The following is a 72,089-nucleotide window of genomic DNA, read 5'->3' as shown; positions in this document are numbered from 1 at the left end:
GTGTGGGGGCCTGGTGGAGGCTGCCCCTGGTGGCTGGGGGGTGGGGGTGATAGGGGACATGAGTGGGGGCCTGGTGGAGGCTGCCCCTGGTGGCTGGGGGTGGGGGTGAAGGGAGACATGAGTTGGACATGAGTGGGGGCCTGGTGGAGGCTGCCCCTGCACTGCTGGGGGGTGGGGGTGGTGGTGGACATGAGTGGGGGCCTGGTGGAGGCTGCCCCTGCACTGCTGGGGGGTGGGGGTGATGGGAGACATGAGTGGGGGCCTGGTGGAGGCTGCCCCTGGTGGCTGGGGGGTGGGGGTGCAGGGAGACATGGTTGGACATGAGTGGGTGCCTGGTGGATGCTGCCCCTGGTGGCTGGGGGGTGGGGGGATGGGAGACATAAGTGGGGGCCTGGTGGAGGCTGCCCCTGCACTGCTGGGGGTGGGGGTGATGGTAGACATGGGCGGGGGCCTGGTGGAGGCTGCCCCTGCACTGCTGGGGGGTGGGGGGGTGGTAGACATGAGTGGGGGCCTGGTGGAGGCTGACCCTGCTCTGCTGGGGGGTGGGGGTGATGGGAGACATGAGTGGGGGCCTGGTGGAGGTTGCCCCTGGTGGCTGGGGGGTGGGGTGGTGGTAGACATGAGTGGGGGGCTGGTGAAGGCTGCCCCTGCACTGCTGGGGGGTGGGGGTGGTGGTAGACATGAGTGGGGGCCTGGTGGAGGCTGACCCTGCACTGCTGGGGGGTGGGGGTGATGGGAGACATGAGTGGGGGCCTGGTGGTGGCTGACCCTGCACTGCTGTGGGGTGGGGGTGATGGGAGATATGAGTGGGGGCCTGGTGGAGGCGGCCCCTGGTGGCTGGGGGGTGGGGGTGCAGGGAGACATGAGTTGGACATGTGTGGGGGCCTGGTGGAGGCTGCCCCTGGTGGCTGGGGAGTGGGGGTGCAGGCGGACATGTGTGGGAGCCTGGTGGAGGCTGCCCCTGCACTGCTGGGGGGTGGGGGTTGTGGTAGACATGAGTGGGGCCTGGTGGAGGCTGCCCCTGGTGGCTGGGGGGTGGGGGTGATGGGAGACATGAGTGGGGGCCTGGTGGAGGCTGCCCTTGTTGGCTGGGGGGTGGGGGTGGTGGTAGACATGGGTGGGGGCCTGGTGGAGGCTGCCCCTGGTGGCTGGGAGGTGGGGTGATAGGGGACATGGGTGGGGGCCTGGTGGAGGCTGCCCTTGGTGGCTGGGGGGTGGGGGTGATAGGGGACATGAGTGGGGGCCTGGTGGAGGCTGCCCCTGGTAGCCTGGGGGTGGGGGTGCAGGGACACATGAGTGGGAGCCTGGTGGAGGCTGCCCCTGCACTGCTGGGGGTGGGGGTGGTGGTAGACATGAGTGGAGGCCTGGTGGAGGCTGCCCCTGGTGGCTGAGGGGTGGGGGTGCAGGGAGACATGAGTGGGGGCCTGGTGAAGGCTGCCCCTGGTGGCTGGGGGGTGGGGTGGTGGTAGACATGAGTGGGGGCCTGGTGGAGGGTGCCCCTGGTGGCTGGGGGGTGGGGGTGCAGGGAGACATGAGTTGGACATGAGTGGGGGCCTGGTGGAGGCTGCCCCTGGTGGCTGGGGTGTGTGGGTGCAGGGGGACATGTGTGGGAGCCTGGTGGAGGCTGCCCCTGCCCTGCTGGGGGTGGGGGTGATGGGAGACATGAGTGGGGGCCTGGTGGAGGCTGCCCCTTTTGGCTGGGGGGTGGGGGTGGTGGTAGACATGGGTGGGACCTGGTGGAGGCTGCCCCTGGTGGCTGGGGGGTGGTGGTAGACATGGGTGGGGGCCTGGTGGGGGCTGCCCCTGCACTGCTGGGGGGTGGGGTGGTGGTAGACATGAGTGGGGGCCTGGTGGAGGCTGACCATGCACTGCTGGGGGATGGGGGTGATAGGGGACATGGGTGGGGGCCTGGTGGAGGCTGCCCCTGGTGGCCGGGGGGTGGGGGTGATAGGGGACATGAGTGGGGGCCTGGTGGAGGCTGCCCCTGCACTGCTGGGGGGTGGGGGTGGTGGTAGACTTGAGTGGGGGCCTGGTGGAGGCTGCCCCTGCACTGCTGGTGGGTGGGGGTGATGGGAGACATGAGTGGGGGCCTGGTGGAGGCTGCCCCTGGTGGCTGGGGGGTGGGGGTGCAGGGAGACATGGTTGGACATGAGTGGGGGCCTGGTGGAGGCTGTCCCTGGGGGGTGGGGGTGCAGGGGGACATGTGTGCGAGCCTGGTGGAGGCTGCCCCTGCACTGCTGGGGGGTGGGGGTGATGGGAGACATGAGTGGGGGCCTGGTGGAGGCTGCCCCTGGTGGCTGGGGGGTGGGGGTGGTGGTAGACATGGGTGGGGGGCTGCTGGAGGCTGCCCCTGATGGCTGGGGGGTGGTAGACATGGGTGGGGGCCTGGTGGGGGCTGCCCCTGGTGGCTGGGGGGTGGGGGTGATAGGGGGCATGAGTGGGGGCCTGGTGGAGGCTGCCCCTGGTGGCTGGGGGGTGGGGGTGCAGGGAGACATGAGTTGGTCATGAGTGGGGGCCTGGTGGAGGCTGCCCCTGGTGGCTGGGGGGTGGGGGTGGTGGTAGACATGGGTGGGGGCCTGGTGGAGGCTGCCCCTGGTGGCTGGGGGGTGGGGGTGGTGGTAGACATGGGTGGGGGCCTGGTGGAGGCTGCCCCTGCACTGCTGGGGGGTGGGGGTGGTGGTAGACATGAGTGGGGGCCTGGTGGAGGCTGACCCTGCACTGCTGGGGGGTGGGGGTGATAGGGGACATGAGTGGGGGCATGGTGGAGGCTGCCCCTGGTGGCTGGGGGTGGGGGTGAAGGGAGACATGAGTTGGACATGAGTGGGGGCCTGGTGGAGGCTGCCCCTGCACTGCTGGGGGGCGGGGGTGATGGGAGCCATGAGTGGGGGCCTGGTGGAGGCTCCCCCTGGTGGCTGGGGGGTGGGGGTGCAGGGAGACATGGTTGGACATGAGTGGGGGCCTGGTGGAGGCTGTCCCTGGTGGCTGGGGGGTGGGGGTGCAGGGGGCCATGTGTGCGAGCCTGGTGGAGGCTGCCCCTGCACTGCTGGCGGGTGGAGGTGATGGGAGACATGAGTGGGGGCCTGGTGGAGGCTGTCCCTCGGTGCTGGGGGGTGGGGGTGGTGGTAGACATGGGTGGGGGGCTGGTGGAGGCTGCCCCTGGTGGCTGGGGGGTGGGGGTGATAGGGGACATGAGTGGGGGCCTGGTGGAGTCTGCCCCTGGTGGCTGGGGGGTGGGGTTGCAGGGAGATATGAGTTGGACATGAGTGGGGGCCTGGTGGAGGCTGCCCCTGGTGGCTGGGGTGTGGGGGTGGTGATAGACATGGGTGGGGGCCTGGTGGAGGCTGCCCCTGGTGGCTGGGAGGTGGGGGTGGTGGTAGACATGGGTGGGGGCCTGGTGGAGGCTGCCCCTGCACTGCTGGGGGGTGGTGGTAGACATGAGTGGGGGCCTGGTGGAGGCTGTCCCTGGTGGCTGGGGGGTGGGGGTGGTGGTAGACATGAGTGGAGGCCTGGTGGAGGCTGCCCCTGGTGGCTGAGGGGTGGGGGTGCAGGGAGACATGAGTGGGGGCCTGGTGAAGGCTGCCCCTGGTGGCTGGTGGGTGGGGTGGTGGTAAACATGAGTGGGGGCCTGGTGGAGGGTGCCCCTGGTGGCTGGGGGGGGTGGGGGTGCAGGGAGACATGAGTTGGACATGAGTGTGGGCCTGGTGGAGGCTGCCGCTGGTGGCTGGGGGGTGGGGGTGCAGGGAGACATGAGTGGGGGCCTGTTGGAGGCTGCCCCTGGTGGCTGAGGGGTGGGGTGGTGGTAGACATGAGTGGGGGCCTGGTGGAGGCTGCCCCTGCACTGCTGGGGGTGGGGGTGCAGGGAGACATGAGTGGGGGCCTGGTGGAGGCTGCCCCTGGTGGCTGGGGGGTGGGGGTGCAGGGAGACATGGTTGGACATGAGTGGGAGCCTGGTGGAGGCTGCCCCTGCACTGCTGGGGGTGGGGGTGATGGGAGACATGAGTGGGGGCCTGGTGGAGGCTGCCCCTTTTGGCTGGGGGGTGGGGGTGGTGGTAGACATGGGTGGGGCCTGGTGGAGGCTGCCCCTGGTGGCTGGGGGGTGGTGGTAGACATGGGTGGGGGCCTGGTGGGGGCTGCCCCTGCACTGCTGGGGGGTGGTGGTAGACATGGGTGGGGGCCTGGTGGGGGCTGCCCCTGCACTGCTGGGGGGGTGGGGCGGTGGTAGACATGAGTGGGGCCCTGGTGGAGGCTGACCATGCACTGCTGGGGGGTGGGGGTGATAGGGGACATGGGTGGGGGCCTGGTGGAGGCTGCTCCTGTTGGCTGGGGGTGATAGGGGACATGAGTGGGGGCCTGGTGGAGGCTGCCCCTGGTGGCTGTGGGTGGGGGTGAAGGGAGACATGAGTTGGACATGAGTGGGGGCCTGGTGGAGGCGGCTGCCCCTGCACTGCTGGGGGGTGGGGGTGGTGGTAGACTTGAGTGGGGGCCTGGTGGAGGCTGCTCCTGCACTGCTGGTGGGTGGGGGTGATGGGAGACATGAGTGGGGGCCTGGTGGAGGCTGCCCCTGGTGGCTGGGGGGTGGGGGTGCAGGGAGACATGGTTGGACATGAGTGGGGGCCTGGTGGAGGCTGTCCCTGGTGGCTGGGGGGTGGGGATGCAGGGGGACATGTGTGCGAGCCTGGTGGAGGCTGCCCCTGCACTGCTGGGGGGTGGGGGTGATGGGAGACATGAGTGGGGGCCTGGTGGAAACTGCCCCTGGTGGCTGGGGGATGGGGGTGGTGGTAGACATGGGTGGGGGGCTGGTGGAGGCTGCCCCTGATGGCTGGGGGGTGGGGGTGGTGGTAGACATGGGTGGGGGCCTGGTGGGGGCTGCCCCTGGTGGCTGGGGGGTGGGGGTGATAGGGGACATGAGTGGGGGCCTGGTGGAGGGTGCCCCTGGTGGCTGGGGGGTGGGGGTGCAGGGAGACATGAGTTGGACATGAGTGGGGACCTGGTGGAGGCTGCCCCTGGTGGCTGGGGGGTGGGGGTGGTGGTAGACATGGGTGGGGGCCTGGTGGAGGCTGCCCCTGGTGGCTGGGGGGTGGGGGTGGTGGTAGACATGGGTGGGGGCCCGGTGGGGGCTGCCCCTGCACTGCTGGGGGGTGGGGGTGGTGGTAGACATGAGTGGGGGCCTGGTGGAGGCTGACCCTGCACTGCTGGGGGGTGGGGGTGATAGGGGACATGGGTAGGGGCCTGGTGGAGGCTGCCCCTGGTGGCTGGGGGTGGGGGTGATAGGGGACATAAGTGGGGGCCTGGTGGAGGCTGCCCCTGGTGGCTGGGGGTGGGGGTGAAGGGAGACATGAGTTGGACATGAGTGGGGGCCTGGTGGAGGCTGCCCCTGCACTGCTGGGGGGCGGGGGTGATGGGAGACATGAGTGGGGGCCTGGTGGAGGCTGCCCCTGGTGGCTGGGGGGTGGGGGTGCAGGGAGACATGGTTGGACATGAGTGGGGGCCTGGTGGAGGCTGTCCCTGGTGGCTGGGGGGTGGGGGTGCAGAGGGCCATGTGTGCGAGCCTGGTGGAGGCTGCCACTACACTGCTGGGGGTGGGGGTGATGGGAGACATGCGTGGGGGCCTGGTGGAGGCTGCCCCTCGTGGCTGGGGGGTGGGGGTGGTGGTAGACATGGGTGGGGGGCTGGTGGAGGCTGCCCCTGGTGGCTGGGGGGTGGGGGTGATAGGGGACATGAGTGGGGGCCTGGTGGAGGCTGCCCCTGGTGGCTGGGGGGTGGGGGTGCAGGGAGACATGAGTTGGACATGAGTGGGGGCCTGGTGGAGGCTGCCCCTGGTGGCTGGGGTGTGGGGGTGGTGGTAGACATGGGTGGGGGCCTGGTGGAGGCTGCCCCTGGTGGCTGGGGGGTGGGGGTGGTGGTAGACATGGGTGGGGGCCTGGTGGAGGCTGCCCCTGCACTGCTGGGGGGTGGTGGTGGACATGAGTGGGGGCCTGGTGGAGGCTGCCCCTGGTGGCTGGGGGGTGGGGGTGGTGGTAGACATGGGTGGGGGCCTGGTGGGGGCTGCCCCTGCACTGCTGGGGGGTGGGGGTGGTGGTAGACATGAGTGGGGGCCTGGTCGAGGCTGACCCTGCACTGCTGGGGGGTGGGGGTGATAGGGGACATGGGTGGGGGCCTGTTGGAGGCTGCCCCTGGTGGCTGGGGGGTGGGGGTGATAGGGGACATGAGTGGGGGCCTGGTGGAGGCTGCCCCTGGTGGCTGGGGGTGGGGGTGAAGGGAGACATGAGTTGGACATGAGTGGGGGCCTGGTGGAGGCTGCCCCTGCACTGCTAGGGGGTGGGGGTGGTGGTAGACATGAGTGGGGGCCTGGTGGAGGCTGCCCCTGCACTGCTGGGGGGTGGGGGTGATGGGAGACATGAGTGGGGGCCTGGTGGAGGCTGCCCCTGGTTGCTGGGGGGTGGGGGTGCAGGGAGACATGGTTGGACATGAGTGGGGGCCTGGTGGAGGCTGTCCCTGGTGGCTGGGGGGTGGGGGTGCAGGGGGACATGTGTGCGAGCCTGGTGGAGGCTGCCCCTGCACTGCTGGGGGGTGGGGGTGATGGGAGACATGAGTGGGGGCCTGGTGGAGGCTGCCCCTGGTGGCTGGGGGGTGGGGGTGGTGGTAGACATGGGTGGGGGGCTGGTGGAGGCTGCCCCTGATGGCTGGGGGTGGGGGTGGTGGTAGACATGGGTGGGGGCCTGGTGGGGGCTGCCCCTGGTGGCTGGGGGGTGGGGGTGATAGGGGACATGAGTGGGGGCCTGGTGGAGGCTGCCCCTGGTGGCTGGGGGGTGGGGTGCAGGGAGACATGAGTTGGACATGAGTGGGGGCCTGGTGGAGGCTGCCCCTGGTGGCTATGGGGTGGGGGTGGTGATAGACATGGGTGGGGGCCTGGTGGAGGCTGCCCCTGGTGGCTGGGTCGTGGGGGTGGTGGTAGACATGGGTGGGGGCCTGGTGGATGCTGCCCCTGCACTGCTGGGGGGTGGGGGTGGTGGTAGACATGAGTGGGGGCCTGGTGGAGGCTGCACCTGGTGGCTGGGGGGTGGGGGTGGTGGTAGACATGGGTGGGGGCCTGGTGGGGGCTGCCCCTGGTGGCTGGGGGGTGGGGGTGATAGGGGACATGAGTGTGGGCCTGGTGGAGGCTGCCCCTGGTGGCTGGGGGGTGGGGGTGCAGGGAGACATGAGTTGGACATGAGTGGGGGCCTGGTGGAGGCTGCCCCTGGTGGCTGGGGGGTGGGGGTGGTGGTAGACATGGGTGGGGGCCTGGTGGAGGCTGCCCCTGGTGGCTGGGGGTGGGGGTGGTGGTAGACATGAGTGGGGGCCTGGTGGAGGCTGCCCCTGGTGGCTGGGGGGTGGGGGTGGTGGTAGACATGGGTGGGGGGCTGGTGGAGGCTGCCCCTGATGGCTGGGGGTGGGGGTGGTGGTAGACATGGGTGGGAGCCTGGTGGGGGCTGCCCCTGGTGGCTGGGGGGTGGGGGTGATAGGGGACATGAGTGGGGGCCTGGTGGAGGCTGCCCCTGGTAGCTGGGGGGTGGGGGTGCAGGGAGACATGAGTTGGACATGAGTGGGGGCCTGGTGGAGGCTGCCCCTGGTGGCTGGGGGGTGGGGGTGGTGGTAGACATGAGTGGGGGCCTGGTGGAGGCTGCACCTGGTGGCTGGGGGGTGGGGTGGTGGTAGACATGGGTGGGGGCCTGGTGGGGGCTGCCCCTGGTGGCTGGGGGGTGGGGGTGATAGGAGACATGAGTGTGGGCCTGGTGGAGGCTGCCCCTGGTGGCTGGGGGGTGGGGGTGCAGGGAGACATGAGTTGGACATAAGTGGGGGCCTGGTGGAGGCTGCCCCTGGTGGCTATGGGGTGGGGGTGGTGGTAGACATGGGTGGGGTCCTGGTGGAGGCTGCCCCTGGTGGCTGGGGGGTAGGGTGGTGGTAGACATGGGTGGGGGCCTGGTGGAGGCTGCCCCTGCACTGCTGGGGGGTGGGGGTGGTGGTAGACATGAGTGGGGGCCTGGTGGAGGCTGCACCTGGTGGCTGGGGGGTGGGGGTGGTGGTAGACATGGGTGGGGGCCTGGTGGAGGCTGCCCCTGGTGGCTGGGGGGTGGGGTGGTGGTAGACATGAGTGGGGGCCTGGTGGAGGCTGCCCCTGCACTGCTGGGGGGTGGGGGTAAGGGACACATGGGTGGGGGCCTGGTGGAGGCTGGCCCTGGTGGCTGGGGGGTGGGGGTGATGGGAGACATGAGTGGGGGCCTAGTGGAGGCTTCCCCTGGTGACTGGGGGTGCAGGGGGACATGCGCTGGTGGGCAGTAGTGCAAGGTGACATGTGGGTTGGGTGGGGGGCATGGCCATGGTGGATGGGGTGCCTGCAGGACATGTGCAGGGTAGGCCCCTGTGGTGTGGGCCACCTGCAGGGGCCGTGGAGGGTGTAGAGGGTACACCTGGGAGGACCCACACGTGCAATTCACGTGTGGTGCTCCCCGCGCATCCCTGTAATACACGTACTCTGATGGAATCGCGTGTGATACTTCCTGCGCACCCCTGAAATACACGTACCCTGCTGATTTTGCGTGTGATACTTCCCGCGCACCCCTGAAATACACGTACCCTGCTGCTTTTGCATGTGATACTTTCCGTGCACCCTTGGAATACACATACCCTGATGGAATCGCGTGTGATACTTCCCACGCATCCCTAACATAGACATACCCTGCTGCTTTTGTGTGTGATACTTCCCGTGCACCCCTGAAATACACGTACCCTGCTGTTTTTGCGTGTGATACTTCCCGCGCACCCCTGGAATACACGTACCCTGATGGAATCACGTGTGATACTTCCCGCGCACCCCTGACATACACGTACCCTGCTGCTTTTGCGTGTGATACTTCCCGCGCACCCCTGAAATACACGTACCCTGCTGCTTTTGCGTGTGTTACTTCCCACGCACCCCTGATGCACACGTACACAGGACAATCACGTGTGGAACTTCCCACGAACCACTGAAATACACGTTCCCCGCTTGGCGTTTGCCAGCCCTGTGAACTGGTCCAGGGTTAGCACAGCCCTTTGCTATTATTTGGGGATTTTGGAGGCTATTCCTTGCGCGAGGGCGTTCTTGGGGGCGTAACAGTGCTGCTGCAGGGTCGCTGCGCCACGCTGCGCCACGGCTGGTTTTGGATGCGAAAATACATGAATATGCTGTGCGCGGAAAATGATTTTAGCGCACGCGGCTGGCGCAGACATTCGCACGGGCACGCTGTGCGCCAGCCGCGTGTGCCACTTTTGTGCGAATTTCTATGAATTACCCTCTAAATGTGTTGTTTCCATTTCACACGTTTAGGTTTCCATATTTATCTATTACTACTTATAATGTCTTTGTGTCCTTTTTCTACGTTGAACATTTTTTGTGTAAGAGAATAGTACATTTTCAGATACCCCCTGCCTCTTTGGGTACTGTTGACCTCGTCTGCCCCCGTCCGCAAACTGGCGCTCAGTCCGTCCCTTTCTAATATCAATAGGGAGGGGGTTCTGTATGTTGTATGTTACATGTATATCAAGTACATCCATTATACTACACATCTCCCAAATTCACATCATTACAGTGTATATTCAGCACAGCAACTTCATTAACACAATGTTATGATTAAGTTCCCCTTCCAAAAACCTGTACAATTCACTACAAAACAAACTTTGTTAAGGGGACGTTATGGTTAAGTTGCCCTCCCAAAAACCTGTAAAATTCACTGCAAAAAAAACTTTGTTAAGCGGACGTTATGATTAAGTTGCCCTACCAAAAACCTGTGCACTTCACTAAAAAAACGTTTCCACCTCCACATTATATTTCAAATTAAAACTGAAAAACCCCTGAAATTCGCCAGTTATGGTAAACTAAGCCACCATACCTGCCATCACCACTGTGCACTGCTAACACTAACACCCAGAACATGAAAGATGGCATCACAAATGTCATTGATGACATCACGGACAACATCACATGTTTAGCCCCTTTGTTTTCGTTCACTGCCATACATATATATGTCCATTCAGTAAAAAAAACTTTGTTAAAGGGATGTTACACTTCACATTGAAACCAAAAAACACTGCACATTCCCCAATTATGGTAAGCTGTATTTCCACCTAGAGCCAGTACATATCTTAGCCCCGGCATTTAGCGATCACTTGGCTATACAATTGGTATTCAAATTATACCATAACAAACTTAACGAGGATACCACATTGTGCCTGGTGAACCCAGATCGCCATTTATTAACAGTAAGGTAGACTCCTGTAACATGCAAGCGCTTTCTCAGGTGTATTGGATCTGATCCGTTGTTCAGTCAGGGTAAATGTTATGAGGGTTGATCTCTATTGGAAGTAGAAGAATCTTTTGACTGATGTATTCGGTTTCATTTGAATGCCTTGATATCAGTATGCAACGGAGCCGAACAGATACATAAATCGCGTAAACATTATTTTAACCTTAACCTTGCACACCACATAAAAGAAAATAACACTTATATCAGACACATAATGAGGTAAAAATTCCCTTTTTCGGTTATGCAAGAGGAAATCAGAGTTACTAAACAAAACTATAAAAATAAAATCAAATTTCTAAGAAAAGGCCTTGTAATTGCAGATAACGAACAGATGATTTACCAGCGCTTGAATCACGATACAAGACAGGTATGGGCCACATTACATACAATTACCACCTCTGCTTAAGGGCCCATTGAACCAGCCATTTCAGCCGAGGTATGGATTTCGAACATAGGAAAAAAATATCATCTGCCTGGTAAATTTGCCTCGAAGGAGAAAGTGGTGTCTGAATCAATGTGTGATGGAGTTTCCCATGGGTACTTGACGATATTAGTGATGCAATTTATAGGATCAAGAGTTCTAAAGCACCAGGCCCTGATGGGTTACCTGCATGTTTATATTAAGCGGACCTGGTTCTATGGGCTAAAATACTGAAAGCTAAATTTGATAGCATTCACCAATATGGAATTATTCCAACTTCTTGGCGTTCTGCCATAATAATAGCCGTATATAAAAAGGGTCCCCCTAATAGTCCAGAAAACTTTAGACCAATTGCCCTCACTGATGGGTCATCTAAAATATTCTTCCTCTTGTTGCTGAAGCAGCTGCAATGTTCAAGTAGCGTTTCGTAAATTAATGGGTTGCCCTCTAAATGCGACCATTCTTACACATTTACAAGCACAAACTAAACATTCTAATGTAGGGCCGGACTATATGGCAGCCCTAAATCTAACTGCAGTCTTCGACAGAGTAATAAGAGCATTATTATGGGAGAAAATGGTTAGAAGGGGTTTCTCAAGATACTTGGTGGCAATGATTGCAAAGCTTCATCAGAATACCAGTTATAGAATCGGACTCAATCGTGAAGGAGTGCTTACAGATGTTATCCCCACGGCAATTGGGGTTAAGCAGGGATGCCATATGGTGGCAGTCTTGTTTAATCTGTACTTATCTGATTTGGATGAAGCTTGCAGCAATTTAATTGTCTATCCTGCAAAATTGGGTTCTTTAAAGCTCAATTGGATTGTTTTTGACGATGATTTATTATTTTTCGACAGAACACCTTTGGGCTACAGCATAAATTACACCAATTTGCACTGTTTGCCTCTAGCCATAATCTTGAGGTGAATCCTACCAAATCAAACATTGTAATTTTTGCAGACGGTAAGCGCAAATGGACAAATTTTATGTGGACTCTAAATGGAGTTCTTATTGCCTACTCTCCAGTTATACGATATTTAGGGTATACTCTTACGGATGGGTATTTGCTTAGGATGTGGAAGGAGTTGTTAAACTGCAAAATAGAACCGTTAACCTCGCAAATTAAAATAATCATGCAGAAATATTGTATGTTTTCTCTCCTTCCACTCCTTCAATTCTATTTACTCAAAGTGGAACCAGTTATTCTATACTGCTTAGACATATGTATGACTGAGATTGATGCCTATCTGGATGTACTGCAGGGTCGGCTTTTGAAAAATGTTTTGGGCCTTGCATTGTCCATTCCCAATTCTATCATATGCCATGAGCAGGGGTTGCTGCGAATATCAGTAAAAAGGAACTGACGACTGATGATCAATTTTACTAAAATATTGAATCCACCGAAACATTCACTATACGAGGATCTTCATTGAATAGTGAATGAGACCAAAGTCCCCTCTATGGCAAAGTCGAGTGCAAAAGTAAATTCCATCTTAGATGACATAAAGGTCACTCCTGACGATTTATGTTCTTTCTTACCAAGTTGTAAGAAAATGTTTCAGGAATATTTCTGGTGTATCCTCTTGGATAAAGTAGGGAGTTACAAGTCGTTTGTAGAATATAGTGGCTATCGGCGAAAATGGGGCAATAGACCAATGTATGTAATGCAATTTCCTTGCCCCAATTCAAGAAGAATGTATCTAAGTTTTAAGCTTAATCAATTACCCACATTTGATAAAATTAAACACTGGGATATCCTAGATGGGGTTGACAAAACTGGTCGATGCTGTTTTTCCAATAAGTGTAATATCAAAGAATCCTTGAAACATCTAGTTATCTATTGCCCATACTTTGAGAATGTAACACTTAGGATATTGGCACCATATCTTGCTAACAACGGATTGTTCACCAGAGAGTCGATATGGAACAGATGCATGTGGGGTAACAATCAGAGACTTATTTTAAGTCTGGTTGAACTGCTTTACCTAATAGATGAGATGCTTTGCGAAAAGGTGGTGGAGTATAAAGGGAAATTGACGGAATTGAAGACACACTATTTTGTTTGCGAGAGCTAAGATTAATCTTACTAGTTGATTTTAAATATGTATATAAAGCAGAAATTATATTGATGTAAAAAGGAACAATGTACTGATTGCACTGGATGATTTTAAGCTGAAATAATGAATTGATTATAATGGGTATCTATGTTACAGATGTACAATGTATTTTTAAGTGTAGATTTTATGTAAATGTATTATGACTAGATTTGGTTAATAGAGTTATATAACAGGTGCTAATTATGAAGTTATATTGTGATGAAATGTGATTTTTTGTAAAGGTTTTTAGTGGCAAACCAAATACAAAAAAAAAAATAATACGTCCCTTTGGGGTATCTATTGACCCTGGATAAGACGAGGGGATGTCCCACAAGGGTGTAATATGTCCCCCTTTAAAGACAAGCAGTTTGGTCTACTGTTCCCAAGCTGCAAACGCTTTTCTTAAATGGGTATAGAGCAGCCATTGGGACATGCCATAACAATGTGGAGGGCAAAGGTATGCCTAAGAGGCATGTGAGTTGCCCTTTACAAGAATAAACGCCATAATTACCTTCAGATTTTGCATATCCAAGGGCTAGGGCAGCAGAACCGGCAGCAAATGTATACAGTTGGCCAACATTTGTCTTCACTCTCCAACAACCCTTATATGGTCCCCTTGCCACTACCAAGCCTTCTAATCCTAGGCAAACATCCACCTCAGGCCCCATCTTCTCCCTTGCTGATGCTCATTGACGTCACTGAAATGAAAGATGGGCTCTCCCTCATCACCCATCTGCCATTTCTATGACAGCCATTGCATGCTTTGTGCTGTCTTTGGGTTTTCTGAAAAAAGTCCTTAGCAACCCAGACATTGGGCCTCATTACAGGTTTTCTGGGGCAGACATAACGTGCCAGTAATAACGTTTACCAGCACGTATCTGCACCAGCAAACTACAAGTTTCCAGTAGGGTGGTGGAATTACCTCAAGCTAAATGCTGGAGGTAATTCCACCACCCTATCAGCAAAAATAGCCTATTCCTATTGGACTCCATGGAATGAGGATTTACAGCCCTTGCTGCCACTTGTAATCTGCCGGTAATTCTGGCAGACCAAGTGGCAATAACGGGATTACCACCAAACCTGTAATGAGGCCCAATATTGTCTGGTAATGATAAAAATACTGCGTTTGCCGGGCAATACAGAAAGGTAGCAGCCAAACGGACATGTCATTAATGGCGGACATCCATCCTGTGTGGATGAGGGCCATTCACAGGATCGGAAAGCAAATAAGACGCAATCACGTGGAAAATAATTTGTTGAAAGACGAGCACGTCCGTCGCCTGTGCTTTATTGAATGGAGTAGCTCTAACGCAAAACAATATGAAAATGAAGCGACTGCCCCTAAAGCATTGCTACAACAATACCCACCCACGAGAGCAATATGAGCTGTGCATGCACCAGAAACGGCCCACTGTTGCTGACAGTCTCTTCGAAGGAACATGTGCGTCGTAGAGCCCGTGTCGCAAGTCAAGCCTCATATTTTTAACCCCTTCATGATCACTGTCATTTATTTAATATTTGGTTTATTTATTTCTTTGCTTGTTGATTAATCTAGTTACCATGTAATCGAATACGATGTAAATGAGTGCGTGTCTACGTGTAAGGCTAGGACTCATGTCTACAGGGTTATAACACTATGAAAACAAGAATGTCACGTGATCTTTTTTTTTTAACAAACTCTTTTTTTTAGCAAACTTTTACTTAAAGATTTATTTCTGAATTCATAAGGGACCCAAGTGCTAATATGGAATGTGTTACCATTCAGTGCAAACACACACACAAACACATACACACTAGCGCAGACACACACTATCACACACACACACTCGCATACACTTTCTGGAGCAAACGGTAAGGTATGTGTGGGCTCACAGAGATCTTGGCCTAGGGTAAAGAAAGAAAATATGCAAGGTCGGATGTTTTTGGCGCGCTTTCTCAGGCTCCATAAGCAACATGCTTTCCATGTCTTGCCCGTGTCAGTCCAGCGCCCAAGGGAATATACCAAAATACAAACGTGCGTCATCTTGGCGAACGTGTCCTGGGAGGGCCCTGATTTGGCGCTTCATAAAACCCTAGGAGCCACAGAATGTGTAGATATTGTTATTCGATTGGATAGAAAACACTGATAATAAATGCGTGCCAGAGGGACCCCAAAGCTCTGAGAGAAATGACGCAATAAAGAAGAGAAGCTTCAGTGGAACATTTTGGTGACATTGGGTCATTCCGAGGTTGGAGGTAAGGGAAAAACGATGTCGGTAAAGGATTACCGGCATCGCTTACCGCTATGGGCTATTCTGACCAACCAGACCGCTATTTATGGCACCGTAAAGAACGATGCCGTAAATAGCAGTCTAAGGTCACGCGCGACACACCATGCCGATATTAGCGGCATGCCGTAAACTGGAGCTGATCCCAAGTAATGCGGACATGCATATAATGGCCTCCTGAAGCCTGAAAAGTACCTTACCGGCATGGAGTAAATACCGGCATCTCCGAGAAGGTGTTAAGAACCCTGAGCAGTGTTTCCAAGAGCCACAGGTGCACACAATCAGCACAGGTGGAGGCAATGGAGTCTGGCACAGCACAAAAGGAGCACACCCACACACCACACCCCCTCCCACACCAAGATGATACCATTAGTAGTAGCATTACTGGAGCTGGAGGCCCTGCTTGCAAGGCAGCAACAACAACAGCAACAACAACCACAGCCCCCACAACAGAGGATACACAGGAGGAGAAGGAGGGTGAGACAGGCCCAGCATGCCCCACCAGTGCAGCCACCGTTACCATGCCGGCAGCCCCCAATCCCTCGCATCAGAGCCACCCCCTTCAACCTAACACCAGAGCAGATCCACACCCTGTACCGGCTTGACCGTGACACCATAGTGAGCCTCATTGAAATACGCACCGCCATCCCCCCTCTACTGAAGGTAGTGTCTGTGCTCCACTTCCTTGCCACAGGCACCTATCAGCACACAGTGGGGTACATGCATGGCATATCACAACCCTTATTTTCCCAGATACTGAACCAAGTGCTGGATGCCCTCCTCAAGCACACAAGGGACTACATATCCCTACCACGGACTCCCTAGGAGATATTCGATACAAAAATTGCCTTCCATGCACTGGCAGGCATGTCAGATTGTATAGGTGCCCTTGACTGCACCCACGTGGAGTTGGTGGTCCCGCATGCCATGGAGGTGGTGTATCGCAACTGCAAGCAATACCACTCAAACAACGTGCAGATGGTATGCAACGGCAGCAAGACCATCACACATTGCTGTGCCCGATATCCAGGATCAACTCATGACTTTTTGGTCCTGCAGAACTCCACGCTACCACGCTATATGGAGCGACATGCTGGACGACGTGCCTGGCTGCTTGGTGAGTTGCCTGACTGGGCCATGGCAGTGCATCGGGGTTGTGAGGTGGGTGCCTGCATATTCCACCTGGGTGGGAAGTGGGTGGGGGGAGATGCATACTCCACCTGGGTGGGAAGTGGAGGGGGGAGATGCATACTCCACCTTGGTGGAAATGTTGACGCCAGTGCACGATGTGCACCTCACCGAACACTGTGCCCCAGAGCCAGTGAAACGGCACATGACTACCAAATCCCACAGTGATGAAGTAAGGCCGACACCTAACACTACATGACTAACAGGTGACCAGGCCACATCCCACAACACATGCACCACTTATCGGCGTCCCTCACACACTGTAAGGGCATCTAGCACTATGCACTGCATATGCACTATGTTGCTGCCTCCAGCATATCACCACACCAGACAGTCATCCCTGGGAGTGCATTGAACTGAGGCTAACAGGGATACCACAGAGTGTCACTGGTTCCGCACACCCATAGGAGTGCTGCAAGTCACCATGGTACTGATCAGTGCAGAATTACGAATATGCTACTGACAACAGCCAACACTCCCTACTACCAAATCTCACAGAACACAACACATCAATGATTTCACTCCAACACTGCTGCATGCATATACGATGCACGTGCAACAAGATGTGAGTGCACACCATAACCCATCCTGAGGATGATGCCCCCTCCATCATCCCATTGCACAGGACACATAGCGGGGTCAGAAATGGGGGCAATGCATCCAGGGACATGTGTGTATGGGCAGAAATGACCTGCTGCCATGTAAGACTAGTACAGTTGTCCGCCATGAATGTACGAACACTTACCTTCATTACCCTCTCATGCAGGTGATGGTGGCTATCCCTTGAAGCCATGGCTCATGACCCCTGTCCGAAACCCACAGAACAGGCACGAGGAGGACTACAATCGTTCCCATACCCGTACACGTGTGGTGATTGAGCAGACCTTTGGCCTGTTGAAGGCACAATTTCGTTGCCTCAGCCGGTTGGATGGGGCACTTATCTACAGCCATGAGAAGGTGGCCAAGATCACCATGGCATGTGTAATGCTGCACAATAGGTGCATCCGTCAGAACATATCCTTGCCCCCTGACATGGAACTGCTACCACCTGATGATGATGAAGGGGAGGAGGAGGAAGAAGTGGCAGGACAGCATCACGGTGCCGATGCACAGGAGGGACGTGCCGTGCGGTAATCATTGATTGGACAATATTTCTGACACACAAGTAGCAGAGGATGTGAGGATGTCAGGACATCGGGCACTGGGTGTGGGGATACATGTACACTATGCACTGTGTAACATTAAATGACACATGCGCAATGATGAATGTCCACTCTTTTGTTTTTTTGATGAACAACCGGTGTATTGAATTAGAAGATTCAAACATGAAAAACAAACCCTCACCCCTCCGTCTCCCCCCACAACTCCCAAACACACTCTCACCCCCTCACCCTCCCCTCACAACTCCCAAACACACCCTCAGCCCTGTCCCCCTCCCCCCACAACTCCCAAACACACCCTCACCCCCCTCTGCCTCCCCCCACAACTCCCAAACACATCCTCACCCCCTCCCACCACAACAACCCCACTAGTCCCATAAGGACTACATAGGCCACATGTGCATGTCAGCATTGTCACTGTGCGCTCCCAGAGCCAGGGGGATCCATGTCCTGGCGGCGCAATGTACGTTGGGAGAGACGGAGCGGGCTGGTCTGGGTGGAGGAGCTTTGAGAAGGTGTGTCCTCCTGCTGGGGCTGTCGTGCAGGAGGTGCAGCCTCCAGGGGATTTGCTATCCGCCCAAGGACCTCGCAGAGCCAGTTTGTGCTGGCTGTAATGACCTCGCCCATTGCCCGCAGTTCATTCCGCCACTCCTCCCTTGCCTGCCGATTGACTTGCATAAAGTCATTTATGAGGCCTGTGAGCTGGTGAGCCCACTCTGCATCAATGGCTGATGTGGTTGGAGTGGTTGGCCCGCTGGGAATCGGGCTCATATGTCTTTCTGGTGCTTCACTGAGGGAACTGGCTACAGGACTGGCATGTTCCAGTGTTGCTCCTTGCTCCGTAAACCCAGGTGTATCACTCTCACCAAAGTCACTATATGAGACCTGGGGGTTGGTGTGGCCATCAGGGGTGTGGACAATCTCATAGGTGTCCTCCTCAGTTGCTCCGCATATGGATGAGGGGCTGTCCGGAACATCGAGGGGGCACGTGGCTGCAATCTCCCCAGCCACACTAGACTCCTCAGAGTGCGGCGTAGGGCAGATGTCTGCTGCCTGTGCTGGGTGGGGTAGGGGTGGGGGTTGAGCACCCTCCACGGGCCTTGCTGGAGCCGGTGGTGCGGCTTGAGGTGTTTTCCTGCTCACAGGTAGACGGCGGACCCTGCCTTGGCCCCTACAGGTGCTGGGCCAGTTGCTTGCCTGGTCCTTGCTGTCATGCTCGCTGCCTGTGGGGGTGGAAGAGAGGGATGGCATGAGTGATGATTTGAGAGTCAGCATTTGGACATGCCTACGATATCACAATCAGATTCTAGTGGGTTGTCGGCATTTGGGTGGTGAACGGCACATTGATCTATGCTAGGATGGTAAATGCATGCATATGTCTGTGTCACTCATGTTGGCCGGGTACTGTGCTGGCTCACATGCACACTGTTTACATCAACTGCCCTGTGTGCCTCACGGAATGGGCCTCTTCGTGTGGTATGTGCCATAAGGGTTACAGCCTTGCACCTGGCACTAGCCTGGGTCTCACTTGTTTCGGCATGATTTAAAGGGGTGGGGGGTTGGCCAACCATGCCGTGACACCTTGCCCAGCCCTTAGCAGTGACTTTCATAACAAATGCGTTGGCAGTATTGACTTTGGACACTCACCTCCATCGACAGATGACGCCCTGCACTCCATGTCTCCAACCCCTTCAATGGCTTTGGGGCCTGTCATTGCCGCACACGTCTCCTCCCACGGCATCAATTTCATGGGGGAACCTGGCCCTCCTCCTGTCTCCAGGGCCTGGCTTCTGTTGGCCGAGAGCCCTGGAGACACCCTCCGCACCCTTAGCTGCAGGTCGTCCCACAGTTTTCGGCAGTCCTTAGTGGTGCGGGGGTGTTGCCCACGGCGCTCACCTTCTGTGCTACCATAGCCCAGATCTCTTTTTTTTTAATTACCGCCACCCTCCGCATGTCACCACTCAATACGGTGTCTGAATGCTCGTGGAGAGTATCCACCATCATCTGGAGCTCATCCAGGCTGAAGCGTTCCTTCCTGAGGCGGGCAGCTCCCTTTTTTTCGGTGCTTTTGGCATTCCTCTTTGACGATGGGATGTATCCACAGTGTTGAAAGTTTGCCAGGGGTCCTGTCTGGTGAGGAAGGCAATGGATTGTGTTTTTAAAGATGGGCGCCGTGCTCCTTCCAGTTCCTGTGCGATGACGCTGTTTCCAGTTCCGCTATTTAACAGTGACCGTAAATAGCAGTGACCGCTAATTACAGTCACCGCTATTTACGGTCACCGCTAATGCCGCTTTACTCTATGACGGTAGTGTTATGTACGGTGCGCTTCGTGCCGTTAAGGGCTTTTTGGGGCCTTTTAGCGGCATGCCGCTAGGTACCTTACCGGCATGGCACAAAGCTTGTGCCTGCGAAGTCGTAATAGGCTGCTTTTAGCGGTCTATTGCCAGCTCGGACACGCTATTTGCACCATGTCGGTAATGACCCGTACTTACCTCCAGACTCGGAATGAGGCCCAAATGGGCCTCATTCCGAGGTGGGCACAAAGGGATACCGGGCACCGTTAAGGACATCAGTGCCGGTATTCCCTTTGCGCCCTATTCCGAGGTCCCTTAGCGGGTCCCGCAATGGGCACCTGGTTTTACCAGGCGCCCTTAGCGGGAGCTGCTAAGGGACCAGAGAGCTAATAACGGTACCGCAAATTGCGGTACCGTTATTAGATACTTCCCCATTCCCATTGAGCCCTATGGGGGCTGAAATGGGAATGGGGAATGTTTTTTTCAATGGGGATTTACCGGTCCCTCCAAGGTCGAATGGACCGGTAAGTCCCCATTGAACCAGGCCGGACCCGGTACCGGTATGGGAGGTAGTCATGGCGCAAATAGCGCCATGATTACCTCCGTACTCGGAATGAGGCCCAATGACTGTGCATTTGTTGACGGGATTGAGAAGATTGGGCAGGATTTCCTGACATGGGCGTCATAGTCCAACACTTCTGCAGAGCCCCCGGTTGCAGACCCCTGGCCTAGTGACAGGTGTTGCGGGGGACACTGAACGCCTGAAAGGTGCTGCTTTACAATGGCGCTCCCTGAGGCCAACGTGATTGAAATGGGGAAGAAGAAGGGGAAACCAGTGCACCAAACAATTCTGAGGAAAACAAAACGCCATGGATGGAAAGTAGCCAAAGTGGCACCCGGCGCTAGCTAACCTTTTGGTTGTAGCCCCTGAGCCCCTGATTCGGGGGTACAACCAAAAGACCCGGGGCTATAGCCCCCTCATGCCCCCCTAGAACGCCTCTGAGTGGGAATACGTACATTTTTGTTCTTGACGTAACTGCTGGGCTATTCTGTATGTCTATTCAACCTCTGCACTTAACAGGTTCACGAACCTTGCCTTCTGTGCCATGGGACAGTGTCCATTAGCAAAATAAAATAGCTATTACAATGCACAGCAGCTGCCTGCTTAATTTGGGGGTGTTTGTGCCTCTACACTGAGAGCAACAGCAGCTCAGGTTTCCAGGGTGGCCACAGAGACGCATAATGTGATCCGTTTTTCATGAACTGTAGCAAATCAAATGCAAATTGATCTCATGAATAACCAATGTGGCTAGAGGAATAATGTGACCTTTCATGGCCTCCGGAGGATGGAGGTGAATGGCTCAGCCGCAGAGGCAATCTTATATTATCTCAATAACATTGCCTGAATTGCTATAAATTGAGATAACAAATTATTCTGAATGTGTCAGTGATTCACGTTGGGAAAGACTTGTGTTAGCATTAGCTAAAGTTAACTCATTGCCCAAATGTAATTCTGACACTAAATGGCAAATCTGTGAATTGCTACTATTCCGCTGTAATTGGTATGCATGGGAGTAAAAGGGCAGCCTAGGTTATTTGTCTGCAAGGATTAATCTGGGAACATTGCTGGCTTGGTATGACTGGGTTTCATTCTGCTAATCTGTACGTCAGAGATCATTCTTGGAGAGCGGGTTGGGAAAAGGAAAGACGATGGCAGACAGAAGGGGAACAGAGGTATCTGTGTTCAATATAGAAATAGGGTCAGGCTGATGAGGCCGAGCAGACTGTGGTCATTATCACATGGCAGGTTAGGGTACTATAGGAATATCTCCCGAGCTGGGGGGCCGGGGTCAGGTGGGAATGGCCCGGACCCAAGTTATCGCAAGGGCCTTAACGATGGACCCTGGTACTGTTACCACCCCTCTGGCCACTGGCAAGTGTGCTTGAATGAACAGGAAGCGCGGTAGCAGTGTCCTCATCATTCAAACAAATACTTAAATAGCATGCCTGCCATGGAAATGGAAGGCGGGGCTCCAAGCAGACCTCCTCTCCCATTTCAATTGCACCCCAGAATGCGGTGGGGGGGGGCGCTGCAAGAGGAAACATTTAAGTGGAGTGGAGAATGGAGGGAAGGGGAGCTGGCCTAGATCCTGGGATTCAGCCAGCTACCTGAACAAGCTGATCAGCAGAGGCACCCACCCAGGGCGCTAATAGTGAATTTGCTTGGATCTCACTTGTCCCACTTCACAAACTTTCAGAGTTTTATGAGCACAGTGGGAACGTCTTAGGAATCGGGTATAAGGATTTTAAAGTGGGGGGAGTATGTGCAGGTGGTGTGGGAAAATGGTCTGAAGCAGAGCTGATGTCGAACACTGAAGGTGAGCGGGACAATCATTGAGGAGGGGAGTCCCGCAGGAGCCCACGTACATTCTAGATCTACCCCCAGGGTGCATACTTCTTTGATTACAAACTCATTTAATGTCACAGATGGACAAGATAAAAATCTTCTTGAAATCACCCGAAGGGAAGTTGGATTTACTAGAAAATCTGGATCCATGTATCCCTCTCTCAACCCCCTCTGCCCATCCAGGGTTGCATTTACATTTTGTAGCAAAAAAGTGGTAAGAAAATGTGTGATAAAAAATCCTTTGCGAAAATCTGTTGGTGAAATGGCTGAATACTTGAAAATGTCAGGGCCTACAAGCAGTTTGTGACCATTAGTTGTCAGAAGGACATCCAAGGACAGCAATCACGCACATGATGAGCTGCAGCTGGATTGTAAGTGTCTTTTCTTGAAAGCATCTTCAATGGAGATGAACATGAGGCAGAGAAACTGAAGGGTTGGGGTCCCTGAAGGCCTTGAGTTTCAGGCAATAGCTATGGAATCCGTGTGATGCTCCAATTTAGAACATCCTGGTTCCCAGTTGCCCAAATGATCTCGCATGTAAGGAATGCTACAGAATTGGGGATCTTAACTGCTACTCAGCAAAACCCCAGGAAAATAATGGTTCACTTAATGAAGCTTACCCACTCTTTTCCATTCTTTTCAAAAAGTCCAATAAAGCAAAATTGGTCTAGTGAAAGGACAATTCTATATTAGTGTGCAGCGAGAATCAAGTAGAATGCAAAATGTATTCTGATTGGCTCTCGCCTGGTCCTTACCTGGCCGAGAATCCTTTGAAAATTGGTTTTAGTGCCCAGGGCATGCATATATTGCGGGCCGGGGTACTAATAGCAATATGACCCTCGTGGCGGGGGCATTACCGACTCAGGTAATGCCCCGGGGCCTTCGTTATAACTATGGGCCCCGGGGCATTTCGCCGCTCGGGTCATATTGCTTAATTATTGTTAGAAGATTTATGAGAGAAGGGACCGCTGACACCTAAGTGCTATGGAGATGTTAGATGCCTAGTTCTAAAGCTCGGCATCACATGATCCTTTGCAGCTCCTTTCAGAAACAGTATTTCCCTGAGGAATCACAGTTCATCAGTTCATCACCGCGGGAGAGGCGGGAGGAATGAATCCCCAGGGGAGGTGGGGTTAACCTGTGTATAGTCCTTGATGATGGCGTTGGTTGCCTAGTTACTGGTACTGTGGCACCAAAACTTATGAACTCTGTCTTGTGTATTTCCCCCTGTTCTGGGTATGGTGGCCGGTGGCCATGGCTGAGTACAGAAGCAAGTCGGAAATGTAAGTTAACGGAGGGACTTTTCAAATCCTTGGGGCATAGGATTTGGCAGTATTGGACATTTGGTTTTATGTAACGGTTTCAAGGAGAACCTGATCAAATGCGCATATCTGCAGGATTGCGTTGGCATTGCTGCCTGAGATTTCGGTGCTACACATGGCCACCAAAGTGGAGTCACTCTCTGCCTGAATGAAGGATCATCAGTGTGGTGGGACACTTAGAAAGCTTTGGGGTAACCTGAAGCCAGTCCTGCGCAGATGAACATGGCTGTGGACTTCGGGCTGTCCTCAGATCACCAGGAAAGTCTGCAACAACAGCAGTCCAAAGTCTTCAGTGGCGGGGGAAGGGAGAAATCCTTGTATGCTGCTCCTCCAATGTGTGGCAATGGGGGCATGAACCCGAGGGTAATCAGCCGCTACTGGCTACATGAACATGTCAACAGGAAGATACTCTTATTAGTTCCTATGTTATGCAATTATATGTTTTCCACAATGGCATGCCAGCATCAAAGCACGGTGTGATGCCTCCTAGAGGGTCATGCCTGATGCTTGCTCAATAGCCCTCTTGCCTATGCTTGTCTCGCCTTGGGTTCACATGCACATTTAAGCATGGGATCTGTGGGTCCATCTGTGGATGTCTACATCTGAGCCTGGGCTCATTCAGTGGCTGACTCTGCTCTTCTTTCTCGCTGTTACCCCCTCCACTCCCATCCCCTATCCCTTCCCTTCCCTCCCCTCCTCTCAGACCACTGACATTAGTATGTGTATGTTGCCCTCTGCAGCTCTGTCAACGGTATGCTTTTCTTCCACTGGTCCCATTGTTTAGCCAGCAGTCCCAACACTTGGGGTGTAGTGTAATGTGCTATGCTCTGTACACCCCTGTGAATAAATTACTGACAACACACTGTCAATGAGCTTCTAAGTTTGTGTTTGCAATACACATATAACGTAGAACAGATCAGAAAGTGGTTTACAAACTTTAGGTTTGGACAGATTTGAATGTTGCGAGTTTGGTGCATTTGTAGCATTTGTGAGGCACTAAATACGAAGGAGGGCTTCTTTGTATCAACCAGAGTGCCTGGGAAGCTTTAGTATTCTAGGTATACCTCAAGTATTTCACAAACGTGTTCATTGATGGGGCAGACACATAGGTTTGGCTTGTTTGTTTTTCCTGGATTTTTTCATGGTTCATATCAAGTACACTGTATGCACAGGATCACACAGACCTTTGTTTAATTTCTGCTATGCTTGCCCCAATTTGGTCGCCTACCATGCTTCTCTGTTCTCGTGTATCATATTAACAGCTTGATTTGGAGGGGTAATGTAATTTGTACAGTGCAAATGCCACTCAGCATGGTATTCCTCTCTCGTCTGCAAGGTTTGGGGTTGGCATCCCAGATCTGTATGACCCAATGGCATGGCCCAATGCTAAACCCACGTGATAAATGTATGTCCTGGAACATGAATGCTCTGAATATAGCAGTAACAAAGGCAAAGGTCCAAAGCTGCAACAAAGGATTGAGGCTGGATGTGGTTTTCCTTCAGGACATGCATCTTTCAGGTGAGGACGAGTTGAGGGGCCATGTGACTGGGGTGGCAGGAGTTCCACAGCGGTTTCAATTCTAAGTCGCACAGTATATGTGTATGACGTCAGAAGAGACTGAACTGTAAAGACGACATAATTACAAATGATAACATGGGGATGTATGGTTCTTGAGGTCTCGGTTCATGATTCCAGAATGACTTTGGCTAACTTATATCTCCTTTACTGTGACTTCTTCCCATGTTCTCTTGGACTTGCTGGAGGTACTTATCTCACCTTAGAGTGACAATGCTCAGGTGGGGGAGACTTTAAGGTTGTATCTGCTCCCTTTTTAGAAATGAGTGGATGCACACGTATTAAAGACTTTAGCGTTTGCGCTGGACGTACTGCAGCTTTGGCTCAACAGTGCATCAGACGCAGTCCAATAATGACTTCTCCTTGACAACATGTCCAGGGCGTATTTTAGTGCAGATACTGCAGTTGTGCTCCATCTCACCAAGGAGCCTTTACACTTTCAGTCACATTAGAATATTATGCACAGAGGGGTGGCCTGTGGTACCAGAAGCTATTTGTTTTGCAAGAGAAGGATTTTAGAGAATGACTGTGAACGGGAGTGCTGGATCCGCTGATAGCATAAGCAAAGTACCGCAGCATTCTAATGCAATTGTGAGTGGTAGGCTTATCACCAACTGCTCTTTTAAAAAAAGGAAAGTCAAAAAGAGCTGGAAAATCTTTGATGGTCTCTTAAAGACCTGAAGAAGCAACTCCACTGTGGGGAGCGTAAACTTGGGAATGTGTGGAAAGACTCTACTACGAGGTCAATACTATCCTTAAGAGAATGGCTACATCTTTATTTTCGATTTAAAGACAACTTTTGGGGAAGTGGTAAGAGAGCCTTCCACTGTTGTGAAAAACCTTAACCAAACACAATTGTTTACTCGAATACTGGAATTGATTGTGCATTCATGAAACACTATAGTAGTCTACACCAAGCTATTTCACCTGATAAGAACAAGATGTACGATTGTTTTAGACAAAATGTATCTCCTGCACCTGTGAAATGATCAAAATGCTACCCAGTCGGATTGCTCATTGAGAGAGGTGGGAAATGGGATCCTACCAAAGGGGAAGCCCTGGTGTTGGGTCCTTTTTACTAATTACTTTTCTATGACTTTTGCACAAGCTCTCACACCTGTTCTGACAAACATGTGGAATATTAATATTAGCCAGAGGGAATCAAACATTGTTTTCCTCTATGTCAAGCCGCACTTTTGTTTGTCAACTACCACTGAATTACTGAAGGAGCTGTGCTGAAAAATGTTAACTAAACACTGGGTTTGGAGGTTTGAAGATTATGTCCCATTCTAATACACAAAGATCAGGGTGGATTTGTGAATTGAAGGCGGCAGCAACGGCTAAGGCTTACTGACCAATATGAGGCACTCCAAAACTTTAGATGGGGGCTCTCCAGCCCAGGTATGCACTAAAGGCTGGCCATCACATCACAACCAATGCCCCATGGAGACCCACTAAGCAAGGGTGTCCTCAGTCTACACTCCTGTTGAACCTTGCTTTAGAACTGCAGGCAACTGCAATACGCAGCATCCCGGTTAGCTTGGGGCTGGAGATAGCAGCAGTGTAATTGAAGTTATTTGCTGATAACGTGCCTTTCTCTCAATGATATCCATGCTCTCCATGCCATTCCATTCCAGCACCCCTTTCCCTCCCTGATCAAACAATTCAGAACATTCTCAGGCAAAACAATGAAATGATGAAAATGAATCAACATGTCCATTTCAAAGAGTACACACCAAAAGGGCTTCAGTAGCTGGAACATCATATGGGCCTGACATCAGATAAATTACATTAGATAATGTTTTCCACAATTGTGTCCAGACTGATCCCCCAGAGTTTCTCTTCCATTTTCATGGATTTGCAGAAAGACATTGATAGATGGTCAAAGCTACAGCTGTCATTCTGGGTGCAAATAGGCATGATCACAATATCACCAATACCAATATATGTTGTTAATCTAAGTGCAATCATTGATCTGGCTGGAAAGACACAGACCGTGGGCTAAAAAGGGAGGCTTTGACTATCCAGACATTGGGAGATAGCCCATAGCCTTTGTGTTGTGGGAATGTATTCACAGTGGGACTATGGAAGCTTCAGAGTGGCTGAAAGTGGAGCGGGCATACATGTGTTACATTCGACTGGAACTGGTGTTGGAAGCAAGATCTATTCCAAACAATAGCCTCTCCCAGACACAGTAAAAGTGGCTCGATGAGCATTTAAACCCGCCGTAAGAAGGAGTAGGGGGGGGCAGCTGTGTATAAGCGTGATCACACCTGCCAGCTGCGCGTATTGTGAACATGACAAATTATGGCTTTAGCCACTATGGATTACATCTCAAACTATTTGAATAAATCAGCTGTATTTAAACAACTGCATAAGGCAATTTCCGAATGTTGATTCGAGTAATATCAGTTATTTGGGTGCAAACAAAGAAATGACCAGATTCTTGAGCAACCTTTTCATCTCTTGGAATGTCTGTAACCCATGGCTTTGTCAGAACTGGTTAGACAAATCTTTCCGGGAGAGCCTTTATTGGTGAGGTTATGAAGTAGAGACAGACTCTTGCCAGAAGGTCCTCTATTGGAGAGGAATAATAACATATCACACTGGGAAAGTGACCACTTCATGGTCAAGTCCCTCGTAAAATGTAGTCCTATACCATCAGACTATGCGAATATCTGTCCAGACCGGGATCTGCGCTATGGTCAATCCAAGATCTTCCAAAGACTTTCCTGGACACCTCGTAAGATGCACAAAGTGGGCGTTGTCTTCAGGGAATGTCCTGCTAGTGCATCATTGTGGGAAAATAATTTTCACCACAATGGTTTTAGTTATGGGGATCAAACATAGACCAACCACCATAGGGTGATTCTTAATGATCTGGACAACGTTGCTATACAAAAGTGGTTTGTCCACAGTCTTGCTTTAGCAGATTTGTCAGGAGTGAGAAACTGGAAGTGTAAGGCTGCAGAACGGACAGGATCAATAAAATGGTTCAACCTGCATCCTTGGAGGGAGTGGCTCAGTGTCCAAAGGACAGACTTACAGACCTTTGTCAACATTTGGAGGTCATTCCTGGAACTGTAATGATTAGGCAGCCACATGAGTATCAGCTCATCGTTATGCTTCTTGTGTGTTCTTGCAGTCAATACATGGATTGGTCTTGTTTAAACAGGTTTTACATTTCTTGCAGAATGTGGGTTGCATGCACTATGCCATACACACATTGCTTTACCTTATACTGTAACTAACAGCAAGACTTGCATTCGACTGTGTGACTGTATTTACTTTAGTGCAACTTTAGTGTTCTTGGTTTTAAAATCAGTCAAATAAGTTTATAAAGAATAGATCTACTAGTGTAAGAGCCCATGCACACGGGCCAAAATGCAGGTTTTCATTGGGGCAACAGTTCTCTCTAGCGGTAACAACTGGCAAAGCTACTGTATCGGACAAACATACAGGACAAACATACATCTGGCTTTTTATTATATTGTTAGATATGTAGTAATTAAAAAAATAGTATTTTATACCTACTGTACTTAATACATTGTTTTTTTGCTCCAGTTAACTGATGCTGATGTGTATTCATTTGTTGAGGAGTGAGTTGAATACAACATTATTAGTTGGTGATGCTGTTTGTGAACCTCCTGCCTTCTAGACACATAGAGCCTCATTACGAGTATGGAGGTAGCCATGCCGCTTTTAGCGGCATGGCTACCCCCATACCGGGTACCAGGTCCGGGTCCCGCAAAAGGGGACTTGCCAGGCCATTCCGACCTTGGAGGGCCCGGTAAATCCCTTTTGCGGGACCCGGACCCGGTACATCCCCATTCCCATTTGAGCCCCCATAGGTCTCAATGGGAATGGGGAGGATGCTAACAACGGGCCCGTTAATGACGGGCCCGTTGTTAGCATCTTGGTCTGCTAGCGGGACCCGCTAAGTACGCCGGGTCTAATCAGGCATTCCTAAGCGGGTCCTGCTGCAGACCTCGTAATAGGGCAGCCCGGAATGAACGGGCCGGTCCGTTACCGGCCCCGTTCATTCCGTGGTCACCTGGGTCGTAATGAGGCCCGTAGACATTGGCCTAGAGATGACATAAAGCCTACACACTGGAGGACATTATGGTGAAATGAAGATTTTCTGGAGACTTTTTGCAGTCCAGTCTGCCGAATACTAGAGACTACTAAAGTTGACATTTTTAAAAATAGAAATATGTTGTCTCAGAAATGAAATATAACCAATGTTTCACTAAACATGTGTTCAATATAATGTATATCATAAAGGTACCACACTTATAAACACACACCCTTTCCCTTGCCCTTTGTTTCCATAGTGACTCACTGGTGTAACACATAATTACAGGGCCATCCAGCAAAAGATGGTGTAGGTCCTCTGTGATTCTGAAAGACATACAGAAGGCCTTATGTTAAGCAAGGTCAGTGCCGGATTAAACCCTGTGGAGGCCCCTAGGCAGTCGAAATGTTGGGTCCCCCTCGCTAATTATCAAACGTTTCTAATTTTCTGCACTGCTTTATTTTCATCTGTTATCACGGGGCCCCTAAAAGGAGTGGGGCCCATAGACCGGTGCCGACTTGCCTAATGGATAATCCGGCACTGAGCAAGGGTAGGTGAAACTTGCATAATAATGTAGGCTTACGTTTGTGTCAGAGGATGCATGCCAGACTGCATATTTTACTACTCATCTCTGACAACTAAGTATAATGACCACTGCCAGACCAATTGACGCCACCACCTAGAATCACCAATAAATTGCCCACTACAAGTTAAGAGCCGAGACACAGACTTTACTCCCCATCGGCAGATTTTTAAGTAATTTTCCTAAATCGCCCTAAGTCATACATAAATATTCTTTCACTCATGCCTTTCCTTCGGTATTGTACCAAAATGTCTTCCTCATTTGTGCGCCCCCGCAGTCACTGTGACTTTGGATATGCACAAAATGGGGGCGACATTTACTGTGCCCAAGCAGGTGGGGTTGTGGGGGTGTCCCCTTCTCTACTTGGGCGCAGCAACGGTGGCCGGGGGCTGCAGGGGTATCCCTAGCTTACCATTTTGGTAAACGGGAGACACGTAAGGAAAACAAAAAGAAAATCACCCAGCAGCGTCAGCTCCAACCGACGTTAGTGGGAGGAGCTGACGCCGCAGGGATCGCAGAGTGCGGGCGGCACATGCAGAAGTGTGCCACCCTAAAGGTAGGTGAGAGGAGTTTGGGAGGGGTAATGAAGGTCGAGGGAAGCGGGCACTGTGATCGATATGATCACTGCACTACACCGTAACTGGCGTTGGCATTTTCTCCCGTCGCATCTACAGGCGGCGCAGTGATCACATAGATCCCTTTCCTTCCAAGGGTGGCCCCTTACACTGTCCTCCTAGCCATACTGCAACTATTCCAAGAGGACTACTTCTCTGTGCCTTCCTTTCTCCCAATAACCTCACAGAATACTGATTTGGTGGTTGTATCCATGCCTGGTTATACATCTTTCCAATTGGATTTTTTACTTGGGTGTGAAGGATAGAATTGATGTGTAGAACACAGGTTGGTACATTTCATGTTGGGAAAGACAGCGACTATTCTAATATGAGAATTAATATATCCCCAATTTCCTAGACTGACCACATCTTTTTAGTGAAACGTCTTTGTGTAGTCATACATAGGATTGGGTGAAATTGCCACCCGCAAAGTGAAAAGTGTGAAATTTGCATTGGAATCCGCTTTCATGGATTCGGTTTTGCCGCCAGCGACATTTTTGCCAGGTTTTGTGCGGTTTGGCTGGGAGAGTGGTGTTTAGTTTCCATGTTGCTTTCATGAAGCGAGATGAGAAATTTTGCACAGGTCTTTTTTCGATCCCTGCCAGTTTCGAGCAGAGACACGAGAACTTCACACGATTTTTCAATCCATGCTAGTTTTTCCCAGCGACATGTAGTTCCTTTCACGGCTGTGTTAGTTTTGCGCAGCGACATGCCTCCCCGATCCATGCTAGTTGCGCGCAGTGACACGAGAAACATTGCGATGGCCTTTTTTCGATCGGTATTAGTTTTGTGCATGTTTTTTTTAATCACGCTATGCTCACATAGCTGCAGGAGAAACATTGTGCAATTTTCTTTTACTCACACTAGGTCCACGCATCAGCATGAGAAATGCTGCATGCTCTTTTCTATCCATGCTAGTTCACGCAGCAGCACAAGAAACTTTGGGAGGCTCTTTTCGATTCTTGCTGGGTTTGCGCAGCAGCACAAAAAATGTCATCCAGCTCTTTTTGATACGCGATGGTGGAGGTATGGCTGACTGGGGCGATGCAGATCAAAATAGGACAGATTTCGATATTGCGGCTGGCGGGAAGGAATGTAAACAATTCGCCCACGTACTAGTCCTACATCCCACAACATATTCCAAGTCCTAGACAGCAACTAAGAAATGATATGGAATTAGAGAAAAGGCACACAATTTTATACAAACCTTTTGTTTTCAAGAATCTTTTATGAGATAATGGATTGAGCCAGTGGCGCATGAACATGCAATGGGGTTAAAGTGGCTACTTCCGGTGACTTGGTGGGACTTGGAAATTTGCTGAAGGCCATGGAAAGTGATGTACAAACTCACCAATGAAGGCACTGGCATTTGGCTAATGCCATCAACAGCATTCACTTAGTTGATGCATGTCCCTTGACCAAGCCTGGCCATCCCAAGCCACCCAAAGTAGCCACAGGTCATGGCCTACAGCCAATTCGCAAACAGAACCCCGCAAACAAAAAGCCAATATTGCAAAGGACAGCCGTGGACGCCACCCCCGCACGATTGGTCTTTTGCCCCTGCTGTCCATTTCATGGGGGCCAACCATGCACGCTTTCACGCTATCTGGCCCTACTGCCACATTCCCACTTTCCCCACTATTTAATTCTACTGGCCACCACAGCCTCGTCCGGCTTTCCTCCAGGCCACTCGCAAAGAACAGATGATTGTCATGTTTTTGAGTGAGTCATGCAATGTGATACAGCATTTTGTATGTTATTTTTTGGGGGAAAGCAATCTAGAGCCTACAATAGCTATAACGTATATCTGCCTCAAATGGGCACTGAACATGGTTCAAGGCTAGCGCATCATCAGGGGCACTACACACCTCCCAAATAGACCCAACTGACCAGTGACCAGAGTGCCTTCTGAATTGGCCAATGCCATGGTTTACAATCACTGTCCCAATCGGAAGTGTTCACTGGGCCTGGGCTGTGGCCCAATGGCAACATTGAGACTATTGGTGACCCAAAGCCCAATAGGCGTGTTGGTGGGCTTCTAGTGACAAAGTTACTCAGTGGTACAATTACTGAACTGGATATGCATGAACTACATAGCTCTGATGGTGGCCCATGTCCACTCATGGGCGCACACCCTCCCAGTGGCGACCACTGCCAGTCACTGCCAAACGCTCATTCATTACATTGCCATGACTTGCTTTGTGACTTTTCTCCCAACCTCTGCTGTGTTACAGAGACTTGGCTCCAAGAGTCCTACGGCCCGGCTGTTGTTCAAACCTTACCCACTTCTTACAGCATTGATCGTCTGGACAGAAACTTGGATCACCCTGGTGGCGGTCTTTCATTGATATTCGACTCTCCATACGCTTGTTCTTTGTTACCACTTTCATATAGCATACTGATGGAGGCTATGCTTGTCCAGATTTCAATTTCAGCTTCCATGACACAGTATGTTTTGATTGTTTACCTCCCACCTCAGCCTGATTTTGCCTCTATGTTTCTTGAATTAGCCGCTAATCTCAAGCTGCGTCTCTCCAACTTCATTACTGTTAGTCGTTTTAACCTCCATTCTATTCACATGACTGCTGTCCAAATTACCTCCTTCTACTCTGCGATATCTGACCTTGAACTTCTGCAGCTCATTTCTGCCCCTATCCATATCCATGGAAATGTGCTTGATCTTCTTTTTGCCACTGCCACCTTGGCTAAGGTCTTCCCCCCCTTTGCCGATGTTATGAACTGACCACTTTATTATTCCTTTTTCTGTTTTGCTTCCTTTGGCTATTTCTCCTCCTGCCCACCCTCGGTTGTTGGGTTGTCAATGGTGCGCTGTCGCTGCCACAGAGATCTGAGCCCAGATTGAAACTTCTTGCCACTCTCATTTCACTGATCAAAGTGTGGACTTTAACTCACTTTCTCAAACCTTCCTTAGTACAGCCGACCCGTTTGCGTCTCTTAAACTTCTCAAACCTCGTACTCGCCCTTCTCAACCATGGTTTACACCTGAACTAGCCCAACTTCGTCTTCTTCAAAGACAGGTACAAAAACATAGCGCTCCAACTTCAGTCCATCTGCCAAATCTGTTTTTCTTGAAGCCACCTCTGCCTATCCTAAGGCTATTCTGGATGCCAATCCGGTATACTTCACCAATCACAGTCAATCTGCCCTCACCCAAACCAAAGAGCCGTTTAAAACTGTGCAGTTGCTCTCTTTCCCTTCACTTTCCTCGAGCTTCAGTTCCCTCCTTATTGAAAAGATCACTCTTGTTCGTCACAAAATCTTGTCTCTTTAGACACATTCTACTATTGCTCCTGGGCTTGTGCCTTGTGCCCAGCCCTTTTCTGCTTGGTATGTTGTTCCTATCTTTAGCTAATGCAACACTTTGCAAGCCACCAATCGTCTTAAACCTGCCTCTTCTTTAGATGCTATTCCTATCTCTCTTTTAAAATCTATTGCTTCTGGGATCGCTCCCCTGCTTTCATCAGCAGTAAATCACTCACTGTCTTCAGGCTCCACCCCCTCTTCTCTTAAAAACACTTTGCTTATTCCTATTCTAAAGAAAACTTCACTCAACCCCTCCCTTCTTGCTAAATATTAAACTAGTTCTCTTTCTTTTCTCTATGAAACTGCTGGAAGCCCTTTTCGTTCCTCTTCTGTCCTCTTTCCTTGAATAATCTTTAGTTTTTGATTTGTTCCAGTCTGGGTTTCATCTTGATCGTGGGACTCAGTCACTGCTTGTGTCAGTGATTGATGACCTTAGTAGGCTGCCAGACAACGGTGGTATCCGTGCTCTGATTTTACTAGGCCCATCAGCAGCATTTGATACCATCGATAATACCATCCTGTTATACCGGCTGGCCGAAGCCGGTATCTCAGGCCAAGTACTGACCTGGTTTCGCTCCTTTTTAATTGACCACTCCCAGTCTCTCTCTCTCTCACTCCCTCCTTTCCAGTCTGCTTCTGTTCCGGTCACGTGTGGTGTCCCTCAGGGTTTCTACTATTCTATTTAACGCCATGTTCAGCCTTTGGCCAAATATATTCAATTTCACGGCTTCTGATGTTACACCTATGCCGATGATATCCAAATTGTGGTTCGTCTTGACCTCTGCCAACCGGAGGCCAGAGCCAGGTTTCGCTCCTGTCTTGAGTCAGTTTGCAATTGGATGTGCCATAACTGGCTCAAACATATTTATTTATTTATTTGTCATTTGTAAAGTGTGCAAATCCCATAGGCATCAAGGCACTGTTTGCACAGTAATACAATAGCATAAGACTATGATCGCATGGGACATTAGGAGGTAACAGTTTCATTAAGAAAAGTAAAAGTTGCGGTAATGCAATTGTATAGTTTACAAAAGGTAGCCGTTTCATTGGGAATGGAGTGCTGCTAGGGTCGAGTCCTGGTCCAATAACAAAGTCTTTAAGTGCTTGCGGAAAACATTCCAGTTCCTGATGGCTATGACTGGGAAGCTTAGCCCCCAGCTCTTTTTAGTCTAAATCTAGGGGTTATAAGTCGGCGAGTGTTCATGGAATTGGTAGGTCTCACTGAATAAGCTTTTGTGAACTTGAGCGAGAGGTATCTTTGGGCGACGTTTGCAAGACCTTTGAGTGTGATGGCTAATGCTTGGAAAATGATACACTCGCAAACTGGTAGCCAGTACACACTTCTTCTCGCAACAGACATATGTTCTCAACTGCGGACGTTCAAGGCAGCACTGAGTACATTGTAACTGAGTATCACCTGTAACTTGCTAATGTTTTGCGAGGAAGTTCCAACAAATAAGGCGTTGATTCGATGAGTGCTTGGGCAATGGTGAGACAACTGTCTGTAGAGAGGAAGGATCTGCAAGCATTGATTAGGTTGCTGCAGTAAGCCGCAAAGGAGGCAATGGCCCTCATTACGAGGTTGGCGGAATGGGTTTACCGGCGCCGGTAATGGTGCCGGTGCCGGTAAACCCATTCCGCCCTATTACAGAGTCTTCTCGCGGGACCCGCAGTGGGCACCTGGTAAAGCCAGGCGTCCTTACCGGGTCCTGCGAGGAGACCAGGGAGCTAACAACGGGCCTGTTTACAACGGGCCCGTTGTTAGCTCCTTCCCCATTCCCATTGAGCCCTATGGGGGCTCGAATGGGGAAGGACCAGGTCCGGGTTCCTCGGATGAGGAATTACCGGGTCCGCCAAGGTTGGGATGGCTCGGTAAGTCCTCATTTGAGGAACCCAGGCCCGGTATGCGGTAAGGAGGCAACCATGCCGCTAAATGCAGCATGGTTACCTCCAACCTCGTAATGAGGGCCAATGGCATTAATCAGTCTAGTTAGTGAGAAGGTAGAGTCCAGATTGACCCCCAGCGTCTTAGCCTCACATTAGACTGGGATGGTGAAGCCATCAATGACAAAGGATTTGTAAGAACCATCCAGTTTGCATAATAAGGTGTGTGCGCCAGCCAGGAGGATTTCTGTCTTGTCATTGTTAAGGCAAAGCATTTGGAAGGCCATCCAGGCCTGGATAGTTTGGTGAACTGAGTTCAGAGTGTAGACGTCGGTGTAGTAGATGCCTGTGATAGGATTGAGTAGTTGTGTATCATCTGTGTAGTTTATGTAAGATATGCCTCTGGTGTCTAACTGGTCAAAGAGGGGTGTGGTGGAGATATTGTACAGGGTAGGTGATACACATGAGCCTTGAGGTACACCACAGATAACCAGTGCTGGGGTGGCAAAGCCGGAGTCAGAGAAAGCAAGACCTGTTAGATAGAAAGGAGGCAATCCAAGTAGTGGCTTCAATAGAGGAGTGCACATCTGATTGGAGATGTTGGCACAGAATTTGGTGGTCCAACAGGTTAAAGGCAGCAGGCATATCCTGATGGAGGAGGAGTGCAATCGTGCATGTGTGCTTGAAATCATCCAATTGATTTGTAAGTCTAGAACGGCTGTTTCAGTACCGTAGGCCAGACGAAATCCTGATTGGAGTAAGCTGAGGAAGTTGTTTGCTTCTCAGTGTGACTAAGTTTGAAGGTAGGCAGCACAGTCTAGGATTTTTAAGAGGATTAGGACAGTGGGGATTGAACAGTAGTTAATGGGGATGGCTGGGTCTAAAGTAGGTTTCTTTAGTAGGGGTATAACCCAAGCGTCTTTTAGGTGAGTTGGTACTGAGCCGGATGCGAACGAAGAGTTAATGTGCGTGGCAATGAATGGACCTAATGTATCAGCGCAATCCTTAATGACAGTGACTGGACAGACATCACCTTGACATCCTGAAGGTTTAAGATCTTTAGTAATCTGGACAGCTTCCATCTCCGAGACAGGTTTAAAGATAAAAGTCAGGGAGTTTGACGGTGAGGCTGGAGGCTGAGGGGTCGAGTTCCTCAAGGCGTCGCTGAACAGTATCTTTTTCTTCTGCACTATCCTATTTTGGAGCAAAGAGATTGTGTCTAGCAGGGCATTTTGAATGTTGGGGCACCAGGTGCTATCTTTGGTGCAGTTAGTGATGGGTGGGGCAGGTGACTCTAATTCACATAGAATAGCAAAGAGTTCCCTGGCACCAGAGTTAGCTTTGTCAATTCTGGCATTTTTGGAGGAGCTTTTAGCCAGTCGCGTGGCTTGTTTGTATGTCTTAGACAGGGGCATGAAGCTAGCTTTATTTGAGTCAGAAGGGGAGTTCCTCCAGATGTTTTCTGGTACACGGTTATTTGCACAGAGTGCTTTCAGTTCAGGGGTGAACCAGAAGTTCAAATGTGTGATTAGCTTAGCTTTGCATTTGGTTAGCAGGGCTACCGTGTCAATTGCCAGTTTGAGGGCTCTGTTGTAGTTGTCGACCAAGGTGGACGGGTCAGTGCTAGAGGTTGACGACCCCCCCACTTCGAGCGTCTGCTCTAGCTTTCCGGTAGATGGTATATTTGGGAGGAACCGCTAGGAAGAGGGCGGGGCCTGAATCATTGTGAAGACATGACTCAGAAACGGCAAGCAGGTCGAGGTTGTTGGCTAAATAAGGTTAGATATGTCTAAGAAGTGTGCTGAAATTGACCTTGCATTAACTAGTGCACCCTTAAGGGTAGTGACGGTGGGCTGTGAGGAACCTGAGGGCATCCTCGCATCTACTCCTCTTGGATCCTCTTTTCAGGTGGACAGGGAAAGCCCATTGTTTTTGGACCCCGACCCTGGGGATGGATGTGTGAGGGAGAATCAGCTGGGTTGAGGGACCTAGGGACCTTGGGGAGAGGGGAGAGAACATCTTCAGGTGAGGCATGGTGTCCCCCTTTCCCTTGTCAGAATGCACCCTCCCCCTACCTTTATAGGCCATTATCAGTCTGCCCCTCTTTCACACACAGAAACACACACTGTCCCACATTCCTATGCCTTTAAGAATGGGATAAGGAAGACGCAACTAGGGGTTTGTGCAGACCACTCTGCTACTGAGACGAGGAAGATTGTATTTATCTATTTCTATTTCTCTTTTTCTAACGTGCCGTACCCCGTAGGCATCAGTGCGCCGAGATTGCAGATTGGTCAGTGAAAAAGATAAAACAATAGAAAGAAGTCCCTAGCAGGGAAAAAGCCTAGGAAAATAAAAAAGGTCTCTAATGCTTTTTTAAAAACAGGCAGATTTCTTTCGCAGCAAAGGTTTTTAGGTAATTTGTTCCATGTTACGGCAGCATTTACAGGGTACGACAGTTTTTTCCCTTGGCCCATCGGAATCTAGGACATGTCAGTCGCATAGAGTCATTTGATCTAGTCTTTCTGGCAGAATCCTGGAAGGTGATACGTGTTTTCAGGTATCTGGGTGCATCTCCAAACAGACATTTGTGAGTCATGGTGTTAATTTTAAATTCTATTCTAGAATCTACAGCAAGCCAGTGTAGTTTTCTTCTATATTGTGATATGCTCGTATTTCGGAGCATTTTTAATGACTCTTACTGCATCATTTTGAAAAATCTGCAGTTTTTTGACACAGGATTTACTTGCTCCACATAAAAGGGCGTTGCAGTAGCCAGTCTTGGCATAATTAAGTCTCTAGCCAGAGTAGCACAGTTTGTATCTGAGATAAAAGGATTTTATCCGACGTAGGAGCCTGAGATAGTACTGTACATTTTTAGTAACATTTGCGGATCGGGCATCAGCATTGAGCGATACCGAAATAATGACCCAGAGATTTTTGACTTTGCCAACTACACTTATAAGATGTTGATAGATGCAGAAATGTGCATAGCCCGTTCCTAGTTTGTCCCTTGCTTTGGCTGATCCAAAGATAAGAAGTTCAGTCTTCTGACCGTTAAGGCAAAGCCCATATTCTGTCATCCAAATACAATTTTTTTCATATAGAGACGCAATGAGTCCAGTGTCCTTTGTATATTCTCCACTCAGCTTGAAAAGTAGCTGAATATCATCAGTATAGTTATTAAAAGATAGTCACACAATGGGGACTATTGTGCAGGGCAGGGGACAAACATGCCCCCTGAGGAACTCCACATGTAATTGGTAATGGGTCTGAGGAAGCATTTCCCCAGACGATCTTTGAATTTCTATTAGCTAGAAATGTCCAAAACCATTTAACTGCATTAGTAGAACAGTTACTGATTTCCTGGATACGCGTTAAGAGTTTGAGGTGGTCTACGAGATCAAAAGGCCACTGAAAGATTTAAGAGCATCAGCAGCCCTGATCTACTATCATCCCCAATGTCTGAGATTTCTGTTTGTAGGTCGAGCATCACAGTCCCCGTCCCGTGTGCGCTCCTAAAACCCGATTGTCATGGGTGTAGAATATTTGTCTTCTCCAGATGTTTTTGGAATTGGATGGCAGCTACTTTATTAACTACTTTCAACAGAAATGGGACATTAGTGATAGGTCTGAAGTTGGAATGTATTGTAGGATTTAGATTAGTTTTCTTTAATAAGGTAGCGACTGTAAATAAATTTAGGAGATCGGGCACATCATTGTCAAAAAAAGAAACATTTATAAAACGAGTCAGGAAGGGCGCAAAACATGCCTGGGTGTTCTAAAACAATTTTAGAAGGAAGAATATCTGTTTGACAAGTTGTGGGGCGCATTTATTTTTATGGATTTTAATGAGAGAGTGCACAGTGATAGGTTCCATTGAAAATGGTGGATATTCTTGAGTTTGGATCTGAGAGGTGGGGCTCTGAGAAGTAAAGATATCATTGGTCTCATTTGTGCTAGCAATATTGTATTGTGCTTTATGCACTTAATCAGCAAAAGCTTTTTGTACTGTTTCACAATCTAAATTGTTGGGGATAAAATGTTTTATTTGAGCTTTTGGTTTCCCTAGTGTCCTAACAATCTGAAATAGTTTTTTAGTATCGTTAGCGGAGTTGGAGATTTGGGAATAAAAGAAACCCTTTTTGGCCCGGAAAATGTCTATCCGGTAGCTTTTCTCTATGGCCTTCCATTTCTCTTTATTCTCTTGGGATTGTGTTTTTGTTCACAACAGTTCAGCTTTCCTCTTATCTTGTTTTAGGGAGGTGAGATGAGGCGTATACCATTTTTGGTTGTTTTTTTCTTTCTCTGACTTTTTTCTCTTTCAGAGGTGCAATCTGGTCAAGCATCTTGCGGATACCTTGAGCATGACTAGATGCTAATATGGTACGTGAATTCTGATTTGATGTGAAAACCATCAATTAATTGATGTATTTATGTAAGTCGTAGGATGTGATTTTATTAAAATTTCTACTGATTAATTTTTGTAGGTTATTAGTTCTGGGAGACATCTTTTTAGGAAGAAGAATGTTAAAGGTCACAGCGTAATGGTCTGACCAGAAAAAGGTTTCATATGGAGCAGTTGTATATGTACATTTCTAGCTGGAACCCAATCGAGGGCATTACCGTGTATGTGTGTCAGCTCTTTGTTCAATATAGCGAAATCATAATTATACAGCAATTGCTCCAGTTCGGTAGCTTTTGGATCTTCAGGGTTACCCAACCATTTGTTAAAATCTCCTAATATGATTTTATGACTCTTAGGTTTGGTAAAATTTGACAGGATTCCTGATATCTCATCATGAACATAGGCGTTTCAGTCGGCGAGCAATAAATCAAGATAAGATTTAAACAGTCATTGGCTTTCAAAAGAACAAGTTCACATCCGGTGCATGAAATGGGTGTTTGAAAGAAGTCTATTCCCTCTTTTGCAATAAATGCCACTCCTCCTCCCCTACCATTTTCTCTGTGTTGGGCATGGAAATGATATACATCTGGGGTGGCAAGATTTGTATTAGGTCCACTTGAATCTCTGAGCCTTGTCTCTGTGATACACATGATATCAATGTGGTCATACATGACAGGGTCTGCAATGATAATAGCATGTTTGTCTATGGACCTAGAATTGAATAGGTATATCTTGAGGTATTCCCTCTCTATGGGTTGTATTTTGCATGCAGTGGCTTTGTTATTCATGATGGTGCGGGATATGTAGTATGTAAGAAGCCTCAAGGATCAGTTACTTCTCTCGTGTAAATGCTCGATAGATGTTGCCGAGTTGAATTTGAGTTTAATATTCAACTTGAATCAACCTGTGACACAAACTCTTATTGGGGCGTTGTAAACTCACCCGTAAAAATGGTGGAAGAGTGATAATTCACAGTCTGGTAGGGTTGTTTGTACAGGTGGTTAGTGTGAGAGCCAAAGGAGGTTGTCACAACTGAGATGGAGGTGTTGAAATTGCTGCTACTAGGGAGTTCAGAAGTGGGGTGACATGGATTCTTAGCAGTGTGCGCTAGTAAGGTAAAGCTATGCTTGAGGAGGTGTCAAGGTCTATGGTTGGGCATTTGATAGGTTTCAGTGGCTGATGGTTGGCTAAGGCATGCGGATAGGAGGTGGGCAGGCAATGAGGCAAGATGTTCCGCCATCTCACAGTATCTGGTACCCGGGGGGGCATAGATAAAGGTGGGCATGGCGTAGGAACGTGCTCTTAGATATTTGTGTCATGAAAGAAGGGATCTAATGGTGCTCTTCAGTGGCATGGGATTGCATACAGATGAGTGGCTGCTATATCGGGCATAAAGAGGGCTTAGAGATACATCAGGCTTTCAGATGGGCTTGCAAGTTGGCAGCAGGGTCAGCCTTTGGTGGCAGGAGTGTGCAGGCTGTGTGTCCCAGGCGTTTGTTACGAGATATGGGGGATAAAATAGGGGTTAGCGAGTACGCAGGCAAGTAGTTAGATAAGCGGCTAGCACTAGTTGGGTAATGCTGTGCAGGCGTTTGTCTAGTATGGATACTCGTGACAGCTAAGCAGCTGAAAGCCGGATAACTCCTCAAGACTTGGAGCCTGCAGACTAGGAATGTACAAGCTCTTAGATGCATATTGCGTGTTGCTAGGGGAGGTGTGCAGATCGTAGATGGCAAAGGCTGACAGGTACATGATGATAGGTGAGCCCACCTGGCTATGCCCAGGCATAGTGTCATAGTTATGGGGGATGGGCACCGTAAAGGGAAGTGGTATATGTCTAAGTGGGTCGGATAGGTACCGCAGGGAGGGAAGATGAGGGAGGGATCTGAGAATGATGAGCCAAACATTTGGACATAGTGAGATTCTATTTCATTTTCATAGAAGAAACGTACCTCTGGTTATGGCCATCCATGACCTAACAGGGCCAGACAGGGTGCATCTGTGTTGACCTTCGAAGTGGGCCTTTGCAGGGTGCTGGCGTCTCCTGCCAACTCCCGGGGCCAGGAACCAGTAATTCAATTCAATAGCCATGACCCAGATGTCGCGTCTGCTGTTCTTGTACATTTGGATTACTGCAACTCTCTTTACCTGGCTCAACCAGCCTATCTGCTTCAACGCCTTCAGGTCATATGGAATTCAGCTGTAAGAGCGGTTTCTGGCTCCCGTATCGTGAACATATCTCCCCCATTTTATGAGAACTGCATTACCTTGAAATCATTAAATTTAAAACACTGTACATCGTCCATCATGCCTTTTATGGTAGAGGAGCTGAATATTTGCAGGACAAATTCTGCCCTTATGTCTGCCTGGACTTCCTTGATTTCACCATTGACAACAGAGCAGGGTGTCACCACCAAAATGCTGATGGTCTCTCTAGGATGTTTTTAACCGACTGGAGGTAGAGATTCATCCAGGAGTGGATTAAATCTTCCTGTCCCTTAGTCTGGGGGTGGGGGGCGAAGCGAGTGTTGCTGGATTTCTAGGATTTATTTTTTTCACCTAGTAAAAGTATGAGCCTTTTTTTCCCACTCTTACATGTGTTTTGCTATGTGTATTTCTACTTTTTGTGTGATCTTGGGCACTGGAGCCTCACCTACCCCATGGCACCATATTCTTCCATGTGTGTTACACAGCATCTTCAGTGCAGTGACACAGGGTTGTCTTTTAGACTTCCCACCAACTCCATTTTCTGGGGCTGACTACTGTCCCCCAGAAAAGATAAGTTGCCATTAACTTTATTTAGTCACTTTTACCACAGACCCAGTACACTCCATCTTACATGGAGTATTGGAAAGGGTTAAATCTTATCCCTTTTGCCTGTGCCTCTTGGAGCATTGTTTCGCTTCCTTTACATCAAGACTTGGCTGGTGGCAGGGGTATCTACCCTATTTTTTTTACCGCGGTTGGTATTGCTGATGCCTTATCTCGTTTCCAGTGGACAAGATTCCGAGAGCTAGCGCCGCACGCCCAAGAACAGATGACACCAATACCAGCAGAATGCTGGGCAATGGTAGGAAGACAAGAATAACGGCATCAACGCCAACGCCAGAGAGCACAGGCCGGGATGCCCAACGAAAACCAGGCACTTCTAAAACGGGTGCCAACAACACATCGGCATCAACGCCAGCACCAGAGAGTGCAGGCCGGGATGACCAATACAAAGCAGGCACCTCTAAAACGGGTGCCAACAACACATTGGCATCAACGCCAGCACCAGAGAGTGCAGGCCGGGATGACCAATACAAAGCAGGCACCTCTAAAAGGGGTGCCAGCAACACATTGGCATCAACGCCAGCACCAGAGAGCCCAGGCCGGGATGCCCAACAAGAATCAGGCACATCATCAACAGGTGCCAACAACCTCAAAGGCTTCCTAACGGAGATGGCAGAGAGGGCGGTGGCAAGCACCACTGCAACACAGTACAGTAAGTGTTTGCAAACAGTATTTTGTATCATAGTAGCCTCAAACATAAACCCGCTTGACCATATATATTTTATTACGGTTCCAGCTGGGTTTATTCACCATTTCTTTTTGTAAATGTCTTTCTCGTGTTTTTCTCTGCGCGCCAAACCGGGATTGGTCCCTTTGTTCATCGCCTTTCCGCAGAATTCCACACAGAAGCCCTCCTTTCAGTGCCTGAGCATCTGGGTAGGCAGGATGTCAGGGAGGGGTTTAGAACCCCTGCCATGCGTTCCCTTAGTAACCCAAGTCGCACTCCTAATTGATTGGCTGGGTGACTGTCCTTGCCAAGACAGCCACCCTGCTGTGTGATTGACAGCCAGGCTGTATGAATGGGGGAAAACTGCATAAAAAGCAGGTCTCTGGGACTGGAAGAGCAGAGTCGCCACTGGAACGAAAAAACCAACGAAGAACTGATGGAAGAGGATCCCTACAACGACTGAACCGCCCGGTGAAGCCCTGCTGCAGGTCCGATTCTTCAGAATCCGACGACAGAGAAGATCCTCCAAGAAACTTCTTCCCTTGCTTGAGCTGGTGGGACCAACCAGTTTGCCAAAACTGCAAGTCAGGACCCCCCCTCTGGTCGAATTCGCTGTACAGAGCTACAGTGGGCCAGATAGCCAGGAAGGTCAGACCCTGCTTTGGTTTTAAGGAGCGCAACTTTTATTCGTTGCTTTGCTCTGCTGCTGGGTTCTTCCCTGGGTAGTGCAATACCCTCCAGTCTTCCTACTTCTGATCAGCCCGACAGTCGCTTCAGGAACCGTGAGCCTGCAGGAACTACCAGGAACGTCTGCCTCAGCTACAGCTCCCTCTCCGTTTTAAGGTACTGTGCAAATCCGGTTGTTCGTTTCGTTCAGCTGCGGTGAAAGTGTTTGAAATCTTTCTCCAATCCGAGGGCTTGTCCTTCTCTTCTCTTTGAACTACCTTTTCTACCAGCCAACCTCGTCCGGAAACCGTGCCACGAAATTTACCGCAAACTACCCTGAACTTTATCATCTTGAGCAAAAGACTTTTGGCCTATTGACTTTGGCCCTAAGCCTTTTCTATCTGATTTTATCATTGTAGTTCCTCTTGTTCGATTGCCCTGAGTACTTACCCGTTGGTGTGATTCAATTTCAGTTAACTTTCACTCCCTTTTTTTAATTGCTTGAGTGCCAATTTGCTCCCACTTCATTTTGTGAGCTTAACTTCTCTGGAACTTATTGGGAGTTGTGTGGTGTATTAAGAGTGTGATTTTTAGACTGCTTATAATAGTGTAATGTTATGCAACTGAAGAGTGAAATAAATATATATTCTTTTACTTGAAAACCTTGAGTCAGTGCTTCATGTTGGAGCTCATGACTACACTTGTCCAGTCAAGAGAGAGAAGGGACATTTCCAGAGAAAACCATAGATTTATCTTCCTGGAGTTCAGGGACATCTTGCAAAGAAAGGCAATAGAAAGGCCCTGCCTTCACCCTCAGAGCTTTCTCAGCAATATCTTTCTAGTAAGGAAGATGGACGAAACAGGTTAACCTAGGTATATTAACAGGTTCCTGGTAGATATGCAGTTCAAAATGGAGATAATTGCCACGTTGATAGATGTGTTGAGGCCAGGGGATTGGTTAGTAATTCTGGTCCTCACGGTCATTTATCTCATGCTCCCTACATGTTATCTCCATCTTCAACGGGAGGAGATGATTTATTAGTTCACTTCCTTGCCGTTTGGGCTGGCTTTGGCCCATCAGTGCTTCATTGATCTTCTGCAGCCAGTAGCGGCTTTTGCCTGGGCAAGGGTCTCAGGTGGTTAAGCTACTTGGATGATATCCTGATAACAGTAGATTCCATCCAGTCAGTTCAGGAGCATGCTCCTTATACGATTCGTCTTTTACAGTCCTATGGGTTTGTCATGACTTAGCAGAAACCAGATCTAGCCCCATTACCATCCCAGAACATGTCATTTTGGGCGTTTTTGATAAATGTTATGTTATGTTATGTAATTGTGCATTTGTATAGCACCTTATATACCATTGGTATGATCTCAAAGCGCTGTGGGTTGAACGCCCTCGGGCACATAGACCATGTCAGTGGAGAGAGTAGAGTAGTAAATAGAGCTTGTTTGCGCTCAGTATGTGTGCAGCCAGTGCGGTTTACATTGGGTGTAGCTGCATTCTAATGCTAGGTGCGGTGCTGTGGTTGTGTGAGGTCAGTAGAATGTGTGCAGCATGGTCGATGACCTCAGAGTTTGCATTCTGGCAGTGGTGGAGCTTGTGTATGAGATTATGTGTGCAGCCGTGCCGATTATTTTTCTTGGGGTATAGCTGCATTCTAAAGACCATTGAGGTGTTCATGGATGTGTGTAGGTATGTGTGCAGCTAGCCCGAAATTGATTGAGGGGTATAGCTGCATTCTATTGTTTGTTGGTGTAGAGAAGAGAGTGAGCATATCAGTATGTGTGAGTGTTTGTGCGGATTGGTGGGAGAACCCTATTTCAGATTACCTTCCAGTGCCCACGGAGCTGGCCGTATCTGTTTTAGAGGTTTTGAGCATTGGTTCGCTGGCAGAGATTCTCAGTCTAGTGCAGAGTTTGTTCTGATTACCGGGCTTGAGTTTGTATTTCCCTACTTGGCAGTGTCATCCGTGTTGAGTGGCCCTATTCCTAATCTTTATTGGGTTAAGCAAATTGCAGGTCTATGGTCGTCCCTGTGTCTCGTTGAGTCTGCCATTGTTTATTAGGAAGATACCTTTTCATTGTAGAGTTACATCCAGTTCTGTTCTATCAGACTTACGAGTCCTCGCTAGATTTGATGACTGGTGTTCAGTGGACCAAGGGACCAGCAACAGCCACTATGGTCATCCCTGTGTCTTGTTGGGTATGTAGATTGCTTATAGAATGACACTTTCTTAGTGGGCATTTACATCTGTTCTATTAAACATACCAGTACATCCTAGGTATGGAGACCGGTACTCGGTATACCCAAAGTTCAGGCAACAGGTTAGGCCGTGTTGTAAGTGGTGTGTCCGAACTGGCAGTGTTATATGCAGCGGAGTGTCCAGAGTGTGTTGCCTGTGCCGCTGGGACATCCTGTTATCTCTGCTGCCTGTACTGCGAGCAGTCTTTTTTTGTGCTCGATCATAGGAGGAGCCAGAACATAAATACTCTGACACAACGCGGAACGTCGCGGATTGTCCAAATTGTGTTGCCTGTGTCGGTGGGATACCCTGTTACCTGTTACCTCTGATGCCTGTGCTGCGAGCACTCTTTTTTTGTACTTGATCGGAGAAGGAGGAGCCAGTACTTAAATGCTCTGACTCAATGCAGAGTGTCCAGAGTGTGTTGCCTGTGCTTCCGGGGCTTCCAGGCAACCTAAACAATAGCCTTGCTTCTTTGGAGATGTACCTGCCAACTTGCATGGAATTGGCCCAGACCAGAAGCCAAACTCGTTTACTGCTCCTTGCGGAATCCTTTCTGTGGGAGACTGCCTACAATGCGAAGGACAGCAGAGCCCCTGAAAAATCACAAAGTACTTGACCGCCCTTTTGCATACAACAAAACCTCTTAGTTGAGTTACCCCAAAATGCTGCCATTTCAAACCCTGTTCCTTGCTGTGTAGGGAGGGCATGGGAAGATTTACAAGCACTTGCCCAGGTGTTACTAAGAGGGCAAGAAGAGGTTTCTCTTCCTGAGTCAATCAAAGACTAAGCCAAGGATGGTGCTGACAACACAGATCCCTTGTGTCCTAACAGAGACATTGGAGGGCACCACATGGCTCAAGGGAGAGCCCCTATATTTAAACCGGCTAGCCTGTTTTGAAAAAAAGTAACAGTCTCAAAGAGAACTGTGGCTGGAACAAAGTTATTTCCTACTAAACGTATCGAGCCATTATCCAATGCCTCACCCTGGAGGAAAACCATCACCCTACCAAAGGGCTGCACTAGCTCCAACAGAGCAGGAGAACTTTCTAATGCCGACATATTGTCAAGGGCCTGCTCTGGTATGAAAACAGACCCTCTACGCAGAGCGTCAATCTTATTAGGGCCGGCAACCTAATCAAAATCAATGGAGAGGGAATTAAAATCTTACAAGACAGTAGTGATCGAAGTGTTCCTTCTGACAGAGTTGAAGAGGATGGTGAGGAATGTGGGCTGAGTGAAGATGGGTGAGGAAGAGAGCCCAGCCCGGCCTGCTTTGACTCTACAGGGCTCAACTTCCATACATTGTGCTCACCTCTACCCTCTTCCCCTCCTCTCTGCCCCCACCTCACTGTCCTCCTTAGTGTCCTCTCAACAGCCAGCCTCACAGATCTAGAACCTGCGTAGGAGGCAAAGGAGACTATCTATAATGAGGCCCCGCCTCCACCGGCTTTGAAAGCGAATACGATCCAGTCTGCTAGGCATTGCAGCGATAGGGTCGGTTTATGCTCAGAAGCGGTGGGAAACAGGGAGGAACCAGACATCTCCCCTGAAGTAGGAAGGAAGGCCCCTAGCGCCCCACACAGGAAGAGGCCTGGTTCCCTCCCCCTTACTCGAGATAATCTTCCCTCTGACAAGGGACAAAATCCTGTGCCCAACAGTAAACCGAGGGAACAGCAGTCTACGACTCCTGCAAAGACCAGTCTTCTTCTGACTCAGAGCTCAACTCCACCAATTGTGGGAAACCCAGCAGGCTTTGGGAACAAAACAGGGGTGTTTGAGACCTGCACGCTTCAACGGCAGCAGGACCAAGTAACAATGACCCCTCATCCTCCCACACTATCCTCATGTCAACCATCACCGTTTCCTTAGCCCGATTCCTGAAACTTTACGAAACAATAAACGACAATCTCAGGGATAAAACCACACTGACGGCAATGATGAATTCCAAATTAATTTATGTAGAAGCCTTCATGAATACTGTTAAGGGGTGCTGGGAAAAGAACATAGGGGACAACATGTGCACGCAAAACGATTTTATGGCCTTACTAAAAGAGGTGAGAGCGGAAAAAAGCTGTTCTTAAACCTCTCAAAAGATATCCTGAAAGTCACAATTCAAATATAGGAAGGCTCTCAAGGAGGTGAAAATCCTACCAAGAGCCAGTGTGAACGTGATGGGGATCAACACCTAAATGAGGAGATTACACTTGTTGACATAACTAGGGAAAATGTAAACCTGCCCCTAGAAAAACATTCTGATGGCATTGACTCCAAATCCACAGTCAGCAATGTCCAGTCCCCAAGAATCCATACACTCTGCAACCATGGTCCAGAGTCAAAAAGGGCCCAAGTCACCATGGATGAGAACCAAATGGTACACCACGAGAAGACACCCAAAATAGGAAAGATTATTGCCACGGTATTAGATCCAGAAATAGAAGAACTTGGGCATATCATGTTGGAACCAACCGCTCAAATCACTCTTAATGTTTCAATTTCTGGGGCAAAGTCTAAACAAAACGGCCCAGCAAAGGCAAAACCACCTCAAAGAAAAAGAATGTCGAATTATCTAGACGAGCAAAATCAAATAGCTCTAAGAGCTTCCTGAGAAACTTGAGACTAGATGAAAGAGGGTCCTCCTTGAGCCTCACTGTGAAGAAACTAATCTCTATCCCTCATGGCCCTGGCAAGTATTATAGGTGTCATTATTTTATCCTGTTCCACTTCACTACAGGGTCCTTCAAAATCTGAAGATCCAGCCTCTTCATCGAGGTTCGCACTGCTCAAATTGGGTGTCTGTTTCTAAAGTAGCGAGAGAGGAATTTCCCTGGTGGCCCTGTCATATTGATGCCTGGACTGGAATAACAGGTTTCCTTTCTTCCCCTACTCTTCAATTACATCCAGATGCAAGTCTCCACGTATGCAGCGCCAGATGCGTGCCGCTCCTGACTGCAGGGTTATGGACACCACAGGTCTCCCTAACACATAATCTTTAGAGATGCTTGCAGGATTATTTGCAGTCATAAGCTTCTCAGACAGGCCTTCTCAATGTGTGCTCTGGCTTCTAATAGACAACTATACAATTAAATGGTCTGTTATATCACAGTGTAGTGGGGGGAATGGGCTACAGCACTCTAAGCAGTTAGGCCAGAACAGGCAATACACGGTACCAGATTCTATTATCTAGCCTCATCACCCTTGCTCCACCGACTACCTGCCTCTCTTGAACCCACTGGTCCTGATGTCCAAAGACTGCCTAGGGGTTGGGCTATGGTGCAGAGAAACAGGGTAGCGGAATGGGCAAAGGTGCAGGTAAAAGGATCCAACCCCCTTAAATATTTGAATGAATACACTATAAAGGTGGCTTATGTGCAGGGATAAACTACAACAATAATGCAGAGACCACTTTAGTTCTTGTGTACTGATTCTTTGGTTTTGTTTTTCTATGTAGACTCCAACTTTTCCTCAGACGGATGGGAACATAGCCTCTCTAGGTACATCAGGTCTTTAAAGTTGTTTTCAAATAACAATTTGATAAACTCAAGCAAATATTTCCAGTAATCCTTTCAAAACTCTATTCAGCCTAAATATCGCTATAAAATATGTTATAGTTCTTAAATATGGTCTTACTGGTGACACATCATGGCTAGGGCTGCTTGCTGTCATTTGCCTTTAGGAATTTACCCTTGGCGGTGGTGGAGCCAGAAGGAGGTGCTGGGAGGAGGCTTGAGAGGATGCTGGCCCATGATTGGCTGAGAGAGGCCAACAGGAAGCACTCACACCAGGACTACATTGGGGTATTGAACAGTAGGTGGCAACCGCAGAAGGTTTTCTGTGCCGTGTGTACTGGGCAGCCTGGGTGAGAGTAGCAGCAGTGGTGGCTGGGGTAAACAGTCCAAGGCTGCATCTGCCAGCAGCAGCTCCGGTGAAGAGTCAAATGGGAGTGCCAGCTGTGATCTCATAGCTGCACCTTCAATAGCTCAGGGGCAACGTTCTCTCCTTGGAAGCAAGAAAACAAGGAGGACCACAGGTTCGATCCCCGGTCTGCGCTTAGAAACCTCTGGGTATAAAGCGTGTTATAAATAACCTATCATATCATATATCACTGAGTGCACGACAGAAGCAGATTGATGCTGCAGGATAAACCAGGTATGTTTTCTGAGCAAAAGGGGGCCAATAGTGGGAGGGCATCTCTTTGGAAGCATGACACTCCAGAACAGAGGGTTAGAATCAATGGTCTTTAGCATAGCCCGGACCTGTCTTCATGCTCAGTAGCAGGGAACAACGTTGGTCCTAGTAATGCGAAATGGCCGAGTGAAGCTTGGTACCTGTTGGCACTACAGTTAGGTCTATTTCCTGTATTCACCGACATCCTACTAGATCCCCTTCTTCAGTCTTATGCCAAGGTCCAAGGTGCTGGAGATGGTCTGCCGAGTGAAATTCGGTAGAGGCTTTTGTATTCATTGGCCTTCATGGGTCTGAGTGCTAACAAAACCTATGATCCTGCATGGAGGACTTGGGTCCAGTGGTGCTTTCAATGGCATTTTGATCCCGTTAGATATGCTTTATCGCAGGGGTAAACATGTCAACGGAAACTGCCACAGGCCTTTCTTATCATAATGTGAATTCTTATAGGTCTGCTATTGTAATCGGGGATGGATCCAACACACTTATTGGGAGACAGGTGTAGGCAGACAGAGCAATATACTTTTTTATCACACTTTATATTACTTTTTAAAACTTACCCACCCGCCTCTTAGCTGTCTCAATTGACCCGCTTACCTGAGCTCGGGATCTCTCTGGTGCATCACTGGGGAAATGGATGTGGGATGAAAAGGCAAGGTTAGGATTCCCCAGTGCATGAGGGGGGGTCCCCAAAGTCTTTGAAAGCTGGGCTGCGTGTGCAAGAGGCAGCCAGAAACTCGTCCCTTTAAGGCTTCATGGCTGGGCTGCGTATGACAGGTGCAGCCTGTAGTTAATTTCAGCATGGGGGGGCACACATTAATTCTTCAGCCCGGGCTGTGTCTGCCAGCAGAGGTATGTGGAGATTTTTGTGGCCTGCTTGGCAGCAGGCGGACCCTTCACTGTCATGTGGTGCTATCACGGCGAGCGCCGCATATGGCAAAGACAGCCCAGGAGGCTGTGGTGAAGTTATGCACTCCCCATCATTGTAGGGAATGCGAGGGATGAAGTGACGGGCTCGCGGTGGTGAGGAAAGGCACTGCGAGGCAGTGGTGAGTTTGGGCGCTCTCCTCCCTGACCTTACTGTACCTCTCAGGTTAGTCTTTTTTGTCAGGGTAGGGTTTTTCTCTGTATGGTGTCTCCTGTCTCATTTCTCATATGAGTAAGACAGGGTCCAGGTTTATTGAACTGTTTATGGATTTCCCTAAGCTACAGACGCTCTTAGAATGTCTACTTATCAGCTTTCTATCTCCTTCCACACACCCTTGCATCATGTTCCTTCCGCAGGTTTAACCAGGAGTGTTAGGTGGATTATGATCCAGGAGGGCTTCCACGGGTCCCTTTCTGGTCCTCACCCCACTAGAGGTGCAATGATGTCCACTGCTAGTTCTTTTTCTAGTCCGTTTTCTCTTTTGCCCATCTAGCAGGCAGTCATAGGCCAGCTGACTTGTCCATGGGTTTTGTTGTAATCCTATTGTGGACACTTCTCTGGATGTTGTTTTTCTACTTTGAATGTGCATAACAGACACAGCCTGTGCCACGCCATAGAAAGTCCATTATTCCTAGTAGTTACGTAAGAGAGGTGGTATTTTATTTAATGGCATTGAGGTGAATTCTTTTTTGGCCTCAGCTACATATTGTTTTTGTTTAAGCGGAAAAGCATTCCAGTGAGACCCAGGTGTGTTTCCGAGGACTCTGATATTCTTTCCCTTACCCTGCAAAGGGTGAGGACTAGTCTGCTGTTAGATCCCCGCTCCCTTATTTCCATGCTCCCTAACATTATTCTTTCACCTTTTTTTGTAAAGCGCTCTTTTGCTTCCAGAAGCTAGGACTGTGCTCAATAAATACCCTAACAATAATATCATTATTATTATCATTATTATTATTATTATTATTATTATTATTATTATTATTATTAATAATAATAATAATCTCCTATTTTTTCCCCTGAATATGAAGGCAACAGGATCTGTAGGCTCACAGCAGAACAGAGGTCATTTCAGCTAGCAAGCACATAGCTGTATGTCTTACTGGAGGGTGACTGCCTGGAATAGAGTGAAGATTGGGGTGGGATCATGGGAGCTGTAGTTTCTTTATGTTTTATCTTACTCCTATACTTAATAAAGGAGTAAAGGAATAATCTACGCTGCTGTTGTTAAATTGTACTGCAAGTAGTCTTAACCAATAGCGCTCAATGTATTAATCTTGGAACGGTTGAAGCCTGTCAGCTTTTGCTGGCATCGAAGCAGGCACTGCAGGTTGCGACCAGATACCAGGTGTGGTGTATAATCCTCTTACTCCACACTGCAAAGTGCCAGGACTGTCTCATCTCGATGGCATCTGCAGAAATTGGATGCACTGCCAGCCCTCCAGCATAAGCTAGAAACCCTTAAGCAAACAGCTGCTTTTTATTTATCATGGCAAATTGACTGCGACAGCCTCTGGGTATGAGCGCGTTCATAATATGTGCCTTTCAGAGGTGCCTCGTGCATGCGACACGGCTGCTATATGAAGATCCTATACTTATGTTTTAAGTGAGCATACTCTGCATACCCGAAAAGAATAAAAGCACACCTCGTGTGTACGCATGTGTGAAATGGTATTCCCCCAAACGGCTTCACAATGGTACACGTTTGCTCTTATTTTGCACAGAATAGTTGCGGGAACCCTTCCAGGTAAAATGAGTCTGGAAATCTCATCGTATTTGATAGTAGCGCCGCCTCAGCCCTTAATCCTTCCAACGTTAATAAAGCAAGTGTTGACGAATGTATTAATATAAGCACAGTGGCCAGAGACAATTCAGCTATTTCCCTGTTACCAAAATACCCTTAAATTACCACACTGAATTAGAAATGCGTGGTCGTGGGTTGAGAACCATATGCCACGCTATGTTACTCCTGCGTTATCGAGCGTCACACTCGCTGCGTCACACTGTGGATGCTGCAGGAAGCTGCTCTGCTCCCCCTTAGCTTCTTCCGGCAGCAGCATGCAGGCTCCCACGCTTCCATCGCTGGTGGCATCGCCGCATTTTAATTGGACGAGCTTCCTGCTGCTCTCCGGGCCTTTGCCTTTCTTGCTGGCACACCTTCCGCCATTAGAGAGCGTGTCTGAGAGAGGATGGTATTTTTATCTCAAAGTAGCTTTGCTTCCTTCAGTGGGAGGACAAGAAGCAGGATATTTTGCTCCAACTAGCTTCTCGCACCAAAGAAACCAGCAACATAATAACTACACAAATATGGGGCTTCAATGCGGGCCCTGAGGTGGATGCGGGCGTCAGAGGCCACTGTACTCACATCAAAGGGACTCTCAAATGACAGGACGATACATTACATTGCAACAGGTACATGGAACATTTCTGCATCAGTCAGTAGTCCTGATATGTTACATTAAAGGTATTTGTATAATGTTGTGCTGAAAATCAGTAAAACGACTTTCAAGGTAAGCCTTACATATAACATGGCCGCTCCCCGGCTTGCGGATGGAAGAAGCAACACTGTGGAGGGTCAGGGAGCAGTGGAAAACAGTAAGTGGGCGCAGTAATGGTTTTAGGCACGTGGTGTATTTTCTTAATTAGCCCCCTTAAAAGTAAAGGGCGTAACCCTTTGTAAACAGGAAGAATACTGCTAGACAGTTCCCCTTGTGAGCTCAACCAACTCTAAACTATGGGGCATTAGCGCCTACGCAAGGTGATGATTTGCGATCAATGGAGCGAAAGTCCTCTAAGACAAGGAGAACCCCTTCCACTCTCTGTCCATGTGAGCCTTAGTTCAATACTCTCTGTCCATGTTGCCAATCTCCTCATACTGTATGCATGTTCCCCAAGCTCCTCCACTGTATGCTCATATTCTCCAAACTCCTCTAATGGGCCATATGTGCCATTAGCTCCGCAAGCTGTTTTATGTGTCCAAGCTCATCCGCCTGTCAGTCCATGCGCCCCATGCACATCATTGCGTATTCTGTGTCCCAGAGTTCTCACACTCTATCCATGTGGCTGAAGCTCCTCCACTGTCTTTCTATGTCGTCAATCCCATTTCAGGGCAAGCTCCACCTGATCATATGCCCCAAGCTCTTCACTCTGTCTGTCCATGATATGATATGATATGATATGGCATTTATAACGTGCCTATACACAAGTGTTTCGAGGCGCGAAACCATGTGCCCAAAGCTCCCACGCTGTCTTTCCATGTCGTCAATCACCTTACCCTCTCTGTACAATTGCCTTTCACCACCCGTTCATATGCCGAAAGCTCCTCACTCTGTCCATGTGCCCAAAGCTCCCACGCTGTCTTTCCATGTCATCAATCACCTTACCCTCTGTACAATTGCCTTTCACCAACCGTTCATATGCCCCAAGCTCCTCATTGTGTCTGTCCATGGGCCCAAGGTTCCCACGCTGTCTTTCCATGTCGTCAATCGCCTTACCCTCGCTGTACAATTGCCTTTCACCACTCGTTCATATGCCCCAAGTTCTGCACTCTGTCTGTCCATGTGCCCAAAGCTCCCACGCTGTCTTTCCATGTCGTCAATCACCTTACCCTCTCTGTACAATTGCCTTTCACCACTCGTTCATATGCCCCAAGTTCTGCACTCTGTCCATGTGCCCAAAGCTCCCACGCTGTCTTTCCATGTCGTCAATCACCTTACCCTCTCTTTACAATTGACTTTCACCACCCGTTCATATGCCGCAAGCTCCTCACTCTGTCCATGTGCCCAAAGCTCCCACGCTGTCTTTCCATGTCATCAATCACCTTACCCTCTGTACAATTGCCTTTCACCAACCGTTCATATGCCCCAAGCTCCTCATTGTGTCTGTCCATGGGCCCAAGGTTCCCACGCTGTCTTTCCATGTCGTCAATCGCCTTACCCTTTCTGGCCAATTTCTTTTCAACATCGGTACGCTTGCCCCAATCGCCTCAATCTGTCTGTCCATGGACCCAACCCTCCTCTACTGTCTTTCTATGTCACTCAAGCTGCTCACCTCCCTGCTCTTTAGAGGATCTTTCCAAATGGCACTAGCGATGCACACCATTTGCTCATATGATTACATCCAGCTCAGCCGGAAGCTGTGAGTTTATCCCCTATAGTGAATGATAGTAATAATACATCCATTTCTTTATTTTACATGTCTGTATTTTCCTGACTCTTTTAATGGAGGATTTGATAATGGTGACCTGTATGGAAGCGTGACCTTGTTGCAAGACCATGAGGAGTGCTTCTAGGTATTTAGATATCAAAGATGTACATTTATTTACATTTGTTCATGTAGTTAGGGGGGGTTAACCAATTATAGACCAGATATGATACAACACCGGTAAATAGATGGGCATAGTGTGCACTTTGTAAATAAACACCGAGAACAAAGAGAGAAATAAGCACATGAACAGACAAATTCAGACAGCGCTAAAACTACGCTTACTGCTTATTGGCAATTCACAAGTCAAGCGACATGTGGCGATGCACTAGAGGAAGAGCACTGGAGACATTCACAATGAATCAGGAAAGATTATTGGGAATGGGGGGGATACTGAAGATGGAAGAAATTCTCTTACACCTGTGTACTTCATTGCACACATTCGCCCGTTTTATTGTGCCTTGGTTAGATGCCATCTTGGGCCAAAGTATTCCCCTAACAGTGCCAAGGGTGAGATTGCTTTGAGTGGGTCAGGTTGCCTGGTTGAGTTGCTGCTCCATGCCTTTACAGTAGGGAAGAAGATAATACTGCAGGTGTGGGAGGAACCTGTGAACTCTAAGATAGGTGATTGGGTTGTAGAGGTCGTATTGAGAAGGTGATGTCCCGTTGAAGCGCACATAAACAAGAGGTATGCAGCCATTTGGTGGATCTTCGTGAGGTGGTGGAGAATGGTAAGTTGATGTGAGAATATGTATGTGCATGATAGACAGTTGAGCGGCCTGCAAAATAGAAGCTGCTCTCAGTCAGAATATTGTGGTAACCATAGATGCTCCTGCACTTCCCCCCATTATTTTCTTTCTTCATTTTTTGTGTTTGTGTGTTGTTGTCTTTACTCGTCAACCCTCTAAAGCCTCTTACATGTCTTGTACAGTCTTAATTATCCTTAACCGAATGGGCTGTTTCAACAGTGGGAGGTGGGGGTGTGTATGCTGCACCCACAAACCTTGAAGTCCATCCATGGTTTCCACCCATGTATTCTGAGTTGGAATGGTTGTCCTGTTCCAAACATCTCATAAAGCTATATTTATAAAGAGAGATTAAAATAATTGCACATGAGCTCAGAGGAGGCAGAGGAAACACTATTTAAAGCATGCTTTGGTCTAAACAAAATAAAAAACATGTGCTCTGCGCCCTCTAACCCCCAAAGAAATCTCTTAATTGTGACGCGTGCATCAAAGTTGTGTTTGAAATGTTTCCAAACTGTAATGAGGACCACAGTGACTCTGTGATTCATCAACACTCTCACACAACATGATAGTTTAAAACCTTTTTTTTTTATTTTCTCTTTTATCACAACCATGAACAGTAAACAAGGTGCAATATGTACATAACAACTAAAAGCAAGGTCCTTTAAAGCTGGCAGTGCCTCTGGATCCCTCACACCGGCTCCTCCAAGTGAAGCACAGATTCCCTTCCAGCAGCCCACACCCAGGACCACTGTCCCATAATTCCAGTGTGGCATGTCCAGGTGGGCGTGTGTAGCCTGGTGTCCTTACTCCAGGGGCAACAGTCTTACCGCAACCTCCATGACCCTTTCCAGTGCAAGAATATCTTTTGCACATTTTGTATTGTTATGGTTACACACAATTCAGACCTACATTTGGGGCGCTGACTGCAGACATGAAATTGACTTCAGCGTGAAAAGCCAGTATCAGTTCCAAGATGTATGAAGAGGATGAGCTGAAACAATGCTCCTTTGTAATTGATGCTGCTCCCAAAAATAAAGCGTGCGTTGCGGTTGGGTGTGTCTTGGCTTAGAAATAATGCCGTGCCCCTTGTGTGTGATCTCAGAAACCTGCGTGTGCAGATTCTGCAACCGAGTTTAGTCGTAGCTTCCAAGAATGCGAACTTGCTCTTAAATTCCGCTGAAGTCGTTTTAAAATTGGCAACCAAATGTTCACTGAACTCGAAATCTAATCCAGACCACTTGATACATGCATAACGTATGTAACTAATATTCAATGTTTGTACGAAAAATATATTAATTTAGCACTACACGAATATCAGGAGTATACAAATAGATGACTTTATTCTATGATATAAGTATACAACATTGTCTTGTTGTGGAGTGTGTAAGAATTAAATACACTTGTCGACATGGATGAAAGGCCTGCCAGTGCAGAGCTGTAAGGAAAGGTATGAGCAGTCTACAGCAGGCTGCAGTGTTTTTTTGCTTTCCTTTGTGGGAGGACCCACTTGTACCTGGTACACACCGCAGAGCGGTGAGCGAAGCTGTGCGGAGAGGTGTGAGCAGTCCACGGCAGGAGTCGGATGGAGTCTGCTGACAGCGTGGTCATCGAGGACATGCATCCACCAAAGCCCCTCTCGGCGGACTTGGATCCAGGTGCGCGACGTCTAAAGAGTCATCGAACCCTACCTGAACAAAAATCACCAACAAGAAGAACTAAAGAGGTAAGACCCAGCAATACCTCCTACACGACTAAAAAACGCTCCGTTGGTGTCTGCAACCATTCGTGCTAACAATCAATGCTCACCTGGTGCACCCACCATGAGCTCAGCAAACGACACTGGAAGCGATATAGATGACACAGACGATATCGTTTTCGAGATAACTCACCCTTCTGCAACTCAGAATACTCACAATACTATGGAAAATGGGGCCAACGGAACCCACCCCGCCCCGGTTCACTCGCCATTGAACTTGCAGTCGCCGTCATGAAGTCTGGACCCGGAGATGCTGCTTGAGCTGATTCCACCTCGGGCGGTCTCGAAGTCAAGGAATCCTTCCTTTCCATCTCAAGTTCTGCCGGCTGCTCTACCCAGCTGCCAGACTCCCGCAGCAGTGGCGAGTGTGTCCGGGCCACGACCATCAGAGGATGGCCGGGCACGGCCCCTGCTCTGGTGGTGGGAGAAAGCGGTGAACTGGAAATTGGGACCTCGCCGGAAAACGCCACCGACAACCCTGGTAAGACGAGGGAGAGACCCAACCAACCGCTGCAACTAAGCCTGCCTGTCCCAACTACGAGCTCTCACAGGCTTTGGCCCAAGACAACAGACCCGCTTCCGAGGAAGGAGAGCTTGGCAGGGGGGAACCAGGAGGGCACTGAGGCAGGTTTGAAAACAACAACCAAATGTATCACTGCCAAAATCCACGCTGAGTCGGGGGCAGTGATTTTGGACAACGTGCTCACTACCCTGCCCACACCGAAAAAAAACAGGTCCCTTTTTGAAAATCGCCCAGAGCTCACTACTAACGCAGCAGAAGACATCATATGTCGTGGAAACTCTAAAGAGGCTCTATCCACCAGCAATAACAACACAGTCAAAATACGTTTGAAACAGGCAAACCTTGGGGTCCAGACGGCTGAACAGCCGTGTACTGAGTCTGATACCTCGATGACTCAGAATCGACTGAACGCTGTTCCTGAAAAAATAAATGACAAAACAATCAAAACTAAAAGGTCTACATATCCTGAAAAAGAACCAAAAAAAGGCTTACGGAAATCACCAAAGGAATTAAGAAACCCACTGCACAGAAATCAACTTGGACAGTACAGAAAAAAATAAATAGGCAAGAAAGCTTTTCCCCATCCGCTTCTATCAAATGCCCTTAAGGACTTCTTTAAGAAGCAATGTAAACGGAAGTTAGATCAGGATCTGGAACTTTCAGACGCCAAAATCTTGGAGGCTATTCAAGACTCCCCTCCAGCCAATAAAGCAAGACAAATGGACTCAACAACTTCCAAGCAGGCCAATTGCCTGCCATCAACCAAAAAAACAAACTCTACCCAAAACACTGTAGTTGCAGCCTGTCCATTGGGCAAACACCAAGAAGATCCCATCTCGGTGGGAGTGGGGGGCGCAACTATCGACACTCTCTCCTTTTCCCCGATGACTAATCAAGCAAGGTTACTCAAACCTGGGCGATCGCACGTAGAGACAAGCAAGCCTTTGGAGGAAACTGAGAAGAACCTTAAATCTGACAAGCAAGTGGGGAGTGAGATTCATTCATCTCCCAACATCCTGGATAACCTAGGACCAAAGCCATTAGTATTAACACAAACGGCGTCTCTGGCTGCACCAAGACAGCCACGTCAAGAAACCATTTGGGACAATCCATCAGAAAGTGAAGTGTTTTTACTGGAACCCAAGAGCCCTGATGGGAAAAATCAAACGGGAGAAATACTTATCCCCTTATCTTCACCTCATCCAGCTACGCCAAGAGCCCGATTTCCCTTGAAAAAGAGGTGATTAAGTGAAATTGCTTCAAGAAGCACAAAAGAATCTCCAACTAAAAAGTCGGACCTTACAACGGTCATGTCGGCTATAACAATCGCCCTGGCCCCCTTTGGGAAGCTGTATGAGGCTCTTAACGACTCTATTGTTACGTAGTGTTATGTGTCATATGCATGCGCGGGCGGGAAGGAGACTCGCGCATGCGCTATTTTGAATAAACGCTGACCGAGACGGCAGTTGCCGCCGGGACCCCATACCGAGCAGACGTGTATGTGCTTTCTTTGGTCGCCCGACAAGCCAAACAGTGCACTAACAAGTCAGTGGTAGATATTGCCACTTCACCAAAGACACCGGAGGAATTCCTGGTGAGAAGCTCCCTGACTGATCTCACCCAACATTGGGACCCAGTAGAAGGAACAGAGCAGCAAACTGAAAATATTGACAGGACTGAACCAAAAGAACCACGCCCCCTGGCTTGCCCCTCTATGGGGGACGGCAAAACAACAACTTCAACACCAAAAACAGCCCCAAAGGGTGCCTGTACGAAAACTCATCCATCTGAGACGGTCCAACAAGTCAAAAAAAGGACCGATCATCCTTCCAACATTCTGGGCGACTCCAATAAAGAAAAACAACGGACACATTAACAAGATCGACCCGTCTCTTTAAAATATAGCAGAAACCAGGGAACGAAAGGTACATGATTCTAAATAGAAAAACCATGCTCAGGATACTAAACCAAGTTGACATGCTGCAGACATTAAAAACAGACGACTTTACCCTGATCGAGCCGTACTACAGAAAAAAACAAGCAAAAGCTTATCTCCACATTAAAACTTCTGCATTACGAGAGATTCCGCAGGATGTGTACTTGGAGCTGGCAAACCTGGGTTTCTCTCTGCAAGAGATTCCAACCTTGGTCACGAGGCCTGAAAAAATAGACAAGTCCAGAGAGACAATAAAAAAAACTACAGGCTCAAATCAAGAACGGAGGACCTATACAGAAACATTAGAGGGTTAAGGAGGTTAACTTCCCCAGACGAATCTGATACAGACACAGCAGGCCGAATCTGGAATGGATAAATTCCACCAAACAACACAGGAACGCTTCAACTCAAAATAGAGGAGGCTTAACGTACAGAGACACCAGCAATCACGGACACCCAAGGAGTCACCACGCCTACCCAAACTCACTTAGTTCCGAATACCACGAACATCCTAGAACTCTGCAACCCGCAGAACTCAAGAAAAAAAAATCTAATCCTGTTCAGACCCACATGGACGGATGCCCAAAAAAGGGCCCGTGGTCATGGATTCGGGACGCCATGACCTCTAGCTCCAAGAGATAGCAACCATCACAGGGTGCTGTTCCAGCTCTACAGTCACCCCAACAACAACATGACGACCCTCCCAAGACCACCCTGAACATGGCATCATGGAACACCAGAGGCCATGTTCATCTAACAAGACCTGACAGCCATGACCTGGGAGTATATGATGTCCTATGTCTACAGGAGACTTGGCTGTTGGAAAAACCTGCCCTCGACGGCTTCACTATTGAAATTTCGCAGGCATGCAAAGGGCTGCTAGGTCGCCCATCTTCGGGCCTATTGATAGCCACTTGTTCGGGGTCGGGAATAACCATCACAAAGAAAAATAGCAGAAAGCTACAAGCTGCTGGCTGTCCTTTCTACTTGGGCCCATTTAGATCTGGCTACAAACTCGTCTTCTGTTGACTCTGTGGCTACAGTCAATGTTTATTGGAATCCCCAAAGAACTTCAATAGCGAATTTTTGCGACACAGTGGCAAACACTGTTGATGAAATCTCAATTAAGTACGAGACTTCAAATATTCTAATCTGTGGAGATCTTAACGCCAAATGTAACGCGCCCAATGTGTCTTCAGACAAATAATTCCGCTCTAGCTCGACCGAAGCCAGGGGTTCGGCATTGATGGACCTAATGAAATCCAGAAACTTCTTCAATGTGGCAACTATAAACAATGACCAACCGACTATACCAACGTGGGAGAGGGATTCCTTATCAGCCATGCTTGATTACATTTTTGCCTCCCAAACCGTGCTCCCATGCATAGAGTCTTTCGTGGTAATGAGAACCACAAAGAGTGACCATAACTTGCTCAAACTTACCTGTACTGCAAGCGGGCTTCCCCGTTTAACATATAGAACAACTGTCGAACTCAACACTCAGCAAACTCGCCTTCATATGAAGGAACTTGACATTCGAGAGCTCTCGGAAAAATACAAAACCTTAATGTCAAGAAACAATACTCAAGAAGGAACTTACAGAGAAAGTTATGTACCGCTTTTGCTACCCTTCAAAAAACCCACCAGGGAAGGACATAAAAATATTCCAAAGCCCAATCATACGTACAACACCAACTTAGTATCCAAACAAAGGGGTTTGAGAAAACTGAAGAGACAAGCAGTCACCCTCAACACCGCAAAAGCGTGGGCAACTTTCCATCTGGAGGCAAGGAAATACAAGCAATGTCTTAGAGCTACAAGGGCTGCTCTATACCAAAGCGACACAGAGGATATGCTTAAAGCCCTGACTAAAAAAAAATCACACACGTTTTGGTCACTAGTCAACAAAACAAACCGACAACCAAATAGCCAAAGGATCAACGCAGTTTCGCAAACAAACTGGATTACTCATTTTTCCAAACTATTAGAACGCCCGAAACAGCAAACAAACGCAATCAACCTCACAACAGAGGGAAATTGGGTGGATCTATCAGACAAAGAAGAAATCAAGACAGTCATATCGAAGTAAAAAATGTTGAGAGCAATGGGCCCAGACGACCTCACAAACATGGACTTAAAACAGTACCCGGAAGACTGGTCAACTTTAATCAGTACGATCTTCTCGGACTGCAAAGAAAGGAAAATAACCCCAGATTCCTGGTCCCGAGGAGTAATCGTTCCCATATTCAAAAAGGGCAACAGAGAAGACCCTTCCAACTATCGCCCCATTGCTCTTTTAGATATCATCGGGAAGATTTTTGCAACAATGCTGTTGGGTCACTTCCACAAATGGGCACGTATGTGTCCGAGTGCAGACCCATTCCAAACGGGGTTTCAGAAGAATGCCAGCACGGCAGCAAACATACTGCTACTGCACATAATAAAGGCCAAAGTTCTGTCAGGAGCTCCACAGGTCTTCTTAGCCTTTGTCGACCTGTCACTAGTCTTTGACAGAGTCGACAGACTAAAACTCTGGGCAAAACTAAAGACGTGGAACTGTCCTGAGTCCATCCTGGACCCATTAATTGCTCTGGATTCCAACACCACCGTAAGAATACGCTTAAACCAGCAAGGCCTACTCTCTGAAGCTATGGAGTGAAGCAAGGATGCCCTCTGGCACCTGCTCTCTTTATATCTTTTCTTGGCGACTATAAAGAATCACAAGTCAAGATCATGTCCTCTGCACTGAAAGTAGGGAAAGAGGGTGTCCCAAGACTTCTATATGCCGATGACCTGATCCTTCTGGATCATACTTAGATTGGTCTTCAGCGTGAACTCGATAATCTCACACAATACATTGAAGATAACAACCTGGAGATCAACAAAACAAAAACTAAAATACTGATCTTGCAAAACCCAAGGAAAAAGAAAAAGGAAAATTTGCAGTGGTACCTACATAAGACAATAATCAAAATTGTTCCGTCATTCAAGTATCTGGGGGTGCAAATCGACAGTACCAAGAAAGCGTTAAAAATACAGCAGACACTATGGGAAAGGAAAAAGAACCTGTCAGCCCAGACAAGAGCTGTCGACACAAAATCGACAGTACCAAGAAAGCGTTAAAAATACAGCAGACACTATGGGAAAGGACAAAGAACCTGTCAGCCCAGACAAGAGCTGTCTACACAATATGGCAAATTTTCCCTACTTCCAGCGATCCAGTGTTATAAAACAAAAGTTGTCCCTTCGCTGATCTATGGGATGGACGCGACGCTGACAATTCCATCCTCACTGTGGCTAAAGCTGGAAGGTTTTCTTTGAAAATCATTACTGGGTCTCCCCAAATCTACATCAACCACTGCAATAAGAAGAGAACTAGGCCTACTCTCTCTGAACGCAGCAGTAGCACAAAGCACTATGCAACTGTTCAGAAAAACCCAGCTTCCAGAGAGCCTGCCAATCTATCAAATGATTGCGGTAGAAATCGCCAGAGGAAATAACCTGCTAAATGAGTGGGCAAAGGCCCAAAGGGACAAATTATGTGAGTTCGCCTGCACAGAGGAGGATGTGCTATACAATCCAACCAGAGTGAAGAAACAACTGGAATGTCAAGACTGGATTGGAACAAACAACAAAGCAGCCTTGAACAAACTCCTAATCCACCTACCAATGACTTTTAACAAACTAAAGGAACCCATGGTTTATTGTGTAAAACATCCAAACAAATCTCTAAGGAAAACCTTCATGAAGGCTCGCCTTAACCTGCTCCCTACACAAGAGACCCTAGCAATAAGGGCAGCCAGTGACGAAAAGACCTGCAGACTATGTGATGATCTGCATAAGACAGGGACGATTAGACACCATTTGTTGGTATGTCCTGAAATGAACCGAGAAAGAAAAGCTTTCTTGACCCCGCTCCTTGTAAACTCTTTTACGAACGATGAAGAAACATGGTGGAACCGCCTCATTACAGGAGCCCAAACCAGATAGACAATAGCGACGGCTAAACTCCTGAATATCGCTATGGACAAGATAAAATTGCGTTTGAACTCATCACAACCATTGACTGAAAATTAAAGTCACATAGACGACTTGCTCCACTGTTGTATCAGCATTAGATATTGTTCTACTTGCCGAACCTTTTTTCAGCGAAAAGCGATCTTGTAAAAGTCCAAGCGATTATATACAAATAAATAAAAAACTAAATTAATAAATAAATACAAATTTAGCACTTTCCATAACATTTGCTGACAAGCTTCGGAGAGTGCACCCACGCACGAACGCACGGAGGCGCACACACACACACATACACCTATCCACCCCCCCCCCCTACTGGTGAGAAGAAATGCCAGGCAGGGCAAAGGCTTCTAGGCGCTATACCCTAACTTGTACCACAATTCGTCTCTGTAGTTTCTCAGTCGTAAAAGGCCCACCCCAAAGTGTATAGAATCTCACTTTCGTCTACATAGCTGAGACTCTGTGCTCCAAACATAATAATTAGCAGCGGAATCCCCTAAAAACAATGGCATGCTAAGTATCGAAACAAAAATAAAAGGAATGCCCAAGCAAGATTGTATTAATATGTGTGTTTACTTAAACGTGGATAACTAATAACTACTCTAGAAACTCACTGTGAACGCATAATGCAAATGAGAGTTATAAAGACTGGCCTTGATTCACAGAAGCGTTTTATAATCGTTCTATCCCGTAGGAAAACGCTCTGTGAATCAGGCCCAGTAAGTACACTATGGCAAGATTATGCAGGAAGGGAAATGAGGCCAAGGATAAATATAACAGTGAACATTTAAAACCAACATGGTTACTTTAAAATCTCTTTGGGAAAGGTTGGGAAAGGTCGGGAAAGGGGACCTAACCATTCTCTAGGGCTGCAGATAATGTGGATGTGGTCAGGGTAACTAGGAAAGCCATGCAAAGGCTGTCTAGTGCACTCGAAACCACACGAGTCTCTTCAGGGTGACTTGACAGTGCTCAGACTCTCTTTACATAGCTTTGAGTCCAAGTGCACATCGATGTTCGTATATGTGCCAAGCAAACTGCAATCCCACAACTTCAGCTGTGAGCTGATAGGGACGTCGTTTGGGGGTCGCCCCCTGCGATCCCGTGGTCCCCCTTGCTGCCCCTGTTGTCTCCCTTGCTATCCCTAAATGGAAGCTCCTGGGCTGCGGCCAGCACCAATTGGCTCTTTGTTTGTAATTTGGGTTGTTTGACCATAACTGAAAAGTTTAAGGTTCATATGACCGTAGCTAGCTTGACCGTTACGGTCAAACAACGCATAGTCTAGAAATACACCCACCCTCGCCTCCCCCTTACTTACCTTTTGGTGGCGCCCATCGTTGGGTGCCGCCAACTCCCCTGACTCCCTGCAACACCGGTTCCCTTCATGTATGCACTTGGCAACCGGTGCTGCAGGGTCCTTTCCTTTTTTTATTTTTCTTATTTTTGTTTTTTAAATTGTTTTCCGATATGCGAGGGACACTCCCCACAACCCACGTTCTCCTTGTTCACTATAATGGGTTTGTATGACATATGTGTTCGAATTTTAGGCTATGTGAGATTTTCGTACAGCCTTAATTCGGTCAGATAATGCCATACGTTTTTTTATATTCGATCTTTTTCTGTATTTCCCTTAGTTTCTGGAGTCGCTGGCTTTCTTGTTTAGGCCTCTTAAAAACAGGGGATTCCACAAGTGTAACACGTTGAGCAGTGACTCTAAATAAGAAAGAATCGGAATAACAAATAATTTGTCTTTTTAGAATTCTGTACAATAATTGCTGGACTGATTAAAGGTGTATTTCAGGCACACTTCAGTGAGTCACTGATTTAGTCTGTTCTTCAACTCCTCAAATTCAATGCAGACACAAATTTCCAAAAAGCGTTTAGAGCCGAATTCACACAGCGTTTTCTAATGGGAGTTTGCCATTATAAAACACTTCTGTGAATTAGGCCCTTAGAGTAGAATAAGCATCAATTTCAGACTATGTATTTTCCTTTCACAAGTTGTAATTAAAGCATGTTTTTTATCTGCTGTTGTCTCTGTTACGATCATCACAAGACATCCCATCTTTGAATCCTCGGTCACTTGTAAAAATCCTTGTGCTAAAGCTTGTGTACAATGTAGAAATGTTTGACCATAGCACATAAAGTGGTCCTTGATTTCATAGTGCCACAATCATAGTGCTTTGTTGTAATGTGTCTGTCTTTCCTATCTCCCTGGCATGCTGTTCAGGATGTTTGTTTGCATGTATCAGGTAAAGAGTGCCCAGGGTACGGGGTGTTGTGTGAGTTTGCTGTATTCACTACGTTAATCTAAATTCTTTAATACAGTGTTATGAACCCTCCCAATGGTATGTATTTTGCCAACCTCTGAAGCCTGAAAAGTAGATCCACGCAGGCTTGACATGTGGCCAACTTTGCACCAGACATGCAGATGAACTGGCCTGCTGTTAAATCACAGTTACCAGTTTAATGGTATCCAATACAGAGTGTAATTTGCTTTCTGACTTTGAGAACATTCGACCATGTAATTGCTCATTTTACTATAGCCGGTAAGATAGCTATAGCAAGTCAGATAGCTCCGTGGATTGAATGCACGCTGCTGCGATGTGTGTGTGATCTGCAGGTTTCAGGTTTCAATCCTGGCAAGGCCAACTCATAAGGTTGATAAATGAGTACCAACACAGGATATGATATGATATGATGTGGCATTTATAATGCGCCTGTACACAAGTGTTTCTAGGCATGACAAGACAAGGAGGGGCAAAAAAAGGGAGGACAAAATAACGATTTAACTAGGCCGGGTGTCATTCAGATTGTGCAAGTGTGGGGAAGAGGAGAAGTACCAGGGGGGAGGGCAAGGGAGAAGTGCAATTAACTCACAAGTGCAGCCAGCGGGTGGATCATGAGTGCAGAGAAGGAACTGTAGGACCCTTCAGTGCTGGGAAGCCCGGAGGCAGTGTGAGAGCAACTAGACATGTAGGAGCCTGGACCCAAATTCAGACAGTGACCAGGTGATCAGTGTGCGGAGCAGTCAGGTGCATCAGCAGGGGAGAGGAAGAGAGAAAGCGGAAGTGAAAAGGAAGGTCTTGAGTTGCTTACGGAACCAGAGGTGGTTGGCATGGAGGCTGTTCTAGAGGGAAGTCCAAGCTGTGGAGATAGATCTGACCCAACTCTCTGCATGGAGAAGCGTCTGACCCTCAGAGATTTGGAGGTGGATGAGCGGAGAGCTCGGGAAGGAAGATGTTTTGGAACAGAAAGTTTGAGGTAGAGTGGTCCCAGGCCCCAGAAATCCTTGTGGATGATGCAGAGGGTATTGAACCTGATCCAGTTAAGAGATTTAAGGGCTGGGGAGATAGGATCCCTCCCTTGAGGTCAAGGACAAGTCTTGCAGTCCTGTTCTGGATAAGTTATAAAGGTCGAAGAGGAGAGGCAGGAAGATTTAGAAAGAGGCTGTTCCAATAGTCTAGCCTTGAGGACCAGATCTCTGGAGACAGTGAGCATCTGGGGGAAAGTGAGAAAAGAAAGGAAGAATACCTCTGAGGAGGTGCCACTGAAGGTTGGACTTCTTAGAGATGACAGAAATGTTATGAGAGAAGGAGAGAAGGAGAGAGTGGAGTCGAAGATGACACCAAGGATCTTAGCCTCAAAGGAAGGAGCAGGAAGGGGGCCCATTGTTGGCAGCCAGAGATAGAGAGGAAAGGAGGGAGAGGGTGTCCCAATGTGGAGGATCTCAGTCTTACTGGCATTCAGGCAGAGATCATTGGCAGAACACCAAGGCGAAAGCCTTAACTGATACACGCTTCATGGGTCAGATGACTGAGAAGGTAGGTGGCAGTGTTGGAGTCGGCTTGACCTGCGGGAAGAGAGAGAGAGAGGTGGGAAGAAAGGAGAAAGAGAGCACGCCAAGAGAGAGTAGTGGTGAGAGGGTTAGAGAAGGGGAGGTCTGAAGCTGCGTAATCCCACTCCTACCCAGTCCCTGGGCTCTCCCCACCCGATCACACACCCTGGGATCTCCCCACCACAATCCCTAGGTTTCCGCCCATCCTGCTACGCCCACAGTCCCTGGGCACCCTGCTTCCCGTTTCCAACACAGTCTGAGGGCCAGTGGCGGCTGGTGAATTTTTTAAGTGGAGGGGCACAGCCATTTCCCCCAAAAATGCCATATCGACCGAGCGCAGTGAGGGAGCCCGAACCAATTAAGGAGGGTTCGGGGAGGTTTTCCCACATTCATTTTTTTTAAAATAATGGATACAAATGTTGTATTATAGAGCATACTTTAAAAATAAAAAAAACGTTTTCATTGGTACCTGAGACAGTTTCATGCTTCAGCCTGACCATGTCAGCCGCCCCTGCCCATTTCTTCCATTCTTTATTTACATTTCATTCTGGGCTCTCATGGCCCCCCAGTTTGAATACCTCTGCATTACAGTGGTATCGTAACCATATTTTTCACAGTGTACTTAGGAACAATGCTATTTGATGCCACTTCGTGTTTTGTCAAGGGGCGAAAGGTAGTGTTCCATTGCTTCCTGTGATGTCACTTCAGAGTGGGGTCAAATGGCATAACTTCCTGTGATGTCATCAGAGGTCAAGGGTCATGTGATTTCACTTCTGCTACCTCAGGCATTTTGGTGAAATGACATCCCTGCGAGCTGACCTCATTTATTTGGGAAGACTCAATTTTTCCTTCCACTGTTACATTGCCACCAGTTTCCTAATTGCAGGGTGGGGTAAGACCGTTTCCGCTGGAGTAAGGACACCAGGCCACAAACACCCCACTGGACATACAACTGTGAAACTATGAGACTGTAATCCTAGGTGTGGGCTGCTGAAAGGGAATCTCTGCTTCACTTGGGAGGGGCCGGTGTGAGGTATCCAGCGGCACTGCCAGCTTTAAAGGAACTTGCATATAGTTGGTATGTACATAATTCACTTTTAGTGTTCTTGGTTGTGATAAAAGAGAAAATAAAATAAAGTGATTAAACCACCATGCTGTGTGGGCTCATTACAAGTTTGGCGGTGCAGGAAAAAAGTGGCGATAAGTCAGTTACCGCCACTTTTCCCACACCACCAAACTACAAGTTTGCTGGTGGGGTGTCTTGATTTACATCCAGCCAAGAGTTGGAGGTAACTCAGGCACCCCATCGGTAAAAGACAGCTGGTTATGCCGGCAATCCCCCCATGGAGTCCTATTGGACTCCATTGAATGGGGATTAACATACCCTTACTGACACTTGTAATTGGCCTGTAATTCCGGCAGACCAGGTGCTGTTAATGGTATTACTGCTTGGTGGTATCCCTGCGGTATTTACCACCAGGATATCACCAAAAACAGAAAGAAGGGGCTAGACTTTGGAGGCAACTTCTGGGATCAGAACAAAAGGGGGCTTTAAATGCTTAATCATTTTCATGCTAGTGAAAAGTCAAGCCTCTGAAACTGGGTAAGAGATTATGGTAAAACTCTACCTTGCCTGCCTAAAACCAGAGGAAAAGTTATCACCATTTGTAAGCTGAATTAATCAGATATTATATCTAGCCCACCAGAGAAAGGGAGCTGAGGCCAACGACATTGATACTTATTGCCTGCAACACATTCTTCGTGGGGTCAAGAAACTGCCTATTATGTTATTATAATTAAAATTGAAGGACGGCACTATGAATCCACCTTAGTGGATGAGAAAGATAGGCACTTTGGAAGGAAGGATGGAAGATGGACCCTAGGCTTGTACTTATGCTCCACTTTACTGCAACCCTGCAATCCACCATTAACAACAACCAGAAACCGAGAAAATGATCTTGATGTGACTACATTGGTGCGAGATAGCTCCTGCCCTATTGTTGGAATCGAAATAATATTGTGCCTCCTATTGCAGTATTTGAATGTGTGTTGGCCTACGCCAAGTTGTCTAAAAATATCGTGTAAATAGATTCCGCGGCAAGGTCTTGACCTTAACGAAAACTGTGTAAGTAACCATCTTGGATTTAGCCGCCATTTTAGGTTCTCTTGTAATGTGGAAATCACCCTGAACATCAAAATGGAGGCCGAATGACATTCCGAGTGAGATTCTGGCCGTTGTGACCTCCGCACACATGAATAAGTAATATGCCTGCAGGCCACTTGTTGGGGTCGCGAACTGAGACCTTGTCCTATCCCTGACCTATGTGTAAATGAACAACTGTATCAGCGGAACTGATCAAAATGCATACATTATGGGATTGACCTGGCAAGGAACCCTAGACCTGGTCTTAAGAATGGTTAACCCACGAGGGGGTTGGCCAGAGCTGGATAAAGAGTATAAAAGCACAAATATTCCAATGTACGCTCTCTCTCACTAACGCAGTGAACTCTCGTTGAAGTTCGTTATGTTACTCTGAGAGCCGAATAGCTATCCGTTTGTCAATTGACTTTTTGGTAACTGTTGTAGCTTTTAAATAAAGCACTTTTTATGTTCTTTGTAACCTGTGTTGGTGTGTTTCCTTTGGGCTTCCCAGCCTCATATCAATTTCTTTGTTTTCACAGTTGGCGCCCGAATAGGGACCCTCAAGATTGATGCCAGATCATTGAAGGTTGACGCAGACTATCGAACCGGGATCGGACGGTGTGATTCTGCGGGCCCGACCGATCGAGACGCGATACCTCGGCAGTGCTGCACGATCCGATCCTTGGACGATAGTCGTGTGGTCTGACACGGCATCTTGACGAGGGTCCATTTTTGAGGCGGGCAGATTTGCCGAAACCACCAAACACAAGGTAAAATTCGTTAGGACAGTTTTTTGATAAACCGTACGGTCCTCCTTAGGTTTGGTCAGGTGCAGTCGTGACCCGGCTCTTAATTTAACCCTGAAAATTTGAATTTGGCGTATTGTATCTGCAGACACAATTATTGACCAGGTAACACCAATTCTTTGTGAAATGCCTGGGAAATTGTCTAGCTGCTTTAGGGCTCTGTTCCGCAGCGATCGACAATCCTTGGAATTTAGCCGCCCGGCACCACAGGAGGGGTCGCTGGCATGTACTATGTACTCTAAGTATGGCATTGGTAGTATAGTATTTAATGATATTTGGCACAGACAGACCAGACATGCCTCCGAATTTCAGTGGCCAATCAACGGTAGTTTTGAGATCCCCCGTATTGAATACCTAGAATCAGTCTTGTTGAAAAAAAAGGCTAGACCTGCAGCCTTTGATGTTTTACAAAAGTGGAAAAAAGAAGCGTTACAGCAGCTTAAAAGTAGGGACAAACATGCACGCCGTCATAAAACTAACGCCGAAAAAGCGTTGTTATATGATCAAGAAAAACGTTCAGAATCAGTTAAAAATATGGATAGAGCTTTTTCATTTGGAGTCCAGAAAATGTACCCCTCTAAAGATTTCCATGTTTCCGAGGAATTTATTGAGAAATTGTTAAATGAACGCAGGCCTGATGCCTCTGCGCCACCTC

This window comes from Ambystoma mexicanum, chromosome 5q, assembly GCF_040938575.1.
Source record: "Ambystoma mexicanum isolate Mex_15411 chromosome 5q, UKY_AmexF1_1, whole genome shotgun sequence".
Classification (NCBI taxonomy): Eukaryota; Metazoa; Chordata; class Amphibia; order Caudata; family Ambystomatidae; genus Ambystoma; species Ambystoma mexicanum.
Note: the sequence above shows the minus strand (reverse complement) of the source record.